The sequence below is a fragment of the Gossypium arboreum genome, chromosome 10, assembly GCF_025698485.1.
Source record: "Gossypium arboreum isolate Shixiya-1 chromosome 10, ASM2569848v2, whole genome shotgun sequence".
Taxonomy (NCBI): domain Eukaryota; kingdom Viridiplantae; phylum Streptophyta; class Magnoliopsida; order Malvales; family Malvaceae; genus Gossypium; species Gossypium arboreum.
This window is the reverse complement of record NC_069079.1, coordinates 20,178,021-20,250,109: the sequence shown is the minus strand read 5'-3', so window position 1 is coordinate 20,250,109 and position 72,089 is coordinate 20,178,021. Positions and strand designations below refer to the sequence as shown.

Genomic DNA, 72,089 nt, shown 5'->3' with positions numbered 1-72,089 from the left:
TGTACAATGAAAAATTTGATTCGTAGTGAAGAGTGGTCAGATTAGTCAAACAGTGAAACATGGGAAACTTTAAGACAAATCTGGTATTGATTGGCCAAACCTAAAATTCTGAAAATTTTATGGATGGAAGATATATGAGTCTATGTTCAGGGAAAATTAATGGCAATTGATTTTGAGTTTTGTAGCTCTAGTTATAAATAATTTAGTGACTATTGCTCAGGAAAACAGCTTGTGGTGAATATGTGAATTTGTTGTAAACATTGATCAAACTATTTGAGTTGCTTATAAGCTATGGCTGAAATTGATGTGCAAGATAAATATATATATGTGTGATATGTATATGTGGTAAAGCCGAATGGCGAATGTGAAATATAAGTGTGATATGTATATGCGGTAAAGCCGAATGGCGAATGTGAAATATATGTGTGAAATGTATATGTAAAGTTTAATGGCGAATGTGAAATATATGTGTGATATGTATATGCGGTAAAGCCGAATGGCGAATGTGAAATATATGTGTGAAATGTATATGCGGTAAAGCCGAATGGCGAATGTGAAATATATGTGTGAAATGTATATGTGGTAAAGTCGAATGGCGAATGTGAAATATATGTGTGATATGTATATGCGGTAAAGCCGAATGAATGTGAAATATATGTGTGAAATGTATATGTGGTAAAGCCGAATGGCGAATGTGAAATATATGTGTGAAATGTATATGTGGTAAAGTCGAATAGCGAATGTGAAATATATGTGTGATATGTATATATGGTAAAGCCGAATGGCGAATGTGAAATATATGTGTGATATGTATATGTCGTAAAGCCGAATGGCAAATGTGAAATATGTATGAGATATGAATATGTGGTAAAGCCGAATGGCTAATGTGAAGGTTGTAACATGCGATTAAATGTACATGAAACTTGGAAATATATTCCGGGTAAGACCCGATGACCACGTGTGGAGATTATGTCCGGGCAAGACCCGATGACTACGTGTGAAGAGTATGTCCAGGTATGACCCGATGACTTCGTGTGGAGATTTCGTCTGAGCTAAAGGTGTCACCGATAATCCGAGTAGAGGTTAAAGCTATAAGACTTCGTAATAAGAATTGCTTATAAATATATTCAATGCGAAAGGTTAAACAGGTATGTACCCCAAGTTTATATATGATGCATACGAGAGCAATCTATGGGACTATTCCTATGATTATGTGACATCGGATTAGTGTGAAAGGTTATGTGAAATCATACGATATATCTATGTCACATGAGCTCACTTTTATGTGAGAGTTTATCGCCTATTGTATATGATGAGATGTGCATATTCGAAAAGGGATGGTATGCCCAAAGGAAGAGTGAAATAAAAATACGAACAACTATGTTATAATTTGATTATTATCTGTTGACACTGCTTAAAACTTACTAAGCATTGTAATGCTTACTCGCTTACTCTGCTTCCTCCGTCTTATAGGTCTCATTGCAAAGCTACAGGGCTCGGGGATCGTCAAGAACTAGTCACACTATCACTATCCACTGCTTGTTACTGTTATGTTTAGAATTACTTTATGGCATGTATAGAATAGACTAGTGGCGGGAGAATATTTTTGGTTAATGTATATAAGCCATGCGAAAATGGCATCTTTTGAATGTTTACTTAGAGAAGTTTAAATTTTATCCCTTGGCTGTGCTTAGTACTTATTTAAATGAATGATCTTTATTTCAAGAAAAAGTTCAAAATTTTACTATTCTGACATGAGTTACAAGTCCGGTAATGCCCCTTACCTATTCTGGCGACGGTTACGGGATAGGGGTGTTACATCTGCTATGTATCTGCTCCCCGTTGAAGTGGAGATGCCAGACTTTGATTTGTTCTCTGACAATACAGAGATGCCAAATCATCTTAGATTTGCTTCGTCGTAAACACGTGAAAGCCAAATCAGCTATGTCTTTGATTTGTTCCTTGTAAGCACAAGGATACCAAACCATCTTGGATCTACTTCAGCTTAAGCATCTGAAGGTGAGATCTGCTATGTATCTGCTCCCCATCGAAGTGGTGATGCCAGACTTCGATTTGTTCTCTGACAATACAGTGATGTCGAATCATCTTAGATTTGCTTCAGCGTAAACATGTGAAAGCCAAATCAGCTATGTCTTCGATTTGTTCCTTGTAAGCACAAGGATACCAAACCATCTTGGATCTGCTTCAGCATAAGCATCTGATGGTGAGATTTGCTATGTATCTGCTCTCCATCGAAGTGGAGATGCCAGACTTCGATTTGTTCTCTGACAATACAGAGATGCCAAATCATCTTAGATTTGCTTCAGCGTAAACACGTGAAAGCCAAATCAGCCATGTCTTCGATTTATTCCTCATAAGTACAAGGATACCAAACCATCTTGGATCTATTTCAGCATAAACATCTGAAGGCCAGATCTGTCATGCTGCGGCCTATTACCCTACTGCTTAGGGGGTTAAGGCGTATCGTCTTCGATAACCTGTAGAATGATTATGCCTGATAATTAGGATGCCATCATCGAAGTGAGTCGAATGTTCCTAATTAAACATGTATGATGCAAAATGTTGTGAATATGACCCCTATCCTAGATATCATCACTCATTCTTTCTTTTGTTTTTTCAAAGTATCATTCTTGCTCAGCCTGTAGGCCTGTTCCCTTCCTCCAATGCTACAATCCACTGAGGATGTTTGTAAGACAATCTTTCCATTTTCCTTTTGGGCTAGACGAAAGAAATTCCTCGAGTTACCTTATCCCTGACTTACGTGAATTTCTCAAACAATTGTCCTGTTTTAGTTTCTTCTATTATCTAGAATTTCCAGAGTAATGCACAAAACTTCATTTGTGAACATATTTAGTTCATCTATCGTTATTTCAATGCAACATACTTAAAGAATAATGGAAGATGAATAAACTTTTAAGAATAGTTGGATTTGAATGAATTATCAAAAAAGATACAAAGGAAATTAATCTGAAAGCCTATCTTTAAGAAGAAATAGAATCTAAAGATAGCAGACAGGATAAAAGTTAGATGCCCAAGATATCGCCACTTGAGTGTCTATACACCAGCTCCATAAAGTCTTTCTTGAGTTCAACATGTGTTTAAAAGATCCAAAGTACTTTGTTGATGCCCCAATATGCAACGTGCTTTACTCTTTATTGAATTAAATAACCAAGATCACTGTGTACTCTTCAAAATTTGAGCTGCCCTTTCGGGTTTTCAACTCAAAATCCCTTTGGTCACAAGGTGCCCTTTGCGAGTTTTCACCTTGGCCTCTCCGTTTTTTTTTTTGAAATCTCAAGTCGCCCTTTGCGGGTTTTCACCTTGGATTCTCTTCTCCTTTAGACAAAGTATTTTTTAATCGAGTCTGAGTTCACCGGATTGGGTAAACTTTTCCCATCCATTTCCATTAATATCAATGCACCACCAGAGAAAGCTTTCTTCAGAACATACGACCCCTCCCAATTCGGCATCAATTTTCCCCTAAAGTCTTTTTGAATAGGAAGGTTCTTTTTCAGTACAAGGTCTCCCTCATGAAACTCTCTTGGTCGAACTTTCTTATCATAAGCTCACATCATTCGCTTCTGATATATCTGACCATGTCGAATGGCTCTTAGCCTCTTTTCCTCAATCAAGTTCAACTGGTCATATTGGGATTGAACCCATTCAGCTTCATCTAACCTTACATCCGTCAAAATTCGAAGAGAAGGTATTTCTACTTCAATTGGTAATACTGCTTCCATCCCATAAACCAATGAAAATGGGGTTGCCCCAGTAGAGGTTCTAACAAATGTTCGATAAGCCAAGAGTGCAAACGGTAACTTCTCATGCCAATCTCTATAGGTCTCAGTCATCTTCCTCACTATTTTCTTAATGTTCTTGTTGGCGACCTCCACTGCCCCATTCATTTTTGGATGATAAGGAGAAGAATTGTGATGCTTGATCTTGAACTGGTCGCAAACCTCTGTTATTGTTTTTTTGTTCAAGTTCAATGCATTGTCGGATATGATCTTTTCAGGCATTCCATACCGACAAATGATCTCTTTCTTTAAGAATCGACTCACAGCTGACTTAGTAACATTCGCATAAGAAGCGGCCTCTACCCATTTTGTAAAGTAGTCAATTACCACGAAGATAAACCAATGTCCATTCGAAGCTTTCGGTGCTATTGGTCTAATGACATCCATGCCCCACATGGAGAAGGGCCATGGAGAAGTCATAACGTGCAAAGGTGAAGGTGGTACATGTATCTTTTCTCTATAAATCTGGCATTTATGGCATTTTTTGGTATAGTTGATACAGTCCCCTTCCATAGTGGCCCAACAATATCCAAACCTCATGATTTTCCTTGCCATTGTGAACCCATTTGCATGCATCCCACATACACCTTCATGAACTTCTTCTAAAATTAGCTTAGCTTCCACAGCATCTACACATCTCAAGAGTACTTGGTCTTTCTTTCTCTTGTACTGGATCTCTCCGTCCAAGACATAGTCGCAAGCTAACCTTCTCAAAGTTCTTTTGTCATTTTCATTAGCCTATTCAGGGTATTTATGATCTCTCACATATCGTAATATATCCTGATACCAAGGGTTATCATCCTTTTCTTCCTTCTCAATGTTGCAACAATGAGCTGGAGCCTTGTAGACGCTCATTTGAATTGGTCTTATCTCTTCTTCTTTATTTACCTTAATCATGGAGGCCAAGGTTGCTAAAGCATCGGCCATCTGATTTTTGTCTCGTGGGAGATAATTGAAGGTGATATCATCAAACTCCTCAAGTAACCTCAAAACTGCCTTTCGATAATTGATCAATTTGGGGTCCCTTGTCTCCCATTCGCCTCTAGGCTGATAAATTACCAACGCAGAATCTCCATATACTTTTAGGGTTTTTATACCTCACTCTATAACTGCTTGAAGTCCCATGATGCATGCTTCATACTCAGCCATATTGTTCGTGCAATCAAAATCCAACTTGAACGCGAACGGGTAATGATCGCCATAGATAAAAATATATAATAATATAAAATGACATAATAATATAAAATAAATATAATATATAATAAAAAGTATATATGTGAAAATAATATATAATATATATAAATAATATGAGTAATATATCAAATAATTATATAATATATGATATAAAATAAAAATAAAACAAATAACAATAAAAATTTATATTTATATAATAATAGAAATAAATATATAGGGTTAAATTTGAAGTTCAATAAAATTATAGGGCGAATTTAAAAATAAAGCTAAATTAAGGTCATAATTAAAACACGTGTAAAACAAAAGGGACTCATTGGGCAAATTGCCCTATTCCCAAAACGGCAGCGTTTTAATTCTGGACTTAAAATTACTATTGCAAGGACTAAATCAAAACTGAAACAAAATATTAGGTTAAATCATAAATAAAATAAAACATAATTGTAAATACAAAAAAGGCAGAAGGACCAATTGGGTAATTAACCCAATCTTTAAAAACACGCGGATCCTTCCCGGGTAATCGGGTCAACGCGCGGATCCTTAGTCTTAATACGACGTCGTTTTAAGCTTATTGGATTAAGCTAAAACGGCGTCGTTCTGTTAGGGCTATATAAGCCAAACCTTTAGTTTTAAATCATTTGAAATCTGTTCTAAAAAAAAAGGGAAAAACTCTCTGAAAGAGAGTTGGGGAGGGGTACTCGGAAGGTCACCGGACCTCCATCCGGGGGTCTGCACGCGCTCACGTACCCCCATCGTCTCCACTGCACACGGTGGTCGGAGGTTTAAAAAACCTCCCTTTTCAACATCGATTAAAGGTATCGTTTTCCCTTTTCATTACTTGCAGTATATATATGTACATATATTTAAAATATTTCACCTTTGTGTATCTCGATCAACTGTAGTACCCCGTTTTGTATACGTATGTAAAAATAAAATTTTATTGAATCTTTGTATGTATTCCAGAAACGTAAGAATCGGTCCTTTACATCTTCGCGATTTGGGCTTTTTATAGCCACTGAAAAAGAAAAAAAATATTTACAATCTTTGATTTATTTCCTGCCATATTTGTTTTGTTTCTGGTGTGGTTCTTTCCTTCTTTTGCAGGTATCAACGGAGAATCTGGCAGTGAACGTGCTGGTGTGGATTCGCGCGCTGATTACGGAGGCAGAGTCACGGTGTTGACGACGTGAGAGATGAGCAGACACGTCCGTTGGGATGGCTTCTGGAAGCTTCTGTTTGCGGCGCAAGGAGAAAGAGCTAGGGTTGGAAACCCTAGCTGGTAATTTTAAGTTTTGGGCCTCTGCTACTTGGGTTTGGTTTAGTCCTGGGCTAGGTAGGGTGCAACCGGTCTGTTTGGGTGTGTGTATAACGGGTCTGGGCTATTTTGGGCTAGTAGTGTTTTAGGACTTGGGTCTGATGTGGGGTTTGGGTCAGTCCATTATGTTTAGACGTTGGGCCCATTGTTTTGGGCTTTGTAACCTGGACCTTTAATGGACTGTTTAAAATAAATATTTATTTATTTTATTTTATTTAAGCCCGATCAAATTTGGGCTATTACATGACATATAAGACATTTCAAACACATAATATTCTTAAAATTACTTATCTATCATTTATGCTCAAATTTTTATAATATAGATTTTATATTCCAACAAATGTCTTATAGTAAACTTAGGCTAAATTGTGAAAGTACAAAATAATTATGTTTATATGTTATTTATAGATCTTTAATCTTCTTCTTTCTTATAATATCATTTAATTTTAAACTAATATTTTTGTTACTAAATTATCATTTTCATTAGGTGGTAACTAATATTTGGTCACTAATTAAGCATTAGCTTTTAACTTTTCTTTGTTTGTGTATGAGGTTTTCTTTGTTACAAGTGTGAAAAGAAGCGATGATGTTGGAGAGAAGTGGAACAAGTTTTGTAGTTGAAGTTGATAAGTTTTTCTATTTTTTCCTACTGTTAAAGCATTGTTTTTGAACCAAAAATAGTTCACCTAAGCCTAAGCAAAGCAAGAAAAGTAGTAAAAAAAGCTAACAAGAGGAGCCAATTGAAGCAAATCAAGAAGGCTGAGACTAAAAATTCGAGAGAGAAAGAAAAAAGAAGACAGGAAAAATCTAAAGACTTGCTTTGTAGGAAGCTACCGGGGAACTACAGGGTCCCCCATCTTTCTTCTTCTTTCAGGTTTTTTTTTTTTTCAGCTTTAATAGGGGTTAAAAGCATTCCCACTTGAATAAGCAAGGGTCACCTTTGAGACCAAAACGATTAACAATGCAACATTTCTGGCATAAAATATTATTACCACGCAAGATGAATGTATATCACGTGATTTTTATTCCAGATTTGATAAAAGGTTCTTCAAGAGGGATTTGTTTTTACATAGATATATAGAATTTTGCATGATTATCGGCCACTATATGTGATCCTAGATGAGTTGCACTTGTATAAAAAATGTTGATTGATTTTCAGCTTAAGACTTTTTTCAGGGTTCTTCTATTGTTTCAACCAAGCATAGGAGGGGTGGTGTTTCTTGGTTGGAAGTTCTGCAAAGCTAATGCAAAATGTCATCATCCCCTGAGAATTCTCCATCAGAAGATTCCCCACCAGCTTCATCATCATCATCATCATCACCATCATCAGCATCAGCATCAGCATCACCACCACCACCATCAAAAAGCTCCCCACCCCCGCCACCACCAACAACGCCACCGCCATCCTCGCCACCTCCGCCAAAACTTTCGTCACCACCCCCCCCTGCACCTATTAATAAAAGTCCTGTACGCCATCCTCCTCCGCCTCCTCCATTGACTTCGTTTCGTCATCCTCCTCCCCCTCCACCCATTAAAAGTGGTACCGACCACTCTCCACCACCTCCTACCAAAAGTGGTAGTTCCAAGTCAAACAATTCTCACAAGTCATCACCATCAACTCCGTCAAATGATAACTCAGGAATTGTCTTTATTGGAGTAGCTGTGGGGGCAGCATTATTTCTCCTTGTTTTTGTCACTCTTTTAGTAATATGCTGTCGAAGAAGAAAGAAGAAAAGCAATCAGAAAATCCAGTACTATCAACCTAGAGAAGCTAAAGGTGATAAAAAACCAATACCCTTCTTTCTCAAATTCTCTCTTTCTTCATTGATGAAAATTTTGAAACAGAAAGGCTAAAATTTTACAAATATGCTTTAAAAATACAATGAAGAGAAGAAACCTAATATGCATGTTTTTTCATTTATCTCCTACAACTCTTGAATCTAGCTTTAATATCAATTTTATGATTTAAGACTAATAAAGTTTGCATGGCTCATAAATTAGTTCTATTACATGTGGTTTATGCAGCTGGTGGAGGTGATCAGTACTATAACTCCTCAATGAATCGTCAATGGGGCGTGGATGGTGTTAAAACAACCCCATCACCTGGAGGTGGATGGGGTACACCATCCCCAGTGCCACCTGCTGGTGCTGCTGGTGGTGGAGGTGGATGGGGTGCACAATCCTCAATACCAGGACAAGTTTTGAGCGGTGAAGTAAGCTCCATGTCCTCAGGCCCACAACATACTCCTTTGCCACCTCCATCACCAAATATTGGTCTTGGAGTAAACACTGGCGCTTTCACTTATGAGGAGCTGTCAACTGCTACTGGAGGATTTTCTCAAGCCAATTTGCTCGGCCAAGGTGGGTTCGGATACGTGCATAAAGGTGTGTTACCAAATGGAAAAGAGATTGCAGTTAAGAGTTTAAAAAGTGGTAGTGGACAAGGAGAAAGAGAATTCCAGGCAGAAGTTGAAATAATTAGCCGTGTCCATCATCGCTACCTCGTGTCATTAGTCGGATATTGCATTGCCAGACAGCAACGGATGTTAGTCTATGAATTTCTTCCAAATAAAACCTTAGAATATCATCTCCATGGTAAATTGAATTTTCATAATTCACTTGTTATCTATCTTTTAAGTTGCAAGCTTGTCTTTCTTTATTAGAAACTAGCCAACTCACCCCCTCCTTTTTTTCATTGCAGAAAAGAACCTACCAGTCATGGATTTTCCTACTAGACTTCGTATTGCATTAGGTTCTGCTAAAGGACTTGCTTATCTTCATGAAGATTGTGAGGAATCTAAGTCCCCTACTTTATTTCTATCTATCATGCATTTGCCACTTCATCTTTCTCTAAAGATTTCATTTATTTGTTGAATTTATACATGCAGGCCATCCTCGCATTATTCATCGTGATATCAAATCAGCTAATATTCTCCTTGACTACAACTTTGAAGCTAAGGTATATATCAGCTTTAAAAAAACTCTATGTTGGAAAAAGGATTAACTAACCGAGCATATGATTATATAGGTGGCTGATTTTGGATTGGCTAAGTTGTCTACTGATAACCACACTCATGTCTCAACTCGTGTGATGGGAACATTCGGGTAACTATGAACAACTGTAAATAGCTATATTTGATTAGCATGTTTGAGAGAAAATAAAGACTGAAAAACTAAGAAAACCCATAATGTGTTCGTATATTTTTTAAATGAAACAACATTTCTTATAGGGTTTGTAATGTAGGTACTTGGCTCCGGAATACGCATCAAGCGGCAAGCTGACTGAGAAATCGGATGTTTACTCATTTGGGGTTATGTTGCTAGAACTCATAACGGGAAAGCAACCTGTCGATCCAACTAGTGCAATGGAAGATAGCTTAGTAGATTGGGTATGTAAAGTCAATGCATTAGCCGCGGAAAACATAAGATTCATTAACCATTATAAGAAAATTACATATAGAGAGAGAATGGTGTGTTAATATTTTCTATGAAATAGGCTCGACCACTTTTGACTCGTGGACTAGAGGATGGAGACATTGGTCCCTTGGTTGATCCAGGTTTGGAGAATAACTTCAACCAGGAAGAAATGAAACGCATGGTGGCCTGCGCCGCAGCTAGCATCAGACATTCAGCTCGAAAGCGCCCTAAAATGAGTCAGGTTTGCAATGAATCGATCCTTGAATTTCCCTTTACCTTTTTTTATAACAAAATTAGATTTTACAAGCAATGTATCATGGAAAGCAGATTGTACGTACCTTGGAAGGAAACTCTTCATTGGATGACCTAAATGAGGGTGTAAAGCCAGGCCATAGCTCAGTCTATGCCTTGGGTGGAACCACAGATTATAGCAAAAGTTCATATGATGCTGATATGAAGAAGTTTAGAGAATTAGCATTATCAAGCCAAGATATGAGTGAGAGCAACCCTTAATCGTAGACAGATTTGGACATTGGTTGTTTGGTTCAAATATTATTTCGAGCTGCTATTTTGGAATCTTTATGTTTGGTTATCAAGTGTTTTCTTTTTGTTTTTTTTTTTTCCTTTTCTTACGGATTTTGTATGATTCAAGACTTGATAAAGTTAGCTTTAGATAAGAATCTCCTCCGATTCAATCAATATCCTGTTGTTAATGTTACTAGTTTGAGCATTTGAGATTCGAAATTAAAATATCATCTCGGGAAAATATGATATATATACATACATATATATAATATTATAAAATATCGAAAATGAAAGTAAATAAACATATTCACATTATAGTTTTTAAACATGTGGTACTTCGTATTTATTTTTAATTTAAGTAAATTACCCATTTACTATTTTAAATTATAGTAGATAATTTACTTTAAACATTAATTAAATATTACAAGTATATTGCAATAATAAGACTCTTTTTAAATTAATCTTATTTTTATTGTTTTTTGTAATAAAATTCTTTTTTATTATTGTTAACTGTAATTGTTTTTCATAATTTAAGTTGTTTGTTAATACAAATTTGTTACACCCTAGTTTGGCAAACCCATATTTTGGATGGTTGATCAAGTCGGATCGGTAAGGATTTGTGTGTGAGCTAAGTTTAATTTGCTAAGTTGGACTGATTTTGTTTTTGTAGCTTTGCCTCGGGCAAACTGTTTTGTGGTGTTTTGCCATCTTGCGGACTCCCATTCAATTTGGCGAGCTCTTGCGCTGGCGAACATGTTTGTAACAAATCTTTCTGTGGGAGACTTGTCTTTTCATTGTGGAATCATCTAGTGGTTGATTTCGACGAAATTAACTAAAATTTTGACAAAGGCAAGTACACCTATTAATTAATAGTATAGCTACGGTGAGCACAGATATTGCTCTCACAAAGACTAAAAGTACTAGTAATTATCGTCTTTCTATTATTTAACCGATAAATTCGAGTGATTGATTGAAAACTAAAATTAACTAAATTAATTAACTAATGAACACGAAAAATAATAAAATAGGAAAAAACTTATTAACAACCAAGAAGCAAAATAATACCCAAGAAAGAATTCACCTAGATTTCATCTGTCACTATCATTCTAAATTATGCAATTTATTTACTTAGTATCTTAATCCGTAGAAATCCCTAAATTATGCCAGTATCTCATAGAAATCCCTAAATTATGTCAATATCTGTTTTGAGAGTAAGAGCAATTGACTTTAGGTTAATTAATTGAAATATCTTTCTAATTAAAACCCCTATTATCGCATTAACACGATTTATGGATTCCCTTATTATCTAAGAATTTATTGCGTAAAATAAAAATCAAACAATAGAATTCATCATAAGGTTCATCTCCCCTAGTTATTTAGAAAATTAGATCATGCTTGAAAATAAATGTAACACCCCAAACCCGAGACCATCGCCGGTGTCGGACCCGAGGGTTAACAAACCAAGTTCACATGTTTTTGCCCACCAATTTGACATTTCCAGTCAGGCTGGAAAACTGCGTCACTGTCGCCTTAAAAATCATATCTCGAGTTTCAAAACTCGGAAACTGGTTTCGTAAATTTTCCCTGAATTTAGACTCATATATACATCCATGGATTTATTTCTAGGATTTTTGGTCGGGCCAATTGGTACAGTTTATTAGTTAAAGTTACCCAAGTTACAGGGATCGACTGCTCTGACCTTCGCATGTATAACTTGAATATCTCTCTGCACAGGGCTTTAATGCTGGTGTCGTTTGTTCCTAATGAAACTAGACTCAAATGGAATCTGTACATATAAGGTATATCTCCTAATTCTTTTTGGATAATTTATAGTGAATTTTTAAAGTTGCGACAGGAACCCAGAAACCATTCTGGCCCTGTCTCACAATAGCTTTAATATCTCTTAACCTGTAACTCCTATGACCGTTTCGTTTCTTCCATATGAAAATAGACTCATCAAGGTTCATTTACATAGCTTATTCACTATTTGATTCCATTCCTATGAATTATGGTGATTTTTCACATTCACGCCACTGCAGCTGGCAGTATCTGTTTTAAGGTAGGACTTACCTATTTGGTAGTCTCCATGATTCAACTAATCTTGCCATACATAGGTTCATATATGATCATTTTAACCATGCCAATGGCTGATCATATGACCAACATTCCCATTTCCAAACCATAGCCACATCATGACCCCAAATATATATACATACAACCCACAATAAGTCTAAGTTCATGCTCCCTTTCGAGCCATTTTCGCATGGCCATACAAACTTACATTACAACGTATTTAACAAACAAGAGGTAGTCCTATACATGCCATCTCAAGTTCAACCAAAATTTATACCAAAATGGAGGCTTGATAGTGTGGATGACTTGACTTCAACGATCCCAAATCCGATTGCCTCGAGCGAAATCTAGAAAACTAAGAGCCAAAGCAACGGGTAAGCATTTTTATGCTTAGTAAGTCTCAAGGAATATAATGAACTATAATTTACAGCAATACATTCACATAGCCAAATGCATCATTTCATTAATACACATTCTTACTTCATACTTCATCATTGTATAAGTTCGCAAAGCATCAATCAATTCAATAACTGAAATTCATTAGTCGATTGAGCGAATGTTGCTCAAACACGCCGACTTTCCAATGCACATATAACGTACCTTATCCTTTGGGCTGTCCGAGTGTACTAATTAAATTCATTTCAGCAACCAACACTCACCTCCAGCCCAAGATTCTTCGAATATAACCGGATATAATCATGTGCACAAATGCCTTCGGTCTTAGCCGGATAGAATAACTCGCACGAATGCCTTCGGCCTTAGCCCGGATATAACCACTAGCACAATTGCCTTCGGTCTTAACCCGGATATAATTTCCAGCATAATTGTCTTCGGCTTAGCCCGGATATCATTCAATTTCTCATGCACACATACATCAATAATCATTGGACATACATATTTCATTTTCGTTACTAAGGCTCAAACACAATTAATATCATTAGCATATTCGCCTTGGGACTTAGCCCGGTGGAATTCAAATACTCATACACACATAATCAATAATCATACACATCCATATTTCATCTCACATAATTCAAGTAAGGTCACTTCTTGAGGACTTACCTCGGATGTTGTCGAACGGCTTTTTCGGCTATTCGATCACCTTTTCCTTCCCTTGTCCAATTGTGGCCCTCTTGGCTCTTGAGCTAATTCAAACAAATTCAATTTATTAAAACCTCATTGTGCTTGCTTATGGCGAATATGACAAGGATTTTAGATGGTCATATGGCCACTCTTTAGCTTGAATACACAATGGTCATGCACATTTTATACTACATCAAGCAATTCAATACAATTTGTTTGAACATCAAGGAAATGCTAAGGCCTTCAATGGGCTACCCAAGGCGAATATTCATGTACATGTTGAGGTCAAAATTTGCACTTAATACCTCACAAAAACAGCATGCAATCTACTAATTAATGCTTGCACATTGTGGCCCAAAACTTATAATATAGCATCAAGCACTTATATGTGTGCTAGGTCAATTGTGCTTGCAATTTCACAAGCATTCTTCCACATTTTCTTCTTTAAATCAATATATTCATCACTTAGTTCATAACCAAACAAAATGGGCAATCATATATATGCATATATGAGCATGGCCGAATTTTCAAAGTGTCCATAGCCATCCAAAACACAAACTTTTAACTAACATGCAAGAAGCATGAATCGTGCTCAAGAATGCATCATGGCCAAGTATGACAATCATGCTCCTTTTCAACTTTAATCATGATAAAACAAAGAGAAAACTCAAAATCTTACTCATGAGTAGAAAATCTATCATTGCATGCATCATCATCAAGCTTCACACTTAGCATGCAATGGCTTTATCACTATAACAACTTTGGCCAAATACCATTTCCATGGCATACCAAAGATTTGAGCCATGGCTAACATGCACATCAAGTTAGCAACCAAAACATGCATGAAACTCCCAACACAACCTCATACATACCTTAATCTTGATGCAAACTTAGCCAAATCTCCTTCTAGATCTCTTCCAAACCAAGCATGAAGCAAAAATCCTCCTTCTTCCTTAGTTTTGGCTCAAAGAAAGGATGAACAAAATTTTTTTCTTTCCTTCTCTACAACTCACGGCAATGGGGTATGCCACTCTCACACACATTTTTTTTTCATTCTTTTCTTACCCATGCTTATTTGTTTACTATTTCTCCCTAATGCCCAACAAAACATGTTTCATGACATGTTTGACCCATATTTCTTTGTCATGGCTGGCCATTACTTGTAGAAAGGGGGAATTTGACATGCAAGTCCATTATTTTGCATGCATGTTTTAATTAGTCATCACCTATTTCCCTATCGTACTTTCAAAGTTCACTACTAAGTCCTTTCTTATAATTTAGCACCTAATTAATAAAAATCGAGACACGAAATATTTACGCATACCAATTCCACATACAATAAGTACGGAATATAACACTTAATTATTCTTGTGACTCGGTTTCGTGGTCCCAAACCACTCTCCGACTAGGGTCACATTCGGTGTCACAACTCTCCCCACTCAAGAGATTTTCGTCCCAAAAGCTTACCGTAAATAGGTTCGGATATCGCTCTCTCATTGAGTTCTCGGTCTCCCAAGTAGCTTCTTCTATCCCGTGCTTGAGCCATAACACTTTCACTAGCGGAACCCGCTTGTTTCGCAACTCTTTCACTTCTCGTGATAGGATACTAATTGGTTCTTCCTCATAACTCATATTAGCTTGAATTTCAATTTCGATGGACTAATCACGTGCGATGGATCGGATCTATAACGTCAAGCATCAAACGTGGAAGACATCGTGAACCTTTTGAGTTCGGGGGCAAAATCAAACGATATGCCACCGGACCGACTCGCTCGATATCTCATATGGCCCAATGAACCTCGGCTCAACTTGCCCTTACGGCCGAACTCGAGTATTTTTTTCCAAGGCGATACCTTGAGGAACACTTTATCACCCACCGATACTCGATATCCTTACGCTTCATATCCGCGCATCGACTTCGACGATCGAAGGCTATCTTCAAACTTTCACGGATTACTTTCACTTTCTGCTCGGCATCCCTAATCAAATCCACCCGAAAATCTTGCTTTCACCAAGCTCACCCAAAACAATGGTGTACGACATTTACGCCCGCACAAAGCCTCGTAGGTGCCATCTTAATACTCGATTGAAAGTCGTTGTTGTAAGCGAATTCAATCAACGGCAAATACCGCTCCCATGAACCACTAAACTCGAGGACGCAACATCTTAACATATCCTCAAGTATCTGAATTACCCGCCGGATTGACCATCGGTTTGGGGGTGGAAGGCGGTCTTGAAATGCAACTTGGTACCCAAAGCTTCTTGCAACTTTTTCCAAAACCGCGAGGTAAATCTCGGATCTCTATCCGACACGATAGAAATAGGCACCCTGTAATTTCACAACTGAGAAACGTACAATTCCGCTAATTTGTCCATTGAAAATCCGTGACGACGGGGACAAAGTGGGCCGACTTAGTCAATCGATCTACCACGACCCAAACCGCATCCTTCTTACTTGTCGACAATGGCGGTCCGGATACAAAGTCCATTGTGACTCGATCCCATTTCCACTCGGGTATCGTGATTGGTCAAGTAACCTCAAGGCACCGATGTTCCGCTTTCACTTGTTGACATATTAAACATCTTGAAACAAAGTCGGAGATGTCTCGCTTCATACCATGCCACCAAAATCGACGTTTCAAATCATTGTACATCTTCGACTCCGGGTGGATTGCCATTCGGCTACAATGGGCTTCATTCGAATTATCGAAATGAGTTCCGAATTCTTTGGGACACATGACGACTTTTGAACCTCAAACAATCGTCATCGTCGATTTGAAACTCCGAGTCCTTGTTCGAACACACGCAGCCGCTTTTGCAACCAACTCGTCATCGACTTTCGAGCTTCTCGAATTTGGTGTGTCAATAATGGTTTGGCTTTCATTTCACCACTAACACACCGTCGGATCGGATAGACAAGTGCACATTCATCGTCGTAAAGTGAATAACGATTTACGACTCAAGGCATCCGCAACTACATTCGCCTTTCCGGTGATAGTCAATGATCAGCTCATAATCCTTTAACACTCGAGCCAACGTCTTTGTCGCAGATTTAAGTCTCGTTGGGTCATCAAATACTTGAGACTTTTGTGATCCGAGTATACATGGCACCTTTCACCGAATAAGTAATGTCGCCAAATCTTTAAGGCGAATACGATGGCGCCAATTCGAGATCATGAGTCGGATAATTTTTCTCATGTGGCTTTAATTGCCTCGACGATAGGCCACAACTCGACCTTCTTGCATTAATACGCAACCTAACCCAAGTAGAGAGGCGTCGCTATAGATGACAAACTCCTTGCGGATTCGGGTTGCACTAGAATTGGGGCTTCAGTCAAATAAGTTTTCAGTTGATCAAGCTTTTTGGCATTTCTCCGTCCATTCAACTTAACATCCTTTTGGAGTAGCCGTCATCGGCGTGGCTATCGTTGAGAAGCCTTTACAAATCGTCGGTAAGTAAGCAAGCCCCAAAAAGCTTGAACCTCAAGAATATTTCTGAGGCTTCCAATTTAGTATGGCTGAAATTTTATTCGGTCGACTCGAATACCGATCTGAGATACCACATGACCCAAGAAGCTTACCTCTCTTAACCGTAACTCACACTTGCTGAACTTAGCATATAATTGCTTGTCCCGTAAAATTTGCAAGACTAACCGCAGTGATCAGCATGTTCGGTCTCATTTCTTGAATAGACCAAGATGTCATCAATGAACACGACTACGAATCGATCCAAATATGGTCTAAAGATTCGATTCATTAAATCCATAAATACCGTAGGGCATTAGTGAGCCCAAACGGCATCACCAGAACTCATAGTGACCATATCTCGCTCAAGGCGCCTTGGGCACGTCTCAATCTCGGATTCGCAATTGATAGTAGCCCGATCTCAAATCTATTTTCGAGAACACCGAGGCTCCCTTCAGCTTGATCGAACAAGTCATCAATACGTGGCAACGGATATTTGTTCTTTATCGCCGCTTTGTTGTCGACGATAGTCGATGCATAGTCGCATGGTTCCATCCTTCTTCTTCACGAACAACACCGGCGCACCCCAAGGCGAAAAACTCGGCGAGCAAAACCTCTATCCACCAATTCTTGCAACTGGGTTTTCAACTCCTTCAATTCCGTTGGTGCCATACGATACGGAGCTATCGAAATTGGGGTGGTACCGGTACCAATTCGATGCCAAATTCTATTTCTCGAACAGTGGTAAACCCGCAATTCTTGGGAAAACATCCGGTATTCACAAACCACGGCACAGATTCGGGTTTCTTCTCGATTCCTTGTCATCGATACGACGACGCAAGGTACGCCGCACCCTTTTCTTACATATTTCGGGCCAACATCGCGATATTACGGTGGCAACCCTTTAAGTCCGTGGACTCAACCCGAATTATTTCATTATTCGCAGACCTCAAATCGATAGTCTTACTCTTGCAATTTACAACCGCATCGCATGGTCAACCAATCCAAACCAAGAATAACATCGAACTCATCGAATGGCAAAAGCATTAAGTCCGCGGAAAACAAGAACCTCGAACACTAGGGGACTTTTCTTGCACACTTTGTTAACAAGCACGTAATGACCCAAGGGTTTGACACCGAATTACAAACTCAAGAGACTCAATGGGCAAAGTCTTATGGATGCTAAGGTTTCACATATATAAGAATGAGTAGAACCAGGTCAATCAAAGCAATTACATTTGTATTGAAAAGAGTGAAAGTACCGGTAATAACATCCGGAGAGGCAGATCCTCGCGTGCGCAGATGGCATAAGTCCTAGCAGGAGCACGAGCCTCAGATCTGATGGTAGCATCTCTAGATCCTCTCTGACCGCCACTGACATTGCCCATATTTCTAGGTGGCCTACCTCGAGCAGTGGTAGCACCCGGGTTTGCACTCTGACTTGCATTCTGTTCATGCATCCTCGGGCAATCCTTCATAAAATGGTCGGCCGATCCACACTTATAGCAGAAGCGATCACGAAACCAACAGCTCCCCGAATGCCATTTGCCACAATGTGGACACTCTGTCCTCTCTCGGCGATCATTTCCGCCACCGGCAATCGAGGTGACTCGTGTGGTCACAGGGGGTCGATCGTGTCCTCGTCTAGAAAATCCCGAAACGCCTCTAGACCGGCTCGCATCATCTCGAAATCTCTTCGATGCTTGTTGAAGAGACTTTCCGAGGACCTCTTTCGAATTCTCCAATCCCCACATCAGCTTTTTGTTTCTCCTTTCTAAGCTCTTCGCTTTACAAGCTCGCTCAACAAGTACTACGAACTCTCGATCTCGAGAATGCCAACAAACATCCTTATATCATCATTCAGCCCATCCTCAAGCGTTTGCACATAATAGCTTCGGACGAAATGCATTCTCGCAGACGGCTAAGCCTCACAAACTTTCGTTCAGTAGTCGGTAACGGACATAGAACCTTGCTTAAGATCAAGGAACTCCCTCCGCTTTTGGTCGATGAATCTCGATCGATATACTTTTTTCGAACTCGGTTAGAAAGAATTCCCAAGTCACTTGCTCTCTAGGCACCACAAGTCGAGTACTCCACCAATAGTAGGCGGACTCGCGTAGCAAGGAGATGGTACACTTTAAGCACTCATCGGTGTACAGGATAGCTCATCAAGCACCGGATAGTGTTATCTAACAATAATTCAGCTCGCTTCGGCATCATCATCATCCGTAGCCTTAAATTCAGTGGCCCCATGTTTCGAATCCTATCGATCGGGGCTTACGACCTTATTGGGTCATCACCGGAGGTATTGTAGGTGCGGGGTTGCATTCGTCGGGAATGGAGGTGGTGGAACACCGTGTTGGTTCGAATGTATTGATTAAACCATTCGCTCATCACACTATAAAAGGCTTGCTTAGCCTCGTCATTGGGATTGCTGGCCATAGGTTGAGAGTCCGCTGGCGCTGTCCCTTGCGCGGAGCAGCGCCACACTCTCCACATCATCAGCTATCGCTCGGTTGGGATCGGGATCCATTGCTATAAACAAACATGAAGTCAAATTGTCGAATTCATCACACTATCGATTCATCATTTAATGGCATGTATAGCTAGACCCCAAACACATCACGGTAGTCCTAGAATCGACTAAACCGTGGCTCGATACCAATAAAATTGTAACACCCCAAACCCGAGACCATCGCCGGTGTCGGACCCGAGGGTTAACAAACCAAGTTCACATGTTTTTGCCCACCAATTTGACATTTCCAGTCAGGCTGGAAAACTGCGTCACTGTCGCCTTAAAAATCATATCTCGAGTTTCAAAACTCGGAAACTGGTTTCGTAAATTTTCCCTGAATTTAGACTCATATATACATCCATGGATTTATTTCTAGGATTTTTGGTCGGGCCAATTGGTACAGTTTATTAGTTAAAGTTACCCAAGTTACAGGGATCGACTGCTCTGACCTTCGCGCGGTATAACTTGAATATCTCTCTGCACAGGGCTTTAATGCTGGTGTCGTTTGTTCCTAATGAAACTAGACTCAAAATGGAATCTGTACATATAAGGTATATCTCCTAATTCTTTTTGGATAATTTATAGTGAATTTTTAAAGTTGCGACAGGGAACCCAGAAACCATTCTGGCCCTGTCTCACAATAGCTTTAATATCTCTTAACCTGTAACTCCTATGACCGTTTCGTTTCTTCCATATGAAAATAGACTCATCAAGGTTCATTTACATAGCTTATTCACTATTTGATTCCATTCCTATGAATTATGGTGATTTTTCACATTCACGCCACTGCAGCTGGCAGTATCTGTTTTAAGGTAGGACTTACCTATTTGGTAGTCTCCATGATTCAACTAATCTTGCCATACATAGGTTCATATATGATCATTTTAACCATGCCAATGGCTGATCATATGACCAACATTCCCATTTCCAAACCATAGCCACATCATGACCCCAAATATATATACATACAACCCACAATAAGTCTAAGTTCATGCTCCCTTTTCGAGCCATTTTCGCATGGCCATACAAACTTACATTACAACGTATTTAACAAACAAGAGGTAGTCCTATACATGCCATCTCAAGTTCAACCAAAATTTATACCAAAATGGAGGCTTGATAGTGTGGATGACTTCGACTTCAACGATCCCAAATCCGATTGCCTCGAGCGAAATCTAGAAAACTAAGAGCCAAAGCAACGGGTAAGCATTTTTATGCTTAGTAAGTCTCAAGGAATATAATGAACTATAATTTACAGCAATACATTCACATAGCCAAATGCATCATTTCATTAATACACATTCTTACTTCATACTTCATCATTGTATAAGTTCGCAAAGCATCAATCAATTCAATAACTGAAATTCATTAGTCGATTGAGCGAATGTTGCTCAAACACGCCGACTTTCCAATGCACATATAACGTACCTTATCCTTTGGGCTGTCCGAGTGTACTAATTAAATTCATTTCAGCAACCAACACTCACCTCCAGCCCAAGATTCTTCGAATATAACCGGATATAATCATGTGCACAAATGCCTTGGTCTTAGCCCGGATAGAATAACTCGACGAATGCCTTCGGGCCTTAGCCCGATATAACCACTAGCACAATTGCCTTCGGTCTTAACCCGGATATAATTTCCAGCATAATTGTCTTCGGCTTAGCCGGATATCATTCAATTTCTCATGCACACATACATCAATAATCATTGGACATACATATTTCATTTTCGTTACTAAGGCTCAAACACAATTAATATCATTAGCATATTCGCCGGACTTAGCCGGGTGGAATTCAAATACTCATACACACATAATCAATAATCATACACATCCATATTTCATCTCACATAATTCAAGTAAGGTCACTTCTTGAGGACTTACCTCGGATGTTGTCGAACGGCTTTTTCGGCTATTCGATCACCTTTTCCTTCCCCTTGTCCAATTGTGGCCCTCTTGGCTCTTGAGCTAATTCAAACAAATTCAATTTATTAAAACCTCATTGTGCTTGCTTATGGCCGAATATGACAAGGATTTTAGATGGTCATATGGCCACTCTTTAGCTTGAATACACAATGGTCATGCACATTTTATACTACATCAAGCAATTCAATACAATTTGTTTGAACATCAAGGAAATGCTAAGGCCTTCAATGGGCTACCCAAGGCCGAATATTCATGTACATGTTGAGGTCAAAATTTGCACTTAATACCTCACAAAAACAGCATGCAATCTACTAATTAATGCTTGCACATTGTGGCCCAAAACTTATAATATAGCATCAAGCACTTATATGTGTGCTAGGTCAATTGTGCTTGCAATTTCACAAGCATTCTTCCACATTTTCTTCTTTAAATCAATATATTCATCACTTAGTTCATAACCAAACAAAATGGGCAATCATATATATGCATATATGAGCATGGCGAATTTTCAAAGTGTCCATAGCCATCCAAAACACAAACTTTTAACTAACATGCAAGAAGCATGAATCGTGCTCAAGAATGCATCATGGCCAAGTATGACAATCATGCTCCTTTTCAACTTTAATCATGATAAAACAAAGAGAAAACTCAAAATCTTACTCATGAGTAGAAAATCTATCATTGCATGCATCATCATCAAGCTTCACACTTAGCATGCAATGGCTTTATCACTATAACAACTTTGGCCAAATACCATTTCCATGGCATACCAAAGATTTGAGCCATGGCTAACATGCACATCAAGTTAGCAACCAAAACATGCATGAAACTCCCAACACAACCTCATACATACCTTAATCTTGATGCAAACTTAGCCAAATCTCCTTCTAGATCTCTTCCAAACCAAGCATGAAGCAAAATCCTCCTTCTTCCTTAGTTTTGGCTCAAAGAAAGGATGAACAAAATTTTTTCTTTCCTTCTCTACAACTCACGGCAATGGGGTATGCCACTCTCTCACACACATTTTTTTTCATTCTTTTCTTACCCATGCTTATTTGTTTACTATTTCTCCCTAATGCCCAACAAAACATGTTTCATGACATGTTTGACCCATATTTCTTTGTCATGGCGGCCATTACTTGTAGAAAGGGGAATTTGACATGCAAGTCCATTATTTTGCATGCATGTTTTAATTAGTCATCACCTATTTCCCTATCGTACTTTCAAAGTTCACTACTAAGTCCTTTCTTATAATTTAGCACCTAATTAATAAAAATCGAGACACGAAATATTTACGCATACCAATTCCACATACAATAAGTACGGAATATAACACTTAATTATTCTTGTGACTCGGTTTCGTGGTCCCGAAACCACTCTCCGACTAGGGTCACATTCGGGGTGTCACAATAAAAACATCCAAGATACAATATAAACGACAAGAACAAAGAAACTCATGTTAACTCCTTAAGAAATCAATTGGGAATCTTTAATCTTGATGAAAATCTACTTTAAAATCGAATTCAATGGTTTTTTTCGAGTTGTTTTCTTCAGTATTCTATGAAGGTTCTATCCTATATTCTTATTTTTGTCATATATGTGTCTTAGAATTCTCGAAAAACTTAAAAATCACGTTTTCCCGCAATTTAGAGTGCCAATTCGTGAAATCGACATGGCCTACTATATGGTCGTGTGGTAGCCCATATAGTGCCTGTACCTTACTCTGATTTTCCAATTTTCGCTCATTTTTTGCTCCTTTTGCTCCTAATGCTCTCCTAAGTATAAAAAAATGAATTTAAAGGATTAGGAGCATAAAATCCATCATTAACATTGAATAATCATCCAAAAACACATTAAGAATGAGATTAAAATATGTTACTTTTAGCACTTATTAGTGGTGGATACGTATTACATACTTGTCAAGTCTTAAGTAGGAACGTGTAATTATGCATGACACTTAGTGAGTTTCGTTTGTTGTGCCTAATTAGTGGATTCATGTATGCACATATTCTGATTGGTAGCTGGCCAAAAACGTTGATTTGTTTGTGCTATAATTCATTTATATATAATAGTAGAAGAGAAGGAAAGAGGAGTTTAGTTCTCTTTTGTAACAGCCCGTTTTTGGTCAAATTAGAACACTAGTTTTGAAACCAAAAATTCGAGATCAAAAAATTATTTTAATATTACAACATGATAGCATGTATGTGTGAAAGTTTCGTAAATTAATTTTATAGTTTGAATGCTTAATTTGGTAAAAAGGACTAAATCATGTAAAGTTGTGTTCTATTAGCTAAAGGTGTTTAATACCTATAGAACCTTAAATTTAAGGTCCTTAAGTGGTAATTAGACCATTTTAATTGTGGGTGGACAATATTGGACATTAAATGGATGATTTAAATGGTTTATAATAAGGTTAAAATAGTAAATTATGTATTAACTTAAGTAAATTAACATAAAATAAATTATCATCTTTTTGTTTCTTCTTCTTAAACCGAAAATCAAGAAAGGAGGAAGACATTTTTAAGCATTTAGGGTTCGGTCACTTTAAGGCTAAATTGGTAAGTGATTTTGACTCGGTTTTTAATGATTTCTATGTTTTTGTGATTGTTGTAACTAGTACTAGCTAGCCCAGGGACTATTTTGCAAAACTGTTAAAGATTTTGAAAGTTTCCATTGATGAATAAGCATGTGTTTTGAAGTTTTTTGATAGATTATGAATGCTTGTTAATAGATATACAAGTTTTGTTAAGTGATTTTTAGTGAAAATACAAAATGGGGATTAAATTGAGAAAATTTGAAACTTTGTAGTTAAAATGTGAAATAAATGAGAAATATGGGTTGATAGGGACTAATTGGTAAGTCGGCTAGCATGGGTTAGTATTGAATTGCATTAATTTGTGATTTTATGAAATAAGGACTAAATTGTAAAAGTGGTGAAACATTAAGGGTAAATGTGTAAAATAGCCCTAATGTGTGTTTTGGATTAAATTGAATACAGATATGATTAAATAACTTAAATTTTAATATATTTAGATTAATAAAAGTGGAATTCGGATTTGGATCTGGGAAAAACGAAAGTTATTGACTAAACAAATTATTTTGTCGTTTCCACATTCGAGGTAAGTTCGTATATGATAAATTTCAATACAAATATATTTCATATGCTTTGATATTACATAAATTGTGAATACGAGACTATGGATAAGAATGATAATGATTCGATGATGATTCAACATTCAAAATCCCTGTTGAACCTTAGGAATAGTTTAGGATGCTAGTGACATGTCATTAGGGGATACATTGAGTTGGCTTCAAGCCATGATATAGCACTTTGGGTGCGATTTATACCGATTTGGCTTCGGGCCATGCATATCAGCAAATTTGGCTTTGGGCCATGATTTCAATATTTCAGAGATAAGTTACCTTGATTTGTCTACGGGCCATGGTATAGGTACTTATGTGTGAAACCCTTAAGTATCCGACTTCTATTCCGAATAGTTCAATGGGTAAATGAAAGACGAGAATGTGAATGAGATTGATACGAGATAGTACAAGTATATGGATAAACTATTTTAGCATTGAATCGAAGCAATGATGATGAAAGTATATAATTTTATGAATGAGTATTTCGAAAGTTTGTTAGCTAATGTAAGCTACATATTGGTGTATTCAAATTATTGAATTGTGTTTATGTGATTGCATTTTAAGTTTATTTCATACGATTTTACTAAGCTTTATAGCTTACATCATTTAATTTTCTATGTTTTATAGTGAATACAAAGCTTGCTCGGATTTGGGGATCGTCGGAGATCGTTTCACACTATCCACCTATCTTTCGGTACCTATGAACTTGGTAATTTAAGTATATGGCATGTATAGGGATTTTGGTCATTTTGGTTATGACTTGATTATGATTTTAGCCAAATAAATTGGCTTGTAAATGTATATGTTTTGGCTTGTATGAACAGCCATGAGTGATGGCATATTTTGGTCTATTTTGGCATGTTGAATCATGTATATATTTATATGTTTATGTCTTGTGAATTGAGTTGGTTGATGGTTGTATAATGATTGTTGATAGTTGGTATTATGAATGTTAAATTGATGATTTGTGAATTTTGGTATGTTTTTGAAATTAGGCCAAATAATGCATATTTGAGTTTGGTCATTTTAATGTTTGATGTAATTGATATTTGGTATGAACTAAATGAAAAATTGGAATATTGTGTGTTTTGTATATTGTTAGCATTGATATGGTTGAAATGATACTTTGTTAAGGTCGATTTAATGCCTATTATTCTTTTTTTTTTTTTTTGTTCCATATGTGTAGGTGATGATGTATACCAAATGGGGTGGCAAAATTGCTTGGTAAATAGCCTATTGTTGTCCATTCGGGCAAAGACATGGGAGTGTGTCTTGGCCTTGTATGACACACGGTCAAGTATATGGCCGTGTGTCCTCTAGTTTTGATTTTGAAATTACGTCAGTATGCTCCACACGGCCTCACACACGGGCATGTGACTTGGCCATGTGGCATAAGTTAGTATACCCTATAGGTTTGGCGCGGCCTAGCACACGGCGTTGAATACGGGTGAGGGGTGTTACATCATTTCTCTGTTTTCCTAGTTATTTTTGTCCGAAACGGGTGGTGTTTAACCTGTCTTGTAACACTTAGTTTCCAATTAACCCAAAAATAAGAATAATTAAAGAACTAAATTGGAAGAGATCGCAAGCTGGCGACATATATTGGAAGAAAAGGTATAGCTAGAAAATGAATTGGACATAGTTGAGATCCAATTTTGGTTTGATTAGGATGGAACCAGTCAATTCCTTAGTTGGAGACACAATTACTAGCCATAGACGACTCTCATAGGATAAGAAGTAATGCGAGAAGGTGGAACGACAAAAACGTGCAAGTGTACACAATCGTTAACAAGTTATAAGGTGACAAGTAAATGTTGAGTTATCGTACCTACAGGGATTGTGCAAGAAAGGTATTTATGAAATGTAAAGCTAAACACTATGGTGATGAAAGCAATTATTGAAGTGATTTAAAAACTAAAACTAATTTAAACTAATTTAACTAAGTAAATAAAAATTAAAATAATCCAATGTGTGATTTCTCAAAGACGAGGTTTAATCAATACGAAATAATTGTGTTAGATTAATTACATTCTTTAACTTAAAATTACTAAACTAATGCACATACAAATAATTTGTAACAGCCTGATTTTGGGGCTAGTCAGAACAGTGGTTTCAGGACAACAAATCCGACGTAGAAAAATTTGTTCTTATTACATTTTCATGGTCTACAGTTTTACGGAATGATTTCGTGAAAATTTTGTTCGAAAATCTTGACGTTTGAGCACTCAATTTAGTCAAAATGACTAAATTGTAATAAGTGCAAAAGTTGACTTCTACATGTTAAAGGTGTCCAGTTGCTATGAGATTTTAAATTAGAGGTCCTTATATGACAATTAGACCATTTTTTAAGTTAGTGGACAAAAATGGACATGAGGTAAGAGAATTTAGTGATTTGGGAAAAAAACATTTTGGTCATTTGGTTAATAAAAGAATAAAAAAGGAAAATAAAGCTAAAATTTGCTCATCTTTCTTTAACCTTGGCCTAAACTTGGAAGAACACCATAGCTAGGGTTTTGTCATCTTTTAAGCTTGATTATCAAGAGAAACAAGGTTCGGACCTAGATCGGGTGAAAAACAAAGTCTTTAATGATTAGTCCATTTCCACTATTTTTGTACTGAGGTAAGTTTGTATGTAAATAATGCATTGTTATTTATGCTTTAATTGCTTTAATATTGTATGAATTATGATTGACTCATTGGATGTAATCGAAAAATATCGACAAGAGAGAAATCTCGGTTAAACCTTAGGAATAGATAGGATACAAATGTCATGACATTAAGGTTATTTGAGATTACGTGTAAGACCATATTTGGGATATGGCATCGATATTAGACTTCGTGTAAGACCATAGCTGGGCTATTGGCATCGATATGAGATCCCATGTAAGACTAAAACAACCCTTATTCGTGTCCGATGCCGGGACAGGGTACGAGGCATTACCAGGCTTAAGTATACACATACATGAAAAATCAGGCCATAAAATTTTAACCAATTCAAAAATATTCAAACACAAGCATATTGTCCCTCAGACGAGCCTACGAGGCCCAAAACATACCTTGGGGTGGTCAGGGACTAAATCGAGAACTTTAGAAAAGTTAGGGAAATTTTCTTTAATACAGTGCCATACGCTCGTGTGAGACGGGGAACATGTCCATGTCCTCTAGCCTTGTAATTCTCTAACTATGATGTCAGCACCAATTTAGGGTCATACAGCCGTATCACACGCTCGTGTGGCTAGACCATGTGGTCAATTAAAAATAAATGAATTTTTCATAAAATGCTGCAGACTTCACACGACCAGAGCACACACCTATGTGGGTAGGCCGTGCCTCTCACACGACCAACACACACGCCCGTGTCTTAGCCCGTGTGTTTACTACTTGGCATACTAACTTGTAAAACTAGGGTACAGGGGACAAACGACTATACAACATGCCCGTGGGGCAGACCGTGTGTCACACATGGCCTAGACACATGCCCGTGTGTTTAACCGTGTCGACAATTTAGAGGCTATTTTCTAAGCCAATTTCCACCCTCACTCATCCATATACTCAAGTATATTTCATAGCATGCAACATGACATATTTAGACACTCAATTATTCAACACCATGGCACTTTTACATCTTCATAATGTCATCTTATTACACGTTCAATTAGTCACACCATTTGGTAGCATTCCATATCAACTTCATGCATAACCAACTTTGTTACCATAACTTCAAATTATACCTTCATGATTATAGTCATCTTAAAACATTAAGTCATTCCTTATTTTCCTGTATTTAATTCATACCTGTTCATATCCATCAAACAAACCACATAGCACATCATCAAGGCATTAACACATACATGCATGAACAATTAGGTTATATAAGCCATCTCACATGGCCATTACAAAATGAATCATCAACATCATAGACCTTCACAATTTGGCCCAAAATAGCATGACACATATCACAAAATAACTAAGTCCCCCTATATATGTCATATTCAAGTTATCAAATTCACTATACCCAATATCCTTTTGATGGTGTGATCGAATACTCCGACAGCTTCCGATCACCAAGCTAGCTTGGCAAAACTACAAAGAAGGGAAAGGAAGGGGGGTAAGCTTTAAATCTTAGTAAGTCCACATGAAAATAATATGCAATAATAGTAAGCAATTATCATACAAAGACATAATAACATAACCATAAAGATTATTCATCACTCAAAACCCTTTTGACTTACTTATCATATGTACATATATACTTTCCCATCACAAATCATTCTTTATCAAGACATTATTCATGGGTTTAGCGTACATACTTGTATTCACTCGAAGTATATCATATAACCATATCTCTTTGACATGCCCTCCTCGGGACTTTCATCATATCCATTGCATTACCCGTTGAACACTAAGAATACTATTGGATACGCGGAATAACTTGCACATAAGTGCCACATATACATCCGTAGCCAAAGCTACCTTATAACATGTAACGCTCACAATGGAGCTACTTACGGGCCTACTCATAATCACACAAGCTGTCATGTATCCGACCCACTCAAGGATTACCTAGCCATCGGTACGACACACAAGACCACTGCCCGGAACCCAATTACATGTATCATATCCATTATGAACTCGGACCAACTCAACGAGCTCGGATGACACATGCTTATCACAAACCCAAACCAACTCAATGAGTTCGGATTTCTTAATTCCTAGTGACATGTCACTTGTATCCTAAACTATTCCTAAGGTTCAAACGAGATTTTTTTCTCACATGTACATAACATCTCCATCATACTTGCTCGTAATGTCGTGAATAATGACCAATATCATTCATACTTACAAAGTTACCATTAGGCATAGCATACATAATAATGATGAAACATTTATCACATAATATCAACACATCAAAATATATTACATTATCACATTATTTACAATGTACTTACCTCGGTACAAAATGACGATAATCGAGCCTAATCGTCGTATACTTTATTCTTTCCCCGATCAAGACCCGGATCACGTTTTTCTTGATCTATAATGCCAAATTTAAATTGTTTATTAATCACATTTTTCAAATCAATCCATAATCCATGCTTTGGTAATTTACCTTTTTACCCCTATCTTTTCACTTATTTACGATTTATTCCCTAGGCTCGTAAAATAAAATGCATGCATTTTCTTTGTTACCCAAGCCTAGCAGAAATTTCCTTGTACTTATAACAGCCCATATTTTCATCAAAATCAGATTTTTATCACTTATTTTACACATTTTTCAATTTAGTTCTTTTTAGTGGTTTTCATGAAAAACCATCTTGTGAAAGATGTTTATCACACACTAAACTCTCATATTCCTCCATAAATCATCAAAATACATGCATGTCACACATGGGTAAATTTTCATACATAAACCCTACTTCAAAATAAGGGTGGAAATAGGTAAATCAAGCTACGAGGACTTCAAAAATGTAAAGAACATTAAAAACGGACTAGGGAACACTTACTATTGAGCTTGAAAAGATAAACAAAACCCTAGCTATGGTGTCTTGAGAATTTCGGCCGAGCATGGAGAAGATGAGCACATTTTTTCTTTGATTTTTCCCTTTTATTCTTTTAATTACCCAATGACCAAAATGTAATACCCTGAAAATTTTTACAGTAAGATATTATCCTTGATATAGTAAAATAAGGAAATAAAGTGACAAAAAGGGAAATTTTGAGTTATGTCAATATTGAGAAGTATATTATGATATATTAATTCAAGAAAGGACTAAATTGTAAAAGTGAGAAAAGTTTTGTTGCACAAGAGTAAATATTCATAATTTGAGGGGTTAAAGTGTAAATATGAAAAAGTTAAAGGACCAATAGTGTAAATAATTTAAGAGTGGAATGATCTAGAAACTAAGGAAAATGGATGAATTAGGACCAAATTGAATAGATGAAGAACTATGAGGGACTAAATTGTAATTTTACCAAATTAAATGATGACTCAAGGATGGAATTTTGAAAGATAATGAAGGGAAAAATGGTCAATTGGAAGAGAGAGAAATCTAGAAAGTAATAATGATGCTAGAGATATTTTGATATTTTATAATTATTTAATTAGATAAATATTATTTTATTAATACTTTAATAAGATATTTTATTATTATTTTATTAGTATATAAAGAAAGAAAGATGAGAAATTCTCATCCATATTTTCCCATGCACTAACGTGAGAGAAAGAGAGGAAGAAAGAAAGTTTTGCTTTCTTTACAATTTGGTCCTTTACCAAAAATTCACCATTTTCACCCAAAATCAAATGAATTTCCATAGCTACCAAGAGACAAAAATGTTAAGGAGAGCATGGGGAGTTAGAATATCAAGTTGGATTCAAGAAATAGAAGCTGGAGGAGAGAAAATCAAGTTAAAGATTAGTATCAATAGAACAAGGTAAGTATATCAAGATTTCAATATGTTTTTAAGTTTGTTATTATTGACAAAGCATGGAAATAATGTTATAGTAGAGTTTTATTACATAAGGTCCTATGTTTTTGATATGTTAGTGAAGAGAAAATAAGAGAAAGTGATGAGAAATGGTGTAGAAAAAGAAAATAAGGGAGTTATAACATGGTAATTAATAGCTTGCACAAAAACAGTTTGGACAGGAGCAGTAGACTAACTTTGAAAAAGCACCATAAATTGTAGAAATCGAATTAGAAGATGAAAAAAATATGTAATTAAATATTATTGAGTATAGTTTCTCATAGAAGAAATAGTGTAAGCAGTGGATTTGTAAATTTTGAGATATAATGAATTTTGTGAGACAAGGTCAGAATGAATTCGAGTTCCCCTGTTCTGACTTTGAAAAATCATAAAAAAATTGAATAAAAGTAATTAGGGGCTTAAATTTATATTTAAAAAATCCTGAATGAGTCTATTTTTAAGAGAAACAAATAAGAACATCATTTGAATCCTGTATGAGGAGATAATTAATTTTTGGTGAAGAGGGGTCGAACTGTCGAGAACAGAGAAGCAGGGGTAACTTTAAAGAATAAACTGTACTTATTGGCTAAACCAAAAATTCTGAAATTTTTATGGTAAGAATATATATGAGTTTAGATTTAGGGAAAATTATAGGATATTAATTTTGAGTTCTATAGATCCAGATATAAATAATTTAGTGACTATGATGCAGATAGACAGCTTGAATATTCATAAAAGTAAATAGTAAAAATTATGGATAATGTTACTTACAAGTGTGTTATCTACATTAAGGATGTGGAATGGAGAGGAGGAGGAGGAAAAATATGTATGAATATTCATCTAGCATGGCTAATTTGCATATTTTAGGCTTAGGGACTAAATTGAATAAAAGTAAAACTTTATGGGAAATTTTGTAAACATGTCAGAAATAACCAAATTGCATGAAATGGATTATTTTATTATTTAAATTACAAAATTGAATGAAATTATTAATTTAGTTCAAGATCGGAGGAAAACATGTTTTAGGGATTAAATTGAAAAGTTTGAAATTATGAAAAATTCTGATATTTTATAGAATTCATGGATTGTTATCAATATATATGAGAATAATAGTTGGAAATAAGGATTAAATTGCAAGAAATTTATTTTCCTGATCCTAAGGATGAAATCATCATTAATTAAAAGTTTAGGGGCAAAATGGTAATTTTGTCTAGAGCATTAATTAAATGCATTAGAATATGAAATGACTGAAAATGATGATCAAATTTATTTATAAAGATCCGGACGACTCAAATATGAGACTTGATTGTGGAAAAGAAAAGATATCAAATTAATGAAATTATAAACACAAACAAGCAATGAGGTAAGTTCGTGTAACTTGAATTATATTCTTAAATGCTTGAGATTGTATGTTATTTATGTGAATATGATTTGAATGTTCATTGTATGAAAATTTATGAAACATTGATAAATTTGATAAAAGGAGAAGAAATCCCGGTTGAATGAAAGGAAAATTCGATGGATCTCTGAAAAAGAATTGACGGTAAAAAGGATCTAGCCCGGACGGGTGATCCTATCCTGATATAGCCCTCCCGAAGAATATGTGTAAAACGAATTTAGCCCGGACGGGTAATCCGAATTAGGGTATGAATTTAGCCTGGACTGGTAATTCAGATCCAAGCTCATTAGAGTAATTGTCGTTGCAGGGGATTTAGCCTGGACTGGTAATCCCAACAATACTCTATGAGTTTATATTACTGGATTTAGCCCGGTGGTAATCCCACTGTAAGGATGAGGTTCGCGGGAGTGTGCTCTCTGATATGAAATGTGTAAGACCATGGTTGAAAGATACCATGACAACCTGTGTGTAAGACCATGGTTGAAAGATACCATGGCAACCTGATATGAAATATGTAAGACCATGGTTGAAAGATACCATGGCAACCTGTGTGTAAGACCATGGTTGAAAGATACCATGGCAACCTGATATGAAATGTGTAAGACCGTGGTTGAAAGATACCATGGCAACCTGATATGAAATGTGTAAGACCATGGTTGAAAGATACCATGGCAACGTGACATGAAAAGAATAAGACCATGGTTGAAAGATACCATGGCAACGTGACAGAAAATGAGTAAGACCATAGTTGAAAGACACTATAGCATCACGTCAAAGATAAATAAGACCGTGGATGGGAGACGCTATAACATCTGTTGAACAATTGATATTCAGGTAAAATGTATCAGATGACGAATGGTTATATGAAATGGTTGTGTGAAATGTTTACAAGAACTGGTCATATGGAAATATATGTACAAAAGCGTTGTATGAAATAATTATGAAAATGGATAAACGAAATAAGTATAAGTACATGGAATATAATTTATGTTAAGTTTGATATAAGCTATTACCGAATAAATATACATAAAATATATGGAAATGATGAAGCATAACATATTGATATAATGAAATGAATGATATGTGCTTGTGAAGAAAGCGGTAAAAGCATGATATGTTTCATGACATGTACATATATGATTATCTTTGATATGTTGATACAAGGAAATTATGTAATTGAAACTATTATTAAACTCAAGTGCGACATGTCGAGAAAATAGATATATCAATGTTGAATTTATTTGAGATATGTGCAAGTATACTAACAATGTTGTTGTTTGATGCTTATACAAGTGCCAAACTGTTGATTGAATGGTAATATATTTATTTTATATGATGCATTGAATCGATAAGTATTTTAATTTTTTTAAGTGATCTACAAATGGTAGTAATGCTCCGAAACCCTGTTCTAGCAGCGGATACGGGTTAGGGGTGTTACACAAAATGCCCTTAAGGTCTTTCTTTCAAATTTTTCCTACACATGTCCATTTTTGTCCAAACTTTTAGAAATTGGTCAAATTCCAATTAGGACCTTCTAATTTATAATCGAAAGCAATTTCATGCTAAAAGCTTCTAGAACACAAGTTTTGCATCTTATTCAATTTGGTCTCTAAAATTCAATTAGGCATTTTATGCATAGAATTGCTTCATGAAAGTTTCACACAAGCATGCATACATATCATGAACCTCATAATAATCATAAAATCACTATTTCTATCTCAGATTTGTGGTCTCAAACCCACTGTTCTGACTAGCCTTAATTCGAGATGTTACAACTCTTCCCCCTTTAGGGATTTTTGTCCCCAAAAATCTTACCGGTAAAAAGGTTTGGGTATTGTTTCCTCATAGCCTCCTCTTGCTCCCATGTAGCTTCTTCAACCCCATGTCTTTGCCATAGAACTTTCACAAGGGCAACACTTTTGTTTCTCAATTGTTTGACTTCTTGAGCCAAGATCTTAACCGGCTCCTCACCATAAGTCATATCTGGTCAAATTTCAACCTCTGTTGGAGCAATCACATGTAGGGGATTAGATCTATATCGGCGCAACATGGACACGTGAAATACATCGTGAATTTTTTCTAACTCAGACAGTAAAGCCAATCGACATGCTACAAGACCTATCCTTTCGGTAATCCCATACAGTCCTATAAAACAAGGACTCAACTTGCCTTTTCTACCGAATATCAAAACCTTTTTCCATGGAGATACTTTCAAGAATATTTTATCACCTACTTGATATTCAATTTTTTTCCTTTTCAAATCCGCATATGACTTTTGTCTATCTGACGCCACTTTCAAACAATCACGGATTACTTTCACCATTTCTTCAGTTTCCTTAACCAAATCAATTCCATGAATCTTATTCTCCTTGAGTTCAGTCCAATACAAAGGTATACGACATTTTCAAAGGTATACAAAGGTATAAAAAGGCATACAATGCCTCATAAGGCGCTATCTTCAAGCTCGACTGATAACTATTATTGTAGGCAAATTCAACCAAAGGTAAGTACTTTTCCCAACTATCTTGGAATTCAAGAACACGACATCTGAGCATATCTTCAAGTGTTTGAATCACTCTCTCAGATTGTCCATCAGTCTATGGGTGAAAAGCGGTAATAAAATTCAGCTTTGTACCCAAAGCTTCTTGTAACTTCTTCCAAAATCGCCAAGTGAACCTCGGATCTCTATCCGAAATAATTGATAAAGGTTCTGCATGAAGTTTCACAATCTAAGGAACATACAATTCGGCTAACTTTCAAGTGAATAATCAATGTGTACCGATATAAAATGAGCCGATTTCATCAACTTGTCAACTACCACCCAAGCATCATCTTTCTTTCTTGGTGTCAATGGTAAACCTGTCACAAAATCCATGGTGATTCGGTCCTATTTCCATTCGGGAACCAAAATAGGCTGAAGTAAACATGAAGGTACCTGGTGTTTGGCCTTTACTTGCTGACAAATCAAGCACCTCAATACAAATTCAGATATATCTCTTTTCATACCGTTTCTCCAATACATTTTCTTTAAATCATTGTACATTTTTGTACTACCCGGGTGAATTGACATACACCCGTTATGAGCCTCATACAAAATACTCGGAATCAACTCGGTATCCTTCAAGACACAAATTCTACCACAGAACCTCAAACAACCATCAGAGTCTTTCTGAAAATCTAGTTCACTGCTCGACTCACACTGAGTTTTCTTTGCTTGTAACACTTTATCAGCTTTCTAAGCATCACAAATCTGTTGTAGAAAAGTCGGTCTGGCTCTCAACTCTGCTAGAATTACACCATCATTGGATAAGGTCAATAGTGTGTTCATAGCCCTCAAGGCAAATAAAGACCTCCTCCTCAGGGCATCGGCGACCAAATTTGCCTTACCAAGGTGATAATCGATCACAAGCTCATAGTATTTTAACAATTCAAGCTATCTTCGTTGCCTCAGATTCAAGTCCTTTTGGGTCATCAGATACTTAAGACTTTTATGGTCTGTATAGAAATGGCATTTCTCCCTAAACAAATAATGTCGCCAAATCTTCAAAGTAAATACAATGGTAGCCAGTTCTAGATCATGTGTCAAATAGTTCTTCTCATGGGGTTTCAGTTGTCGCAAAGTATAAGCTACTACCTTTCCTTCTTGCATAAGTACGAAGCCTAGTCCACTTAAGGATGCATCACTGTAAATCACAACTTCTTTCCCTGATTCTGGTTGTACCAACACTGGTGCCTCGGTCAATAACATTTTCAATTTCTCAAAGCTCTACTGACATCTTTCCGACCACTCAAACTTGACATCTTTTTGAAGTAATCTTGTTATAAGAGTGACTATCATAGAGAATCCTTTCACTAAACGTCTGTAGTAATTGGCCAAACCCAAAAAGCTCCTAACTTCAGTCATATTTCTTGGTGGTTTCCATTCGACAATAGCAGAAATCTTACTGGGATCAACTCGGATACCGTCACTTGAAACAATGTGGCCTAGGAATCCGACCTCTCGAAGCCAAAACTCGCTTTTACTGAATTTAGCATACAACTGTTTATCCTTAAAATTTGTAAAACCATTCTCAAGTGCTCGGTATGCTCTGTCTCATCTTAGAATATATCAGGATATCATTGATGAATACTACAACAAACTTTTCCAAATATGGCTGAAATATTAGATTCATCAAAGCTATAAACACGGCAGGGGCATTTGTTAATCCAAATGGCATAACAAGAAACTCCTAGTGGCCATACCTCGTTCTGAAGGCAATCTTAGGCATATCCGACCCTTGAACTCTTAATTGATAGTAGCCGGATCTCAAATTTATCTTATAGAACCATGTCACTCCTTTCAACTGATCGAACAGGTTATCAATCCTTGGTGGAGGATACTTATTTTTAATTGTCACCTTATTGAGTTGTCGGTAGTCGATGCATAATCTCATGGAACATCATTCTTTTTCAAAAAAAGTACGGGAGCACCCCACAGTGAAAAGCTTGGTCTCGCAAAACCTTTATTGGTCAAATCTTGCAACTGTGACTTTAATTCTTTCAGCTCAGTTGGAGCCATCCTGTACGGAGTAATAGAAATAGGTGTCGTCCCTGGCATTAACTCGATGCCAAACTCAACTTCTCTAATTGGAGGCAAACCTGGAAATTCCTCCGAAAATACATCCTTACACTCACATACAACTAGTTCTGATTCAATTTTCAATTCTAATTCCTTTGGTTTCAATATGTATGCCAAATAAGCTTCATACCCTTTTTCTCATGCATTTTTGAGCAGACATCGAAGAAATTACAATTGGTGACCTATCTGACTCGTCTATTTCAACCCAGAGAATCTCACCATTATCACACTTCAATTCGATAACTTTCTGTTTACAATTCACTGTAGCATCATGTAGTGTCAACCAATACATACCCAGTATGACATCAAATTCATCAAATGGCAACAACATCAATTCGGCCGGAAAACAATAACCTCTAATCATCAAATGGCATCTCTTACATACTTTATCAACTATTACATGCTTTCCTAAAAGATTTGACATGTTAATCATAAATTCGAAAGACTCAATAGGTATATGCATACTAGATACCAATTTCATACACACATACGAATGAGTAGAGCCAAGATCTATCAAAATAATAACATTAGTATCATAGAGAGAGAAAATACTAATAATCACATCAGGAGAAGTAGCATCTTCATGTGCGCGTATGGTATAGGCTCTAGCCAGAGCTCTAGCTTCAGACCTCACTGCTATATCTTTTGTTACATTCTTGCTACTAGACCTATTCCCGACATTTCTCGAAGGTCTTCCCCTAGAAACTGTGCCACTTGGCCTTGAATTCTGAAATCTTTCTTTCTCTACCATCTCGAGGTAGTCTTTAATATAGTGGTCTTGAGAACCACACTTGAGACAAGATCCCTCACTAACCTACAGGTGCCAAAATGACATCTACCATATTGTTGGCACTCGGGTTTGAAAGGTTTACCCGCACTTGCCACAGATGTAACGTAAGATCTAAAACCCGAATTTTGCTTTCTATGGTTCCCATATGAATGTCCAGGTAACACATGTGAACGAGAGTACATCTCTCTAGATTTCTTAGACTAAGATGGCAATGACTTACTTATATGCCTTTTTCTTGTATTTCAGACTCGGCTTTCCTCTTTTCTTTGTTCAATTCCTCGGCTTTACAACTAGTTCGACGAGTACTACAAATTCCTTCAACTCAAGAATGCCCACTAATGTCTTAATATCCTCATTATGTCCATCTTCAAATCTTCTACATATTTTAGCTTCGTAGGATACACACTCCCGAGCATACTTACTGAGTCTAACGAATTCTCTCTCATACTCATTAACTGTCATACGACCCTGTTTCAAATCTAGAAATTACTTGCGCTTCTGGTCGATGAACCGTTCACTAATGTACTTCTTCTAGAATTCCTCTTGAAAGAATTCCCAATAAACCCTCTCTAGAGGTACTACGGATATCAGCATTCTCCACCAGTGGTCTGCAGCATCTCTCAATAAAGAAATGACACATTTTAAGCATTCCTCGGGTGTGCAGGATAATTCATCAAATACTAGTATCGAATTCTCTAACCAGAACTCAGCTTTTTCAGGATCGTCATTGCCATTTGCCCTAAATTCCTCAATACAATGCTTCTGAATTTTATCAACATGTGTTCTAGAGAATCTCATAAGATCTATACCTTGAGGCATCATAGGTGCAGGTTGGGGATTTGGAAGAAGTAGGGAAGGTTGAGCGTTCAGGTTCGTTCGAACGAACTCCGTATACCTTGCGTTCATCATGTATAGAGCTTCCATGCCTCCTTTTCCTCTACTAACAATTTCGGGTCTACTCTTTGATGACATTGCCCCTTCAGCGGGAGCAGGCAAATTGCTTTCTACATTATCCTCCACTGCTCTGTCGGGATCCATTTGCTAAATGAAAACACATTATAAAATCGTCAAGAGTCATCACACTATCATAATATATGTATGGCATGTATAGCTAAACTTGAACACATGCTACATAGTCCGAGAATCAACTAAACTGTAGCTCTAATACCACTAAATGTAACACCCATTACCCGTGTCTGACGTCGGGACAGGGTACGAGGCATTACCGGGCTTAAGTTTATACATACATAAAAAATCAGGCCATAAAATTTTAACCAATTCAAAAATATTCAAACACAAGTATATTGTCCCTCATACGAGCCTACAAGGCCCAAAACATACCTTGGGGTGGTCAAGGACTAAATTAAGAACTTTAAAAAAGTTTGGGAAAGTTTCTTTAATACAGTTCCACACGCTCGTGTGAGACAGGGGACACGCCCGTGGGATCTCGACACGCCCGTGTCCTCCAGCTGTGTAACTCTCTGACTATGATGTCAGCACCAATTTAAGGTCACACGGTCGTATCACACGCCCATGTCGCCAGACCATGTGGTCAATTAAAAATAAATGAACTTTTCCTAAAACGCTGCAAACTTCACATGGCCAGAGCACATGCCCATGTGGGTAGACTGTGTCTCTCACACGGCCAAGACACACGCCAGTGTCTTAGCCTGTCTGTTTACTACTGGGCATACTGACTTGTAAAACTAGGGTACAGGGGACACACGGCTATACATCATGCCCGTAGGGTAGACCATGTGTCACACACGGCCTAGACACATGCCCGTGTGTCTACCGTGTGGACAATTTAGAGGCTATTTTCTAAGCCAATTACCACCCTTACTCATCCATACACTCAAGTATATTTCATAGCATGCAACATGACATATTTAAACACTCAATTATTCAACACCATGGCACTTTCACATCTTCATAATGTCATCTTATTACCCATTCAATTAGTCACACCATTTGGAAGCATTCCACATCAACTTCATGCATAACCAACTTTGTTACCATAACTTCAAATTATACCTTCAAGACTATAGTCATCTTAAGACATTAAGTCATTCCTTATTTTCATGTACTTAATTCATACCTCTTCATATATCCATCAAAAAAACCACATAGCACATCATCAAGGTATTAACACATGCATGCATGAACAATTAGGTTTACAACCCAGAAATTAAATATAAGCCATCTCACATGGCTTTTACAAAACGAATCATTAACATCATATGCCTTCACAATTTGGCCCAAAATAGCATGACACATATCACAAAATAACCAAGTCCTCATATACATGCCATACTCAAGTTATCAAACTCGCTATACCCAATATCCTTTTGATAGTGTGATCGAATACTCTGACAGCTTCCGATCCCTGAGCTAGCTTGGCAGAACTACAATAGAGGGAAAGGAAAGAGGGTAAGCTTTAAAGCTTAGTAAGTCCACATGCAGATAATATGCAATAATAGTAAGCAATTATCATACAAAGACATAATAACATAACCATAAAGATTATTCATCACTCAAAACCTTTTGACTTACTTATCATATGTACATATATACTTTCCCATCACAAATCATTCTTTATCAAGACATTATTCATGGGTTTAGCGTACATACTTGTATTCACTTGTAGTATATCATATAACCATACCTCTTTGACATGCCCTCCTCGGGACTTCTATCACATCCATTGCATTACCTGTTGAACACTAGGAATACTATTGGATATGCATAATAACTTGCACTTAAGTGCCACATATACATCTGTAGCCAAAGCTACCTCATAACATGTAACGCTCGCAATGGAGCTACTCACAGGCCTGCTTATTAAAGCTACCGGTCAAGGTGTAACTACATGGGCTACTCATACAAGCTATCAGGTATCTGACCCATTCAAGAATTACCTAGCCACTTGTAGGACACACAAGACCACTGCCTAGAACCCAATTACATGTATCACATCTATTATGAACTCGGACCAACTAAACAAGCTCGGATCCCACATACTTATCACGAACCCAGACCAACTTAATGAGTTTGGGTTTTTTAATTCCTAGTGGCATGTCAATTGTATCCTAAACTATTCCTAAGATTCAAACGGGATTTTTTCTCACGTGTACATAACATCTCCATCATACTTGCTCGTAACGTCGTGAATAACGACCAATATCATTCATACTTACAAAGTTACCATTAGGCATAGCATACATAACAATGATGAAACATTTATCACATAATATCAACACATCAAAATATATTACATTATCACATTATTTACACATGTACTTACCTCGATACAAAATGATGATAATCGAGCCTAATCGTCATATACTTTATTCTTTCTCCGATCAAGACTCGGATCACTTTTTTTTATCTATATGCCAAATTTAACTTGTTTATTAATCACATTTTTCAAATCAATCCATAATTCATGCTTTGGTAAATTTACCTTTTTACCCCTATCTTTTCACTTATTTATGATTTAGTCCCTAGGCTCGTAAAATGAAATGCATGCATTTTTTTTGTTACCCAAGCCTAGCAGAATTTTCCTTATACTCATAAAAGCCCATATTTTCATCAAAATTAGATTTTTTATCACTTATTTTACACATTTTTCAATTTAGTCATTTGTAGTGGTTTTCATGAAAAACCATCGTGTGAAAGATGTCATCACACACCAAACTCTCATATTCCTCCATAAATCATCAAAATACATGCATGTCACACATGGGTAAATTTTCATACATAAACCCTACTTCAAAATAAGGGTGAAAATAGGTAAATCAAGCTACGAGGACTTCAAAAATGTAAAGAACATTAAAAACAAGCTGTGGAACACTTACTATTGAGCTTGAAAAGATGAACAAAACCCTAGATATGGTGTCTTGCGAACTTCGGCCAAGCATGGAAAAGATGAGCACATTTTTTCTTTGATTTTCCCTTTTTATTCTTTTAATTACCAAATGAACATAATGCCCTTAAGGTATTTCTTTTAAATTTTTCCTACACTTGTCCATTTTTGTCCAAACTTTTAGAAATTGGTCAAATTTGTAATTAGGACCTTCTAATTTATAATCCAAAGCACTTTCATGATAAAATCTTCTAGAACACAAGTTTTGCATCTTATTCAATTTGGTCCCTAAAATTCAATTAGGCATTTTATGCTTAGAATTTCTTCATGAAACTTTCACACAAGCATGCATACATATCATGGACCTCATAATAATCATAAAATTAGTATTTATATCTCTAATTTATTGTTTCAAAACCATTATTCTGATTAGGCCCTAATTGGGGATGTTACAAAGACCATATCTAGGGTATTGTATTGGTATGGTTCTATGAGTGTGAAATTTCTTGGGCATCCTTTAGTATTCCAAGTGGTTCAACAGGAATCGTAACAGAAATGTTAATGTTGCGAAAGACCATGGTATGTTGCAAGACAGTAGAGGTATGTACGTAAAACTTATGCTTAATGAGCTCAATATGTGATGAATCCCTCAGTAATGTTATGATTGTGCAAGTTATGATACTAATGTTATAATAATATCCATGCCAAGTTAGACTATCATATTTATAATGACATATATGTTAATTCACTTCATGTTGATTGCATCATAAATGTGTGTTTATGATGCTTATTATTTGCACAGGAACTTATTAAGCTTTAAAGCTCACTCCCTTTCTTTTCCCTTGTTTTATAGTGTCACCAAGCTAGCTCGGGGATCAAAGACTGTCGGAGATCCATTCACACTATCAACTTAACATTTTGGGTACCAATGATTTTAATATTTTGAGTTATGGCATCTATAGGGACTTGGTCTTTTGTTATGTGTCATAATTGATTTGGCCAAATGTGTTGGCTTATGTTGGCTGATAATTCATTCTGTAAATGGCCATTGAAATTAGCTAATATTGGTTTAAGTATATGCATATGATGGTGTCTTTCATGGATGTGGAAATTTGTATGGTTTGAGTTGAATAGTATGTGATGGTTGTATGTGATAGATGATAGTATGTGAATGATGTGTGGATGCCTTGTTTGTGGCTGATTTGGTTGAATGTATATACTTGGAATGGTGCCATGTTTCGTTTTGTAGGTTTGTTCATGGAAGGGTGACAATATGACTTGGAAAATAGCCTTATTTTTGTCTACACGGTTAGACATACGGGCGTGTGTCAAGGCCGTGTGTGACACACGGCTTGCCCCATGGCGTGTGTTCTGGCAGTGTATCCCATGCACCTTAATTATTGTAAAATAGAATGCTTAGTATTGAGCACATGGGCAGAAACAAGGGTGTGTGTCTTAGCCGTGTGGACGACACAACCCCGAACACGGGCGTGTGCCCTAGCCGTGTGAAGTCTGTACTTATTTTATGAAAAATTAGGAAAATTAAATCGACCATACGGCCTAAGCACACGGCGTGTGCCTTGGCTGTGTGACTTCAATTTGTTCATGGATGACAAACAGAGAGTTACACGGGTTAAGGACACGGGCGTGTGTGACCACACAGCCTGCTCACACAAGCATGTCCCAAACCACACGGCTGTGTGGCTCTTAAAACATGAAAAATATTCTAGTTGTTGTGAAATTTTATGAAGTTTTCAGTTTAGTCCTGAACCGCTTCCAAAGCCTGTTTTGGGCCTTGTAGGCTCAGTTTAGGGACGATTTCAATGTATATGAAAAGTTTTAAATTTGGATGTAAATTTACGTCTCAGTTTCTTATGTTTGCTTATGTTTAGGTCCGGTAATGCCTTGTACCCTATTCCAGCATCGGATACGGTTAAAGGGTGATAAATTGTAATTTATACATATTTTTACCCCATGCTTAACACATTTTATGGATAATTTTTCCTTAGAATTGGTAAATTCGATGCTCTTAATACCTTAATTTCATGTTTTATACTTAGGAGAGCATAGGAGAGCGAAAGGAATGAGAAACGGGCTAAAAACGGAGAAAATGGGCCAAAGTACAAAATCAACACAGCCTGGGCTTCCTCACATGGGCAGACCACACGGCCGTGCCAATTTGGTAGAATCAAAGCATGACTCACACGGGTAGAACACACACCCGTGCCATTCTAACAGGTTCGAGTACAACCTGAAGTAATTGCACACGGGCGTGTCCCTGCCGAGCCCAAGTTGAGTCCAAAAGCTAATTTCGAGTGTTCTTAGGCATTCCAAAGCCTATAAATACACCCTAGAGGAGGAAGAAAGGGACACACATAGAGAAGGAGGCAGGGAACTGCTCAAAGGAAGCCGATTGATCCATCTTAGAAGCTGGATACACCATCAAGATTGAAGATCTCTCCTCAATTTTCCTCTAGGAGTTTTGGGTTTTCTTTATGTTTTGTATTCATTATTCTTCTGAGATGTTTTCCTTTTTAGTTATGAACTAAATCTCCTAAATACCTAAGGGGAATGAAACCTAAGACAAATCTTGTTATTATTTTTTGAATTGTATGATAAATATTTGGCTTGTTCTTAATTATGTGTTCTTAATTCTTGTTTTGATATTCCAGGATATTGATTCAAGTTAAGCTTTTATTCAGAGGAGGAATAGACCCTGTCTAAGAGTATAATTGTCATAATTAAGCGGAGTTGATTGCACGCCTAGAGATAGGGTGGCAAGATTTTGCCAGATTAGGGTGAAACCTAATAAGGGGATCTATAGATTGAGTTAATGCAACCCTAGGGTGTTAATTAGAGAGAAGTCTCAATTATTCAATCTAGGGATTAGACGTTATTAGTCTTGAATAGGGATAATAACATAACTTAGGGATTTCTACGGAACAAGTTAAATGAATAAATCGTCTGATTAGGAGTCAGAATAACAAGTGAAGTCTAGGTGGATTCTTCCTTAGGTATTGTTTTAATTCAATTGTTTTCCAAAAGTAATCCCCCAATTCTATTTTTTGTGAATTCTTAGTTTAGTTAATTAGTTAGTTGAAACAAACCCCCTTATTCTTAGGCTAGATAATAAAAAGAAAGTCATTACTAGTACTTTTAGTTCCTTTGGGTTCGACAATCCAGTCTTGCTAAAATTGTACTACTGTTTGATAGGTACACTTGCCTACATTGTGATAATAGTTAGTTTCAAGAACGATTCTTTATAAATATTTAAAACCTGTCACACAAAAATTGCGATCAAGTTTTCGGCGCCGCTGCTGGGGAACTAAGATATTAGGAATGCTCAATTTTTATTACTTTAGCCATTTATTTTTCTTGCAAGTTAATTCTATTTTATTATTATTATTTATTAATTTATTTTTTCTTTCTCTTCGCAGGTTTTTTAGTCTATGACTAGAAGAAACCCGTTAGGACCACTACTTTTTGACGAAGAAATCGATCGCACAGTTCGCAGAAACTAAAGAGAAATAAAGCAAAGCTTAAGATACACAGAGAACGAGCAAGAGGATGATATTCAAACCCCAACTGAAGAAATGGCTGAAAATCAAGACAATCAGCTACCTCTTGCGATACCCGTTGAACTAGCAAATCAAAATCCTGCTCTTCGTACCATGTATGATTATGCTAAACCTACTTTAACAGGAACTGAGTCAAGTATAGTTAGGTCTGCTATTGCTACAAATAATTTTTAACTAAAACCTAACACTATTCAAATGATACAGTAATTTGTTCAGTTTGATGGTTTGCAAGATGAGGATCCAAACACTCACTTGGCAAATTTCTTGAAATTCTGCTATACATTTAAAATTAATGGGGTTTCTGACGATGCCATTCATCTTCAATTATTCCCTTTTTTATTGAGGAACAAGGCTAAACAGTGGTTGAACTCATTACCACGAGGGTCAATTACTACTTGGGAACAAATGACAGAACAATTTTTATTAAAATATTTTTCACCAGCTAAAATAGCCAAATTATGTAATGATATCTCTTCGTTTGTGCAGATGGACTTAGAAACTCTTTACGATGCATGGAAGAGATACAAGGACCTACTGCGAAGGTGTCCTCATCATGGATTATCTCTATGGTTGCAAGTTCAAACATTCTACAATGGTGTGAACCCCTCGACAAGGCAAATGATTGATGCAGCAGCTGGGGGAACCTTCAACAACAAAACACCTGAAGAGGCTTACGAATTTATTGAAGAGATGTCACTGAATAACTATCAGTGGCATGTCATGAGGACTAAGCCAACTAAAACAGCAGGCGTTTATAATGTTGATTCGATTACTATGCTGTCAAACCAGGTAGAACTTCTAAATAAAAAGATTGATGGTTTACTTGGTTCTACTCAGGCACATCCAGTAATGAGGTGCGAGATGAATGAAGGAGGAGCATGCAGAGAGTATCAACCCTTCAACCCTAGCATCAAGAGGAGCAAGTCCAATATATGGGTAACAATAACTCTAGATCCCAAAATAACCCATATAGTAACACTTATAATGCAGGTTGGAGGAACCATTCCAATTTCTCGTGGGGCGGTCAAGGAAATCAAAGACCACAACATCTTCTGGGTTTTCAACAACCACCCTATCAACAGGAAAAGAAGCCAAACCTTGAAGAGATGCTCACAAAGTTTATATCAGTGTCAGAAACTCATTTTTAGAATACTGAGACAGCACTTAAAAATTAACAAGCGTCGATCCAAGGGCTCGAAACTCAGATAGGTCAGCTATCTAAACTAATTTCAGAAAGACCACTAGAAAGTTTACTTAGTAACACCAAATCAAAAGAGCATGTAAAAGCAGTTACACTAAGGAGTGGGAAAGTGTTAGTGGAATCTGAAAAGAAGCTAACACAAGAAGCCGCGATAAGTGAAATGGGGGAAGAAAAACCCGAAAATAGTGACAAACTACTGCCAAAAGAATATAAACCACTAGTTTCATACCCAGCAAAATTGAAAAAAGACCGCATTGATGCACAATTCGGTAAGTTTCTTGAACTTTTTAAGCAATTACATATCAATTTACCTTTGTTGACGCCATCTCGCAGATGCTTACATATGCAAAATTTTTTAAGGAGCTTCTAACAAATAAAAGGAAGTTCGAGGACTTATCTACAGTAGAACTCAATGAGGAGTGCTCAGCCATACTCCAAAACAAATTGCCAACCAAATTGAAAGATCCAGGAAGTTTTACTATCCCTTGCTTAATTGGTAGTCTAAATGTTGAGAAAGCACTAGCTGATTTAGGCGCTAGCATTAATTTGATGCCATATAAAATGTTCAAACAACTTGGTCTTGGGGAACCTAAACCCACTAGGATGAGTATTCAATTAGTCGATAGATCTGTTAAATATCCTAGGGGTATTATAGAAGACGTAGTTGTGAAAGTAGATAAATTTATATTTCCTGTTGACTTTGTTGTGCTTGATATGGACGAAGATGTGGAAGTGCCTTTAATTTTAGCGCACCTATTTTTAGCCACTGCTAGGGCTGTAATCAATGTGGATGACGATAAATTGGTACTTAGAGTAGGTGACGAGGAGATAATCTTTAAAATTTATGATGCTATGAGATTTTCTGGTGAACAAGATGATTCATGTTATTTTATTGACTCTATTGATCATACTACTCAAGACTCTTTTCAAGAAATTATACAGAAGGACACGATGGAACTGTATCTAGCTCAAGAAGAAGAGACAGATGATGAACCTAATGAACATTCTTCAAGACAAGTAGAATATGAGGGCATTAAGATAAACGATGAACTTAAGCAAAAACCCTCTATTGAAGAGCCTCCCAAACTAGAACTTAAACAATTACCAAACCACTTGGAATACGCATTCCTTGGAAATAATTCTACATTACCTGTTATTATTACTTCTAACTTGTAACCCAAGGAGAAAGAGGAATTAATCCAAGTATTAAAAGAATATAAAAAGGCCATAGCTTGGAAAATTTCTGACATTAAAGGAATCGACCCTTCTTTTTGCACCCACAAAATTTTGATGGAAGATGAATACAAACCGTGTGTGCAAGCTCAAAGATGACTGAACCCCAACATGAAGGAAGTTGTTAAAGCCGAGGTAATTAAACTTTTAGATGCTGGAATAATTTATCCTATTTCTGACAGTTCTTGGGTAAGTCCAGTGCAGGTTGTCCCTAAGAAATGCGGCATGACAGTTTTGACCAACGAGAAGAATGAATTAATCCCAACAAGGACAGTCATAGGATGGAGAGTTTGCATTGACTACAGAAAACTGAATGATGCCACAAGAAAAGATCACTTCCCCTTGCCATTCATTGACCAAATGTTGGAAAGATTATCTGGGCACATGTACTACTACTTTTTAGACGGACTCTCTAGCTACTTTTAAATCCCAATAACTCTTGAAGATCAAGAAAATATGGCATTCACATGCCCATATGGTACGGTCGCTTATCGTAGAAGTATGTAATGCTCCTGCCACTTTTCAACGCTGTATGATGGCCATCTTTGATAAACTCGTGGAAGATATCATGGAAGTATTTATGGATGATTTCTCGGTATTCGGTAGCTCTTTCCATCTCTACCTTAAAAATTTAAAATGAGTTTTAATAAGATGTGAGGAAACGAACCTTGTGCTTAACTGGGAGAAATGTGACTTCATTGTTCAAGAAGGTATTGTATTAAGGCATAAAATTTCTAGTAAAGGGATTGAAGTAGACAAATCTAAAATAGAAACAATCAAAAAATTACCCCCTCCTAGTTCGGTTAAGGCTATTAGAAGTTTTTTAGAACATGTTGATTTTTATAGAAGATTTATTAAGGATTTTTCTAAAATAGCTAAGCCTTTGACTAAATTGCTAGAAAAAGATATACCTTTTAATTTCAATCAAGAGTGTTTAAAAGCATTTAATACTTTAAAGGATAAATTAATTAATGCTCTAATCATAATTGCACCTGATTGGAACTTACCATTTGAATTAATGTGTGATGCGAGTGATTTTGCAGTAGGTGCAGTATTGGGACAGGGAAGAGACAAGCATTTTCAACCTATCTATTATGCTAGCAAAACTTTGACAGCTGCACAAGAGAATTATACTACTACGGAAAAATAATTGCTAGCTGTGGTTTTTGTATTTGATAAATTTCGATCATATCTCATATTGTCTAAAGTTGTTGTTTACACTGACCATTCCGCCCTTCGCTACCTTTTAACTAAAACTTATACAAAACCTCGACTCATTCGATGGATTCTCTTATTGCAGGAATTTGACTAGAAAATTCAGGATAAGAAAGGAGCTGAAAATCTCGCGGCTGATCATCTGTCCAGGCTTGAGAACTCCAATACCAAAGAACTAGATGAAGTTGAAATAAATGATTCGTTTCCTGAAGAACAATTTTTCGCTATATCTAACTCCGAGGTACTTTGGTTTGCAGACATTGTGAATTTTTTAGCTGCTAACATTATCCAAAAAGGGTTAACACACACCAGCAAAAGAAGCGATTCTTTAATGATGTGAAAAACTACTTTTGGGATGACCCTTTTCTTTTTCGTAGATGTACAGATCAAGTCATTAGAAGATGCGTTACAAGATCAGAAACATCAAAAGTATTAGAACATTGCCACTCAGGGCCAACTGGAGGACACTATAGTGGAACTAAGACCGCACATAAAATACTTGAATCAGGTTTTTATTGGCCCTCGTTATTTAAAGATGCTAACATGTACATTACTTTATATGACAAATGCCAACGGATAGGTAATATATCTAAATGTGATGAAATGCCTCAAAACTATATGCTTTCATGTGAAATATTTGACATTTGGGGTATCAATTTCATGGGCCCATTCCCTAGTTCATTTGGGAATAAATACATCTTAGTAATAGTTGATTATATGTCCAAATGGGTGGAAGCCCAAGCTCTACCTACTAATGATGCTAGAGTGGTAGTACGTTTCCATAAGAAACTCTTCTCGAGATTTGGAACACCTAGAGCAATTATTAGTGACAGGGGCACTCATTTTTGTAATACCCAATTTGAAAAAACTCTTAAGAAATACGGAGTTCATCATAGAACAGCCACCCCATACCATCCTGAAACTAATGGACAAGTTGAAGTGGCAAACTGAGAAATCAAACGAATCCTTGAAAAAACAGTAAAATCAAACAGAAAAGATTGGGCAATGAAAGTAGATGATGTCTTATGGGCTTACAGAACTGCTTTTAAGACCCCATAGGGACATCACCTTATAGACTTGTTTATGGAAAAAGTTATCATCTACCATTCGAACTAGAGCATAAAGCTTTTTGGGCTATTAAATTTCTAAACCTTGATCTCGAACTTGCAGGAAAAAAAAGGTTGATGCAGCTGAACGAGTTGGTTATGGTGAGCCAATGCACACGAAAACTCATGCCTATACAAGGAAGCAACAAAGCGGTGCCATGGCACTCGTTTAAAGCAAGAAAACAATTTGAAGTTGGAGATCTTGTCTTACTATACAACTCAAGACTCAAATTTTTTCCTGGGAAACTTAAATCACGATGGTCAGGACCTTTCGTAATTCAATTTGTTCTTCCATATGGCACAATAAATGTAAGTCACCCATCACACGGTACTTTCAAAGTAAATGGACATCGTCTCAAACTTTATAATGGTGAGAATTTTAAAGACGATGGAGAGGAGCTACGACTCCAAAAACCACCCTGAATAAACCAATAAGGTAACAGTCGAGCTTAGACTATAAACAAGAGCTTCTCGGGCCGAGTACTAAATAAACAAGTGCTTCTCGGGCCGAGTACTAACGGTTTCAAATTATTTAAATTTTATTTTTTAAACATCTAGGTCACTAACAGAGTCTTTGAGCACAGGTTCCCAACTCCACACTACCGAGCACACGGTCGTGCTTTAGGTCGTATGACAACCACAGATGGAAACACGGCTGTGCGATACAGCTGTGTGAAAATAGGGTAAAAGTTATCTTTCCCAACACAAGATGTGATACGTGGCCACAGGCGTGTGACCTGGCCATGGTCAAATCTTCTAAATGAACACGGGCGTGCGACACGCCCATGTCTAGCACCCGTGGACGGCACTATCAAAATAACACGAGCATGCGCAGAGCTACACGACTATGGGAGAAGCAAACCACATCACACACGGTCGTGTAACATGATCATGTAGCCACACGACCTAGACACACGGGCTTTATTTCCAACAACTCGCTCTCGCTAATCCAGGAATTTCATCCATTTTTAACTCAGGAAGTTTCACTTTTCTCCCTATCTTATGAACTTACACTTACATTTGTCAATATATCTATCTTTGTACATTGAGGGCAATGTACATCTTAAGTGTGGGAGGGTATTCATTTCATTATCAGAAAAATCTCTGAATGACTGCCTTGTTCTCTTGAAAAGCTCTCATATCATATTTAGGATAAATTTTGATTGATTTATGATTTTGATTGATATATCTTGAATTAAAACATAGGCATTTATGCATTGATTGTTTAAACTTTAAGACATTAGAGAATCAAGCATGATAAGTTGATTTTTAAGAATTTAAAATTTTAGGTTGTTTCCTCAAAGTTTAGGTATTACTTTGAGTTGGAATTCACAAGTTTTAAACATCAAAAAGCCAGAATTTTGTGAGATCTTGAGCCTTCAAGAGCATCTATTAATCCTTTTATGCTCACTTTCATTATGAGTGCGTCAGTATTGAACTGTTATTCTAGAACTTGCTTGATCATGCATGTCAAGACCACACTATTTGATTTGATATGTCAAAATGAGAAAAGCACTTAGGATTAACCCACTCATGTCATGAAAAGCCTACCTCCACGATTAACCCTTAGTAAACCCCGTTGAGCTAACAAGCCATTTCTTGTATTATCCTTAATATTAACCCTTAACCCATTATTGTTGAAATCCCCTAAATTAAATTTGATCCCTATTTTTGTCGAGATTTGAATTGAAATAGTTGCTCAGCTATGCCTTGTTCTTAATAGTTAGTCTATGTTATTTGACTTGTTCTTAAAAAAAAACTGTGTATACACATTAGTAGTAATCTTTTATTTTTGAGCTTAAGTATTTAAATTCCATATTCCGAGAAGAAGCTCTATTGTACGCAAGTGATGATTAAATCTTTTTCTAGTTAAGTGATTTTTTAATTCAATCTCGATTCTAACCGTTTCTTTTAGCATGTGACCACACCCCCTAACCAAAGCCACGTTACAACCGTCTAAAGACCTTTTGATTGATGTATCATCTCAATTTATAGTGGTAGAGATGTGATTTTCATGCAAGCCTATGGTAATAACTTTTCATATTGACTGATGAGTGCTACTTTCATTGTCCTTGTGACAGCCCTAATTTGGCCCTAGTCTGAAAGTGGTTTCGGGATCACAAAACCGAGTCTCAAAAATAATCAAATGTTATATTATGTGTTTATTTCATGTGAAAGTGCATGTGTGAAAATCCCATGCTTTGATTCTGCCATTTGTGAGTGAAATTATGAAATAGGACCTATGTGAAAATTTTTGAAAATGCTATAGGCTAATATGTAGTGGCCTAATAAATAGTAGTGCAAAATAGGAGGATTTGCATGTCAAACTCCCCATTTTATGTGTAGTAGCCCGCCATGGTGTTAATGGTAGACAACATGTGTAAATTTTTTTATTGAAGTTATGGCATAAGTATGGCACAAATAATATATGTTATTTTGTGTCATAAAATGTTTAGTAATAGAATAACAAAAAGGAAGAAAAGGAAGGTTTTTGTTCATTCTTGTTCATGAAAGCTGAAAATAGAAGAGAAAGGAGAGGAAAAGAGCTCTTGAATGTTCGGTCACTTGGGGAAGAAAAATCCAAGGTAAGTTCATGGTAGTTTGCTTCTATCTTGATGTTCATGAGTTCTTCTTGATTCTACCCTAACTCATGAAGCATATTTTGATTTTTGGTTGTGTTGTGAGCATTCGGTCATGAATTAAAATGAAGGAAATGGTTGTTGTTTCATGTCCTTTTGATGAAAAATGGAAGATAGGTGAAGTTGAGCCAAGCAAATGAGCATGCATGTGCCTTAGCTGCTAAGGGAAAAATTGGCTAACATGTTGTGCTTTAAAATGATGAAATGAAGATTATGCTTAAGTAAAATTATAGATATGTGATGATTGATTGGTGATATGCATGTTTAAATAACATGCATGCAAGGTATGTGTGAAAGAGTGATTTGGTAATAAATCTATTTGGGACAGCAGCAGTAATGTGATTTTGGAAAATCACCATAAATTGTGGGAGATGAGTTAGAAGCTGAATGAATTATGTAATTAAAGCTTAATGAGTCTAGTTTCTTATAAAACAAACCGTGTAAGCAAAAGAATTTCCAATAATGAGATATTTGAAGTGATGTGGGACAGGGTCAGAATGAATTCTAGATCCTCTGTTCTGTCTTTATAAAATCATTATAAATTGTACAAAAATGTTCATAAGATGAAATTTATATTCTTAGACTCCTTAATGAGTCTAGTTTCAAATTAAATAAACGAGAACATATTTTGAATTCTGTACAATGATAAATTTGATTCGTATTGAGGAGTGGTCAGATTAGTCAAATAGTGAAACAGGGGAAACTTTAAGAAAAATCTGGTATTGATTGGCCAAACCAAAAATTCTGAAAATTTTATGGATGAAATATATATGAGTCTATCTTGAGGGAAAATTAACGGCACTTGATTTGGAGTTTCGTAGCTCTAGTTATAAATGATTTAGTGACTATTGCTCAGGAAGATAGCTTGCAGTGAAATTATGATTATGTGGTAAACATTGACAAAAATTTGTTAATGAGTTGCTTATTGATTTCTTATAAGCTTACTATGATCAGTAGGTGTGAAAGTCGAATATATATATATATATGTATATGTTATATTTTGAAAGTGATGCTCGAATAGTCGAATAATGACTAGTTTAAAATCTTTGAATTTAAGCTCAAGAGCATAGAGGGGCAAAATTCGGATAAGGGAAAAGAGAAAGTAATCGAATAGCCGTTGTAATCGTTCGGCAACATTCAAGGTAAGTTCTTAAGTGTTTAAGCTTGATTCCTTTTTATATGCCCAAGAGTTAAATTAATATGGAAAAGGGAATGTAAATTTTATTTAGTTAATAGGTCGAATATGTAATGATTTAATGCTATAGGCCGATTATGGCTATTATGCTTAAGTTGAATTGGATTTGGAAATTTGATGCACTAAATGAGTGTTACAATGAATAAACTGTGCCGTATATGTGCTGGTGGAGATATCACGATTTGTGATTATTAAATACCTAAAGGAAACCATGATGTGTATAAAATTATTATTATTAGTCCTTTGTGGTAGCCGAATATGGTTTAGCACTAAAGTGATTAAATGTGAACTTCGATGAGGTAAACTATTAAAAGTGTGGTGCTATAAGACTATGGGCTAATACAATATGTGGATTCGTTCCGTAAAGTAAATTATTAAGGTATGTGATATGTACTTATGCATGTTAAATCGATTGGAATTGAATCATGAATGTGAATTGTGAAGCATAGGTAAAAATGCCTATGACATATATGTGAGTAAGGGTAAAACCATCGTAAATTATCGATAAGGATGGGCTATGTGCGGAACCATCTTATAATTGCTAATTTGAAAGGTTGTGTGTGAATCAGTGAGCAATATGTATATATTAGATGAATCGTGACCTTTTGGTTCTACTTGAATTAAGTTGCGCGATAAAGAATTTATGTATATGACTTATAGTCGAATGGTCATTATGGGTTAAGTTTGAATGGTGAAATGGATATGTGATATTTATGAATGACTTTTGAACCGAAATGTAAACGATGGTGTTCATATGGAGCTTATACCCGAATGTTGCAAATGACTACGAATGTGATATGTTGAATGAGATGTATTAATATATGATTAAATATGCATGATATTTGATGTGTATTGGGTTAAATCTGTAGGCTTCGTTTGGTATTATATCCGGATAAATCCCGCGATACTAGTCTTGGTATTATATTCGAGCCTTCATGCCTAGCGTGCTTAGTGCCGTGATGTGTATTCGCCTTTGTGCTAGCAGAGCTTCTCGCGGGTGATGTGTATTCGCCTTCGTGCCTAGCGTGCTTCGTGTCGGTGATGTGTATTCGCCGCCGTGCCTAGCGTGCTTCGTCTTGCGGTGATGTGTATTCGCCTCGTGCCTATGGGCATAATGCCGTGAAATGATATGTTATGTGAATTCGGTGTTCCTTGTAAGATAAGGGTTTAGCCGAATGCTAAAGATGAAATGATAGTGTATTGTATCATGCTTATATGGCCTAATGGCAAGTATAACATGTTGTTAAAAATGCAATATGCTTTTATAATCGAATGATAAGTTTGAAATGAATGTGAGTGAAATGTTATGCATAAGCTATCAAATGCTAAGTGTGAAAATGAGATGAAAGAAAAGTGTTTGAGATGTATAATTATATACGTTCGAATGATGTTAGTACTTAATTGATATGAATATGTTATATGGAACTTGTTGACTTGATTATTCGGGCCTTTGAGCTTAGCAAACTATAATGCCGGTGAGATACTATTCGGGCCTTCGAGCCTAGCAGGCTATAATACCGGTGAACTGATATCGGGCCTCGAGCCTAACAGGCGAAATGCCGGTGATTTGAGAAAAGTCCATGACTAAGATACCTCGTGTTATGTTGACAAATGAATACATTCAATACGTTAAGTGGGCCAGGTACGCATTATGTACTCATATGTGAGTTTGATCTGCAATGAATCATAAGCGTGCATTGTGATACATACGTGAATAAATGTTATAACTATATCTATGATCATGATACACCGGGTCAGGGTGTGAAAGTATGTGAAAGTATTCGATTTAATTATGTTATACGAATTCAGATTAAGTGTGATAAGAATGCTGAACGTGCATTAGTGTTTGTGTGTATTCGGCCAGATGGCAATATAGCTAGAATATGGCTACTTAAGAAATTGAATAATCGAAGTATAATTGCATTTATTTGTTTGCATTGCTTAAGACTTACTAAGCTTATGAAACCTTACTCCGTTGTTACATTCCTCTGTTTTATAGATTGTTGACTTCGGTTACTTACTCGGGTTGGAATTCACCGGAGATATTATCACACTGTCGAGCTCACGCTATTGGTGTAAGTAAATCCTAGTATTTCGAGTCTATGGCATGTATAGGGTTTCAATGTTGAGTATGTGATATTATAATTTAGCCAAAGGTGTTGGCTAGTGATGTTTTGTGCCTCGTAAGCCCATATATGGGACAGATTGCATGTGAAAAGAAAAATTTTAAATTGATTGAATTTTTTCGGCACTGTTTTTGTGTGATTGACTGATTTTAAGTCGGGCAACACCTCGAACCCTGTTCCGGCGAGGGATACGGGCGAGGGGTGTTACAGTCCTTAAACACTTTGAGTGATTTGAGTGAATCTTTATGAGGATGTTAAACTCCGTGAGATTTTGAATCAAGGTAACCACTTAGATAAGGGGAGATGCCTAAGTTTTGCATGATTAAATATTGAACTTGGAATGTTTGAAGCTCTAATGCTCTTTTAGTTGAATTCTCAATGTATGACTACTCATGAATTAGTTTGAGATATTTTCGATAGAGATTATAAGTTAAGAAGAATTTATTTTGATTATGAGTTGAGAATTTTGCTTGAGGACAAGCAAATGCTTAAGTGTGGGGGTATTTGATAAACCGTAATTTATACATATTTTTACCCCATGCTTAACACATTTTATGGATGATTTTTCCTTAGAATTGGTAAATTTGATGCTCCTAATGCCTTCATTTCATGTTTTATACTTAGGAGAGCATAGGAGAGTGGAAGGAATGAGAAACGGGCGAAAAATGGAGAAAATGGGCCAAAGTATGAAATCAACACGGCCTAGACTTCCTCACACAGGCAGACCACACGGCCGTGTCAATTTGGCAGAATCGAAGCACGACTCACACGGGTAGAACACACCCATGTCCTTGCTGAGCCCAAGTTGAGTCCAATTCGAAAAAGGCTAATTTTGAGGGTTCTTAGGCATTCCAAAGCCTATAAATACACCCTAGAGGAGGAAGAAAGGGACACACACAGAGAAGAAGGCAAGGAACTGCTCAAAGGAAGCCGATTGATCCATCTCAGAAGTCGGATTCACCATCAAGATTGAAGATCTCCCCTTAATTTCCCTCCAGGAGTTTTAGGTTTTCTTTATGTTTTGTATTCATTATTCTTCTGAGATGTTCTCCTTTTTAGTTATAAACTAAATCTCCTAAATACCTAAAGGGAATGAAACCTATGACGAATCTTGTTATTATTTTTCGAATTGTATGATAAATATTTGGCTTGTTCTTAATTATGTGTTCTTAATTCTTGTTTTGACGTTCCAGGATATTGATTCAAGTTAAGCATTTATTCAGAGGAGGAATAGACCCTGTCTAAGAGTACAATTGTCATAATTAAGTGGAGTTGATTGCGCGCCTAGAGATAGGGTGACAAGATTTTGCCGGATTAGGGTGAAACCTAATAAAGGGATCCATAGATCAAGTTAATACAACCCTAGGGTGTTAATTAGAGAAAAGTCTCAATTATTCAATCTAGGGATTAGACGTTATTAGTCTTGAATAGGGATAATAACATAACTTAGGTATCTCTACGGAACAAGTTAAATGAATAAATCGTTCGATTCAGAGTCAAAATAACAAGTGAAGTCTATGTGGATTCTTCCTTAGGTATTGTCTTAATTCAATCGTTTTCCAAAAGTAATCCTCCAATTCTATTTTTTGTGAATTCTTAGTTTAGTTAATTAGTTAGCTAAAACAAACCCCCTTATTCTTTGGCTAGATAATAAAAAGAGAGTCATTACTAGTACTTTTAGTTTCTTTGGGTTAGACAATCCAGTCTTGCTAAAATTGTACTACTGTTCGATAGGTACACTTGCCTACATCGTGATAATAGTTAGTTTCAAGAACGATTCTTTATAAATATTTAAAACCTGTCACACAAAAATCGCGATCAAGGGGTGTTACATAATTTCACAGTAACTTGGTATTTTGCTAACTAATGCAGATACAAACCTACAAAAGTAATTAATCTCTTGAACATATTACTATGTCAACTCAAACAATTAATCAATTTTCATAAGCAAATATAAGATTAAGTGAGGTAACAATATATTTCTACGTTGAAACAGTTTAATCACAATAAACTTGCAAGATATGCAAGGATAATATACCGTTTAATACCGTCGCTAATTTAACCCTCAGCAACCTTAGAAGAAAAACATGCACCAATTAAATACTGTGTTGATTAATTAAATTTTCAATACTATTAATAATTAATTCATTCGTTACCTTACAAATGTAATGCAACTATAACATAAGCATGGTTTTATTTAATTGATCAATCTACCAAGGCCTAATAACAACATAAACATGATTTTAATAATTAAAGCGAACATAATGCAATCGATTTAACATGAATTAGATTTAAGCCATTTAAATTAGAGCAAGAAAAACAACACAACAATTATTCATATTCATGATCACAACATAAATAGGAAAATTAAAGAGAAGGGAATTAGAAAGCAAATCCAATATTTCTCCAAAGCCAGACTAGTGTGCTCTTTTCCTTCTCTGCTTGTTCTATCAATCTAAGGTCTTCATGAATACTTGAATGCTGCTACTCCAAGGTGGATGAAAGCTCTTTTTCAAGAGGGAAATTGACAAGGGAATGAAACAAATGAAAATGGGAAAGCAAGAAGGGAATGGAAGAGAGAAAGTAAGTGAGAAAGAGAGATGTGTTTAATGTTGTGGTGTGTGAAATGAGGAAGGGAAGAGGGGTATTTATAGGTGGGAATGACTACTAAAAATAACAAATAAATTTCAGCCATCCCTCTCCCTTGGCTGGCCACGCATGATGCAAGTTTGAATAGCTCAAACTTACAATTTTTAACTTCAGGAAAAAAAGTAAAAAGCACGAAAAATGAAGGGGTTTGAATGACATTTAGGAGAAGCTCAAGGGCTGTTTTGCAAATGTGAAATTCAGATAAAATCAGTTGATTAGGTCAGCTATATGGATGATTTGGGCTGCCCCATTCATGTTGGATCAGTCCTCTTTTATTTAGCATGATTAAAGACTTTATATTAATTTTTAACCCAATTAATGTTGGATTAAAATTAACTATAAATTATGTATAATAATCATTATTGGACCATGCTTGGCTAGAAAAATTATTAGCATTTCTCTTGATTCACTTGATACACAAATTACCCTAATGGTTCAAGCCTTTCAAGGTATCTGCCGAGCCAATTTTCACTTTTTGTGCAAAATTGTCGAAAATAAACTAGATTTATGAAAATTTATTATAAAAATAATTAAAATTCAATATGTTAATAATTTAAGTGCAAATTAATTATTTTATAATTAAAGTATGAATTTTGACAAAAATTACTACAAAACTGCATGAATTAGAGCTCAAAAGGTGCTGAAAAGTTCTATATATTTTTGTGTTTCCACACCACCAAAATTAGTTCATTACTCCACCAGAGTAATGCACAATTTGTAAAGAGAAAGTGATTGAAATCACCATTGACATAACTATGAATTTAGTGTAATTCTGTTCAAGAACAAGAATTTTGAAATTATGCAACTTAAGTATACATATTATTTGAATTATTCACAATCATTATCATGATGGCAAGAATAGACTAAATGCTTTCTCAATAAAGATATGTTAATTCTTACCAATTGATTTTTATTCCATTATTTAAGACCAAACTGCAATCACTAAGTTTAACTTATGTCTTCATATGTTGAACTTAGCAATCTCTCTCCATTAATGTAGGTAGCATAGAAATCTGAATCGAAAGGTCTTTTAAATAAGTTGTAAGGTGGCTCTGCTAGGGCCAGGTAAAAGATAAATAAATTTAAGCTAAAAACCCTAGACTCAGCTTGCATTGGACCTTCAGAATAAATACCTTCAACACACCAACTCATTTTGCTTTTGAGTTTACATGCTCTTTTGTACATCTATTTCTTTCAAGTATATATGCTTTTTTTTTATGAAAATTTTTTGAGCATTTGATACTTCTTTTCAACTCCCCCAAACTTATTTGTAGAGAATCTTCTGGATAGATTGAGTCTAGTGTTTGGGACTATTTAAAGATAATCAAGATAAAAGTGATGGCTTAATATTGCAATGGTTCAAATAAAATCAAGCCATGTAATCTCAAAGTAGGGTTTCAAGGGATAAATATTCGTTAAGTTTGGCTTGAAAAACTCAAATGGTCCAAACAAAATTTTGTCTAATTCATTTTCAAAAATTTCATGCTTCTTAGGATTTCGCCTCAAGAAATTACTAAGTCGATCTAGAGACTTAAACTTTCATGCATGCCTAGCTCTCCTAAGGAATTAAAAATACTTTATTAAGAGTAACATTATGTCATAGTTCAGCTAACATAACAATTATTGAGGTAATAGAACTTTATTTATACTCGAAGTTAGCATAATTAAAAAAAAATCCAAATTTTTGAACAAAATATAACTTAATCATACTTATAAGAATAACGTATCTTGAAAAAAAAAATCAATTTTTGGTCCCCTTACTTAAGATGAACAATGTCCTCATTGTTAAAAACAATAGAACAAAAATATAAAAGTGAATAGAAACTGTACACTAGGTAGGACCCTAGGAAAATGGGGTGAGTCAAGTTTGACTGCTTAAATACCAAGCTTTTCCTTGACAGATTCAGTCCTAGACATATACATATCTCTTGCCACACTTCTTATTTTGCAAATTGTTCAATTTTTATTTATGATTTCAACCTCTTGTTTTATTATGCGAGAAATAGAAATATCCTAAGAAAAATTAAAACTAAAAACTTAAAATATCAAAAAAAGAAAAATAAAGTAAAGATAAGATCCCCCTCTTTTTATTTATTTGTAGACTCTTCTGAATCCGACCCATCTTTTTCTTCATCGTCCTTTTTTTTTACTCGACTCGCCTCATTCCTTCCTCAACATTGGAGTCCATGCTTCAATTATAAAGTCTGGAAATTCAGGCATAAAGACAAACAAGTTATGAAATATTTTCTTAAAAACATCTCTAATTGAGTCATTCCATATTTTTTAGTATCTCCAATAAGTTTGTTACTCCCACTGCATATGTTGCAGCATATCCATTATAGCAGACTGTTCACTTCATGGAATAGTGCTCGACAAAGGGACTTTTGGTGTCGGAGTTAAAAAATATGGTAAAGGTGGTTTCGATTTTGGGTAGGTGGGTGAGTAGCCGACGATAAAGTTTAGAGATGGAAAGGTGGCGATTTTAAGGATAGTTTAGGTGCGGTGGTTGGTGGCTTCAAATGAAGGTGTTTGGGGTGGTGATTTAGGGAGTTAAGGGCTATGGCATTAAAGGGTTAAGGGAGATGCACTAGAAGGATACTTTGGAGTGGCGATGGAGCAAGGTAAAGACTATAGGTTTGTGCAGAATAGGGTTGAATATTTCTCTTCCTAGCAGTGTCTTAAGCCCATTGACAGCTTTTTATTGGATCTTAAGCTCCTGAACTAAAAGTAAACTAAAAAAAAAAGAAACTCAAATAGAATAGTGCTTGGGTCAAAAGTTTACCATTTATTTAACAAAACAAATACTTAAATTCTTCGTGCTACTTAGAAAAATATTTTTTTTTGGAAAATTACATTAAATTAAACTCTCATGAAAGACTGGAGAGGTCATGATGGTCCTGCTTAAGTCCCAATCTCCTAGACAAGATTTTAGTTAGTGTAATAACCTAAAGAAAATTTATCTAAGTCTACCATTTTATTCAAATGAAAAGAAAACTAAAAATATAAAATAACGATAGAAAAAGTGAAGAGAACTCCCTCCATTTTATTTAGAATCTTCATTGGCTAAGACGGTGTTAAAGGGCTATCTATCACACCAACCATACTCATTTAGGAAGTAATCAAACTTTTGCCCAGCAAATTTGTCCAACATTTGATTTGGGAAAGAAAACCGGAAATGATATTTTCTAGTGGCCTTGTTTAACTTTCTGTAATCCATGAAAATCCTCCAACTTGTAACTCGAATATCTACAACAATCCATTTGATACCCTCTTGTGCTTTTCTAAAACCACAAGTGACTCTTCTTTTTTATTCTAGGTGAACTCAACTAAAATCATGATAGACAAAGTCAAAGATAGATCCAAATAATCATATTTCAAATAGGAAGGCAAAATCTTCAGTTCCAATTCAACTGGCTCTTCAATCAACACTTTTGATTATGTGTACTCCTAAGATAATAACTTTTATGATTCCAATGGAACTTCCTAAATGAATCCCTTCGTTTTATCTTCTAACATAGCCAAACATTCCTCGTCTTCATCATCACTTGGTGAATCCGCTAGTAGAATATATTCTAACGGATCATATAGAGAATTGAGCTCCAATTCTATAGAAGCTAGTGATTCCATCTTAGAAATAGTAGAGCAGACTTAAACTACATCTGGGGATTTAACAGAATTGAAGTCATTAAAAGTCACCTCGTCATCAAAAATATCTTTCAACTTAGTATCATGTTGCTACTTTTGGAATCATTGAGGATATGGCAGTGGTGGAATCTTAGCTTTAACTGGACAACTCTTCTATGGAAATTTTTCTGCATTTGACAAAGAACTTAGATAATCAGAACTAACTAGTTTAGAGTTTACCTCATCAAGGAACACAAATTTGACTTCTGTGAAGTAAAAGTTTCAACACATAGTTGAACTTCCTCTTTGTCTTGAGATATAACAGGTTCATCTTAAACTTCAACCGTCTTAGGCTCCAATGCCTTTCCACTTGGCAAAGTGACCACTTTACAATGTTCTTTGCCCGAAATCTTGGATATTTAGTATCGCTTGGCAAAGCTCCTTGGGATTTATTTTGAAGTTCATTGGTTAGCTGACCCATTTGATTCTTTAGATTTCTTAAAGTGACATCATTCTTCAATATATATGCCTTCAGGAAATTCTCAAGATCACTTGATGATTCAATTGGTGGGGGTTGTTGCACTTGTTGAGAATATTCTGGCGGATAATTTGGTCAAAATGGCATAGAATAGTTGCTATGGTTTACCCATTGATTACTCCATGGAGAAATTGGATGATTCTGCCATAAAGAGTTGCAAGAATTTGATTGCGAACCATTCCAATTTTGATTTCCCATGTAATATTTTTGACTCATGATTTGATGAGCAATTTTCAAAGAAATGGTCATCTCTACAGTATTCACAAGAAATATTCTCAAACTGGTTCAACTGCTGACCTATCAGATTACCATTGAAACCATTAACAACTATGTTCTTAAGCACAGAAGACATAGAAAATACCTGGGCTGCCAAAGAAGGAAATGTGTCTGCTTCATGTACTCTTGCTACTCGTCTTTTGAGGTTACTCGATTGGTTGGCCACTGATAGTTATTGCTAGCAGTTCTTTCAATAATCTCGTAAGCATCATTATAAGACTTAGAAAGAAGGGCTCTATTGATTGAAGCATCCACCATCATTCTAGTATGAATATTGAGACAAATATAGAAAGTCTTCATTTGAATACAGTAAGGAATGCCATGATTAGGTCATTTTCATAATAATTCATTGAATCGCTCCCATGCCTCATATAAAGATTCTTCATCAAGCTTTTGATATGAAGTGATTAATTATGATCTTGGTGGTCAAAGATGGAGGAAAGTATTTCATTAAGAAACGTTCAACCAACTCTTGCCATGTAGTTATAGAACCTGGTGGAAGGGAGTTCAACCACGCTTATGCTTTATCTCTTGAGAAGTGTGGAAATAATCTCAGTCTCATGGCATCCTCGGTCACCCTGACTAGTTTGAATAAGTCACACACTTCCATGAATAGCTGAAAATAAAGATATGGATCTTCAGTAGGCATCCCACTAAATTGACCCATATTTTGCAACATATGGAACATGACTGGCTTTAGTTCGAATTGCAATGCCTCAATTTCGGGTCTCCCAATATTCAAATTGAGCTTGTTGAATAGAAGAATGGCATATTGTTGAATGGCGCAATTTCTATCATCAGCAACAATGATTGGATTGTGAGAATTATAAGTTAAGCTCCTCCTTGATTTTGGTTTTGATTTTTGAAATTCATCTCTTAAGTGCTTCTTTGGTTCACTTGTCTTCTCTTTTTTCTAAAAACCCTTTCAATTTCAAGATCTACGGGGAGTAATTCAAACATTTGATCAATACTAATAAACACCTGAAACAAACACCAAAAAATATATATTGGAATTAAAATTTAACAGAAAAAAATAGACCAAAATGCAAAATTAACAATTTCACAATATTTTAAAACTGTCTCCGACAACGGCGCCAAAAACTTGGAATGAAAGAAATGTGCAAGTGTAATGCGATTTGTGCAAGTGTACATATTCGTTCAAGTAATAAGTAAAATGAGTTATCGTCTCAACAAGGGCTGTATAATCTTAACCAATTAATTTCAAAATTATAAATTCACAATTTGATGTAAAAATTCAATAATTTTGGATAATGATGGTTAAATAAAATAAATGCAAAAAGTTGATCCCTAATGCAATTTTAATCTAGATGCAATTTACCTAAATGTATGAATGAATGACTTTAACAACAAAAATAATCAACATTAAATGGGCTAGGATAATTATATTAATCAATTCAATTTACTTTATCATTTTTAACAATGTTCAAAAATACTTCCACAGCAACTCCATCTTTCATAAGTTTGGAAACCAAATTAAGTCCTTTCTAAGTTTTTTACTTAGTTAAATATGCATCTTACTAATCATATTAACTAAGGGTTTTTTAGAATTTATGTAAGGTCACAGGGACATTTACGTTTGCAATAGTTTAATTACATAAACCTAAAAACTATGCAAGGTAATAGAGCTAACTAAAGATATTATGAACCTTAACTTAGTTAGGTTTAAGGATCTAAATTGAGCATTGCACTTTTCAATTATGTGTCTACTAGTTGTCATCTGGTTAGGACTGCTCAGCTAACCTGAGCACACCCAATCATGTATAAATGAAATGCATCATGACATTAATTGAAAACATGATTCACTGGGGCCTAAACATGATGAACATGAATAAATTAGATCTTATTGAATTAATATAACAATCCTAGAAAATAGGATTTAAAATATCATCGTTGATTTCAAAAACAATAAACTCAAAGCAAACATAAATAAAATAGATAACAAGAGGAAAGAGTAAACTTTATTCAATTCAGCAGCCTTTCGGATCTATTTTAACTGATGTGCTCCTCCGTTCTGCTCGATACTTCTTTTGCTAAGGAGTTCCTAAAGTGGCTAGCCAAATAATGCATTTGACAAAGCTTTTGTGGATAAAGGATGGAATGGAGATAGGCAGCTATGCATGGGAAAGGAAAAGGAAATGGAATGTAGAGAAAATGTTAATGAGAGATGAGGAATGAGTTGTGAGGGGTGATTTGAGAAGTGATGGGTGCATAATATTTATAGGTGAAGGTAAGGGGTAGAGTTTGCTAAAAATAGATTTCAAATTCCTTATTTTTCTATCACACATGGCCGACCATATTTCAAGGAGAAGAGGATGACTTAGTTTCCTCATTTTGAATTCAAACCAAGGCTATTAATAGCCATAGGGTGGACGGTTTCAACAGCAAGTTGTTGGACTGATTTTTTATTATTTTCCAACTGTAAGGATCTTCAATTAAATACCCCAAATCTTGCTTTTGGGAAGCCATCTATTTATGCCAAAAATGGGCTTTAGTTCCCCTTTGTTGGACAGTTTCTCAGTCCAATAATTTAGCAGACATGCCCATCTTTTAACACTTCTTTTATGGGTCAAATTATCAACCTCATTACCCAAGTTGCATGGTCTTGCCATCCACATGAATTGATTTGTGCATGTCCATATTTCATTTACATTAATCATATCTTTAATGGTCCTCTTACATAGTGAAAAATCACATATTAATAAATTAACATGAAATAATATAAAATATGTACAAAAATCTTGTAATTAAGTACAATTTCACATACTTTATAGATTCATGCCCAATATTACTAATTAAGTAAAATTCACTTATTTTAATAACAATTACTCAAGATTAATATATTGATTAAGTAAAAAGGTGGTAAAACATATAGAAAAACCCTATATAATTTTGAGTTTACACACCTCCAAACTTAAACCATTGCTCGTCCCAAGTAATGCTCATGCAAACCCAACTTTTGTTAAGGTAATTTTGCAAAAATGAATAAAGTAACATCAATCTTCGCACATAATCATGCATCAAAAAAAATCATGCTCAAAATTACTTTTTATTAACAAGTAGCTCAAATGCAAATATTATTTCCAAACTTTGTACTAAGCACATCATAATATCAACATGAATCATAGTTTGCATGCATTTTCAAAGTCATACATAATATTCACCAATCAATATGCTTTTTTTATCAACTAAAAATAACAGTCCCAAGGTTTAATTAGTGGTCTTCATAATTTGAGCTTAGTAATTCCTCTCAACTAATATACCCGTTATAATCATCCTACTGGCAATCATCCATATTTTGGAAAGACAAAGATGTGGGTATCAAAATGTTGGTACTAGAAATCTGAGATTTAAGGCACCAAAAGTGGGATTGAGATTTGGCACGAGATATTTGCAAGTTTTTTGGTCCCTAATTGTATAGTGACTTTGCAAGTTGATACTTGAACCTCAACTATAAATAGGCCTAACCATTTCTCATTTGAATCATTATTCTCTACCTAAGGCATTGTTCTCTCTCTCTATTTGTAAATTTCCACTTGTATTTTGGAGTGAAATATATTTGGTAGTGCCCGAGGACGTAGACAAAATTTACTAAATTTCGTTAAAATTTTAGTGTTCTTTATTGTTTAATTTGCATATTTTGTGAGTGTGATTGTAGTGATTTATTGTGCTATTAAATTATGATAGAGGGATATTCTGGCTAGGAAAGACATGGTACTTAAGAGATCATTGTGATCCACCTCTCTTTCCTAGGAATTGAACTTAGTGTGATTTTTAGTACAATAATTTTACTCTTTTACACGCTTCTGCATAACAATTGGTATCAGCGCTAGATTCGTACTTGGGGAATATGATCATTTACGATACTATTTGCGTATATGGTATTGTTCATCCAGGCACTATTCACATTGACAGTACTATTCACATATACAGTAGTTGGGATTGAGGAGAAAAATGGCAAAGGCATCGTCATCAGCAAAGACTACTGTGACCAATGCAAAATTTGAAGTAGAGAAATTTGATGGTACCAATACTTTTGGTATATGGCAATGTGAGATCCTGGATGTCTTATGTCAACAAGAGCTGGATATAGCCCTTGAAGAAAAACCTGACAAGATGGATAACAAGGAGTGGGTGAAGATTAATAGACATGCGTGTGGTACAATCCACCTATGTTTGGCCAAAGAGCAGAAGTACTCTGTCATGAGGGAGACATCAGCGAAAAAGTTGTGGGATACACTAGAGGAAAAGTTTCTAAGGAAAAGTCTTAAGAATAGGCTATATATGAAAAAAAAGCTTTATTGATTCACGTATGCACCCGGTATGTTGATGAATGACCATGTGAACTCATTCAATAAAATTTTAGCAAACTTACTAAATTTGGATGAGAAATTTTAAGATGAAGACAAGGCATTATTGTTGTTAAATTCTTTTTCTGATGAATATGATTATCTTACCACCATATTGCTTAGGATACGATCACATTTGATGCAGTCTGTAGTGTGTTGTATAAATCTGAGACTCAAAAGAAAGATAAAAAGGATAACAAAGATGCAACTGCAGAAGTTTTAACAGTAAGAAATCGTCCAGACAGTAGCAAACCTGGTAAAAGGGGAAAGTCCAAAGGGAGACCTACCAAAGATGAATGTGCTTTTTGTTGTGAGAAATGGCATTGGAAAAAGAATGTCCTAAGTTACAAAAGGGCAAAGCTATTTCTGATGTATGTGTAGTGGAGCATGATGAGGAGTCAAAATTTAGCTTGGTTGGCATGGCAATGGCATGTCATACAAATGAGTGGATTTTGGATTCGGGATGTACTTACCATATGTGTCCTAATAAGGACTGGTTTTCTAGTATTAAAGAACTAGAATGTGGAGTTATTTTTACGAGCAATGATAGTGCCTGTAGGACAATAGGAGTAGGTACAATCAAATGAAGAATCACGACGGCTCAATCCAAGTCTTAACAGATGTTCGCTACATACCTAGCTTGAAGAAAAATATCATCTCATTAGGGGTCCTAGAATCTAAAGGGATCACAATCACTTTGAGAGATGGATTACTAAAAGGTAGTAGCTGGGGTATTGACGGTGATGAAAGGTACAAGAAGGAATAACATGTACTATTTGAATGGAAGTACATTTATTGGATCAACATCAACAGTTTCTGCAAAAGATGTAGATTCAGAGGCTACCAGGTTATGGCATATGTGATTGGGACATGCTGGTGAAAAAGCTTTGCAGAATTTGACGAAGCAAGGCTTGTTGAAAGGTACAAATTCTTGCAAATTAGAATTCTGTGAACATTGTGTTCTGGGCAAGCAGACGAGGGTAAAATTTGGTTCAGTAATTCACAATACGAAAGGAATTCTGGACTACGTTCATAGTGATGTGTGGGGGCCTACCAAAGTATCTTCTTTGGGAGGCATGCACTATTTTGTTACTTTTTTTTATGATTATTCAAGGAAAGTATGGGTGTATCTAATGAAAAGAAAAAGTGAAGTATTGGATGCATTTTAGAAATGGAAGAAGATAGTGGAGACTCAGACTGGTCGAAAGGTCAAACGACTTAGATCAGATAATGGTACGGAGTACAAGAATGATCCATTTCTACAAATATGTCGAGATGAGGGTATTGTGCGACACTTCACTGTTCGGGATACACTATAGCAGAATGGGGTGGCAGAACGTATGAATCAAACTATACTGGAGAAAGTTCGATGTATGTTGCCAAATGCCAAATTGGACAAGGAGTTTTGGGCTGAGGCAGTTACATATGTGTGCCATCTAATTAACCGTTTGCCATCAGCTGCAATAAATGGAAAAACTCCTATAAAGATGTGCACTGTTAAACCTGCTACTGATTATGATTCTTTACATGTTTTTGGTTCCACTGCATATTATTATGTCAAAAATATAAGTTAGACCCAAGAGCAGAGAAAACATTATTCTTGGGTATAACTGGTGGAGTAAAAGGATACTGTCTCTGGTGTCCTGATACAAGGAAGATTGTTTTCAATAGAGATGTGACTTTTGATGAATCAACCATGATGAAGAACAAGGATTCACAAAAGGATGACAAAACCAGTAGTACTGTGCAGCAAGTAGAGCTTGAAAAGGTTAATGATGATCCAGCTAATATTGGAGGGACAAATGATAAAGAAGTTCCAACCTAAGAACTTCTATAGTGACAAGATTCAATTGCATATAGGAGGCCAAAAAGAGAGATTCGTATGCCTGTTCGCTTTGATGATATGGTTGCCTATGCACTTCTAATTGCAGATGATAATGTTCCTTCTACTTACACAGAAGAAAGAAGTAACCCTGATGGTGTAAAGTGAAAGAAAGTTATAAATGAAGAAATGCAGTCTTTTCATAAAAATAGGACTTGGGAGTTGGTGACACTGCCCAAAGGAAAAAAGGCAATTGGATACAAATGGGTATATGTAAAGAAGGAATGATTTCCTGGTAAAAATGAAATTCGATACAAGGTTAGATTGGTAGCAAAGGGTTACGCTCAGAAAGAAGGAATAGACTACAATGAAGTGTTTTCTCCTATTGTGAAGCATTTGTCTATTCGAATTTTGCTATCCTTGGTTGCGTAATATGATCTTGACTAGTTCAGCTCGATGTGAAGACCGCATTTTTACATGGTGATTTGGAAGAGGAAATCTATACGACTTAGCCAGATGGATTCAAGGTTGCTGATAAAGAAAATTGGGTTTGCAAACTAACAAAATCGCTTTATGGATTGAAACAATCTCTGAGGTAGTGGTACAAGCGATTTGATCAGTTCATGAAAGGGCAAACATACACAAGAATTAAATTTGATCATTGCGTGTATTTTCAGAAGCTACAAAAAGGAATTTTCATATACTTGCTCTTATATGTTGATGATATGTTCATAGCATCCAAGAGTAAAGTTGAAATTGAGAGATTGAAGACTCAACTCAACCTTGAGTTTGAAATGAAAGATCTAAGTGAACCTAAGAAGATTCTTGGCATGGAAATATGTAGAGATAGAGCTCATGGAAGAGTTAGCTTGCCTTAGAAGCAATATTTAAAGAAAGTACTACAGTGGTTTGGCATCATGAACGAGCAGACAAAACCAGTAAGTACCCTATTGGCTTCTCATTTCAAGCTTTCTACACAACTATCTCCTTCAATGAATATGGAACAAGAATACATGTTACAAGTTCTATATTCTAATGCAGTAGGTAGCTTGATGTATGCAATGATGTGTACAAGACCTGACATTTCACAGGCAGTTAGTATAGTGAGCAGGTATATGCATAATCCTAGAAAAGGATATTGGCAAGCTGTGAAATGGATTCTACGGTATATTCAGAAGACCATGGATGTTGGATTACTGTTCAAGCAGGATACTACACTTGGTAAAGGTGTTATTGGGTACGTTGATTCTGACTATGCTAGTGATTTGGATAAACGAAGATCAACCACCGGTTATGTATTTACACTTACTAGAGGACCAAGAAGTTGGAAGTCTACACTGCAGTCTACAGTTGTGTTGTCAACCACAGAAGCCGAATACATAGCTGTAACAGAGGCTGTAAAGGAAGCTATTTGGTTACAAGGTATGGTTAAAACCCTGGGATTGGTTCAGGAGCATATTAATGTGTATTGTGATAGTCAAAGTTCTATTCATTTAGCAAAGAATCAAGTCTATCATGCACATACAAAGCATATCAACGTACGATTTCATTTTGTGTGGGAAATTATTGATGAGGGGAAAATTTGTCTTCAGAAGATTAAGACTACAGATAATCCTGCAAATATGATGACCAAGGTGGTAACAGCAGCCAAGTCCGAACATCGTTTGAACTTGATCAATATCCTGCAAGTTTAACAGTTGAAGAAGGCACTATCAAGTATTGTTGACAAAGGCAGAAAGAATTGAGTGAAGATAAGATTATCCTAATCAAATCTTCAAGGTGCAGATTATTGGCAATCATCCATATTTTGGAAAGACAACGATATGGGTATCAAAATATTGGTACTAGAAATCTGAGATTTAAGGCACCAAAAGTGGGATTGAAATTTGGTATGAGATATTTGCAAGATTTTTGGTCCCTAATTGTATAGTGACTTTGCAAGTTGATCCCTAAACCTCAACTGTAAATAGGCCTAACCATTCCTCATTTGAATCATCCCACATTTGTTATTCTCTACCTAAGACATTGTTCTCTCTCTCTATTTGTAAATTTTCACTTGTATTTGGGAGTAAAATATATTTGGTAGTGCCCGAGGATGTAGGCAAAATTTGCTGAACCTCGTTAAAATTCTAGTGTTATTTATTGTTCAATTTGCATATTTTGTGAGTGTGATTGTAGTGATTTATTGTACTATTAAATTACGATAGAGGGATATTCTAGCTAGCAAAGACCTGGTACTTAAGCGATCCTTGTGATCCACCTCTCTTTCCTGGGAATTGAACTTAGTGTGATTTTTTAGTACAATAATTTTACTCTTTTAAAAGCTTCAGCACAACACATCCAACTAATAGATATTTTTTTAGGTTGTAATGGGGCTACGCTAAAGGTAAAGATAAAGAGAAGTGAAATTTGAGGTTCAACAATCTTAATCCTAACTTGTCTTGGATCTTTCTGTGTCACAACCTTCATAAAATTGGGTCTTTGGAACATCCCCAAACTTATTTCGAGCTCATGCTCAACCTTTACTTTTCAGAATTTGAGCAAACTTTGCTCTTTATTTTTGAGAATTTGAGAAATCTTTTGTTTGCTTTTTTTATTCATTTGAACAACTTACCTTTGTTCTTTCATTCATTCTTTTTAAAAAAAACATGTAAAGAGCATTTACATCTTTTCGTATTTTTCCTCAAACTTCAATCACTAAGACAAATTCAGTTAAGATAGGTGCAAAAGAATAGGATAAAATCAAAAAGATGATAATGTGGCTTATAATGTAAGTACGTTGCAATAAACATGCCTTTAAGCTCCAAAATTATGTTTCAAGGGTTAATTTAATAAGGTCGGCTTGAAAGGCTCAAACAATCCAAAGAAAGTGTGCCTATATCATATTAGATTCTTATACCTCCTAGGATT

The 72,089-nt window shown here is 36.0% G+C and overlaps 1 protein-coding gene and 2 non-coding genes across 3 annotated transcripts; 2 read left to right on the top strand and 1 right to left on the bottom strand.

Moving 5' to 3' along the window:
* Nucleotides 1–7,488: 7,488 nt before the first annotated feature.
* LOC108488001 (proline-rich receptor-like protein kinase PERK4) lies at nt 7,489–10,440 on the top strand. Its single transcript, XM_017792320.2, has 8 exons — nt 7,489–8,101; nt 8,350–8,919; nt 9,026–9,112; nt 9,213–9,283; nt 9,353–9,429; nt 9,569–9,713; nt 9,821–9,982; nt 10,069–10,440. The coding sequence occupies exons 1-8, from the start codon at nt 7,576–7,578 to the stop codon at nt 10,252–10,254; spliced, it is 1,824 nt and encodes a 607-aa protein (XP_017647809.1). The 5' UTR covers nt 7,489–7,575; the 3' UTR covers nt 10,255–10,440.
* Nucleotides 10,441–45,643: 35,203 nt separating this feature from the next.
* Nucleotides 45,644–45,748, bottom strand: LOC128282760 (small nucleolar RNA R71). Its single transcript, XR_008273114.1, has one exon. It is a non-coding gene; the product is annotated as a small nucleolar RNA R71 (small nucleolar RNA).
* A 17,558-nt stretch (nt 45,749–63,306) lies between these two features.
* LOC128283067 (small nucleolar RNA R71) lies at nt 63,307–63,411 on the top strand. The gene has a single exon (XR_008273409.1). It is a non-coding gene; the product is annotated as a small nucleolar RNA R71 (small nucleolar RNA).
* Nucleotides 63,412–72,089: the final 8,678 nt, after the last annotated feature.

Coding starts and splice junctions, on each gene's coding strand:
- LOC108488001 (XM_017792320.2), top strand. CDS start 7,576: ATGTCATCATCCCCTGAGAATTCTCCATCAGAAGATTCCCCACCAGCT. Junction 8,920..9,025: donor CTTAGAATATCATCTCCATG/GTAAATTGAATT, acceptor TTTTCATTGCAG/AAAAGAACCTACCAGTCATG. Junction 9,983..10,068: donor AGCGCCCTAAAATGAGTCAG/GTTTGCAATGAA, acceptor CATGGAAAGCAG/ATTGTACGTACCTTGGAAGG.